The sequence below is a fragment of the Manis pentadactyla genome, chromosome 11 (assembly GCF_030020395.1).
Source record: "Manis pentadactyla isolate mManPen7 chromosome 11, mManPen7.hap1, whole genome shotgun sequence".
NCBI classification, from domain to species: domain Eukaryota; kingdom Metazoa; phylum Chordata; class Mammalia; order Pholidota; family Manidae; genus Manis; species Manis pentadactyla.
In genome coordinates this window covers 497419-560818 of record NC_080029.1, presented here as the reverse complement: position 1 = coordinate 560818, position 63400 = coordinate 497419, and the positions used below count along the sequence as shown (strand labels likewise).

Here is a 63400-nt window from a genome sequence, read left to right as displayed (position 1 = left end):
TACATAACTTTATTGACTTTCTTTAGTTCTCTGAGCATCTTTAAGACAGTTATTTCTAAGTTTTCATCTAGTAAATCTGCCGTTAGGTCTTTCTCAGGGACACTTTTTATTCACTTATCTATTGAATGGGCCATACTTACCTGTGTTTTTGTATGCCTTGTGATTTTTCTTGTTGAAAACTGGACACTTGAATCTAAGAATGTGGTAACTCTGAAAATAGGATTCCTTCCCATCCCCTAGGTTTGATATTTTTTGTCATTGTTTCTATTGTTTTAGTTTTCTTGATTGTTACAAGCTGTCTCTGTGCCAAGAGTAATGTTAAGGTCTTCTCTGAGTTTTCTGAGCCTTTCTAGTTTTCCTTATATATGCATCTGCTTTTGAATGTGCGAGTCTTTGATATCTGGTTCCCCTAAGAGGAAACAGAGGCAAATGAAGGGGGAATGGTGTTGACCTTTTAAGTTCCCTTGGAAATCCCTTCAATGAAGGGGGATGGGCTTACAACAGTGGGGGAGGTGCTACAAAGGGACCACCTTCCTCTATGTATGTACCTACCTCTATGATCAGAAGCAGGAATCAGTGGTCAGAGCACAAATTAGTATATATTTTGAGGACAATGTCCTTTTTTCCGAGTCTAGCTCCCATATGCTGTGTGCAAATTGCTCTGGGAATGTGTGCACAGTCACCTGCCATGGCGCTGGCATGGTGGCCTGCGTAGCTGCTACTGTGCTAAGAGCTGAAACTGACCCAAATTAATCACAGTTTACCATCCGGACTTTCTTTGGAAGTTGCAAGCCTTCAGTAGACTCCAGAGTTTCAAATGACTGCATCAGACAGATTCTACAGTGCAATTATTGTCTAGGTGGGGAGGCAGATTCTAGTTGCTTCCTACTCTGCCATTTTCCTAGAGTCTGCTTCTCTTCCCTGATTTTTATCCAGCTTTTCATCCCAACTTCCTGATGAACTATAGCACTTTTGGGCCTTCCAGCAGATGTAGAGGAAGAGCCTTCCATAGACCTCATCACTGAAGCCCCTTCAGAGCCTCTGGTCAGTGGCTTTTCTCTGTCTGCTAGTCAGCAGACCCCTTCAGAACTTTACTTTCCCAGCATCTCCCTCAAATGTACAAAGTCTAATCCCTAATACCCTTTATTTCATATCATTCATAGTGGTGCAGCACTCCTGGTAGAACCCCAACTGTTCCAACTGATAATGATATATGTTTTTTCTGGTGTATACATAAAAGAGATCCATCTAGGGGTGAAATTACTTGGTGATAGACAATGAATTCATGCTGCATTTGAAAGCAGTGGTAAACTGTTTCCCAAAGTGAGTTTTTCAATTTGATTTTCCAGCAGCAATGCAAGAATGATTCTGTGGACCCACAGCCGGAAACTTGGTAGGGTCATACTTCTTAATGTTGGCAATATCATTTTGCCAAATATTTTCTCATTCTGAATTTTTATTGACTGTTCATGAAGTTGACATCTTCATATATGGCTATTGGCTTTCTGTACTTTACTTCTCTGAAATGTGTATTTATGTCTTTTGGCCATTGTTTTCTATTGGGTTGTTTGTCCTTTTCCTCTTCATTTGTGGTATCATTATTGGTAACATTCTTTGGTCAGCTGTAGATGTTGCAAATATGTTTTCCCAAGTTGTAACTTGTCTTTTGTTTTCTTTAAGGTATCTTTTGATGGTCATCACCTTTTAATTTTAAAATACTCAAATTTATCAGTAATTTCTTTTACAGTTTATGTTTGGCCCCAGTCATGTTGAGATTTGGCTCAGGTGCAGGCACAGCTCTACTCCTACCTAACCTGGCCTTCTGCACTACCCCCTGTGCTTCTCTTTCAACCAGCCCCTTTGTAAACGAGCCCTTCTTGAATGATCATGAGACGTGGGTGGAAAGGGGTGCACGCTTTGCAGTATCTCTGTCTGTGAGAGACACGAGCGCAGTGGTAATTAGAAGAGCAGCGCCCACTGCGGGAAGCATACGAACAGGGGAGCAGCTTGGCTGCTGGTGAGCGGAATTGAGGCACTGAAGAAAGAAAACAGCAGACTCAGGTCAGCACCCACTCCTGTTAACTTAAGGAATGTAGTGAATATCATAAACCTCTAGATGGCATTTAGAGAGGCCCCCACCTCCTGTGGCCAGAGGGCAAACAGGACTGACCGTGGGACCCTGACTCTAAGAGGAGTAGGATTACAGAGAAGGTAACTCAAAACCCCAGGGTCTCCTCCACTCAGGGAAGGGCCTAAGAGTGAAGGTGTAGGACCCCACGGCCTGGGATGAATTCCTTTGGGTTGTTGAGGTTTGGGATCAGGCAGGAAATGGATGTTTGGGCCCCCCATGGGGAGACCAGTGACCAGCAGAATGCTGGCTGAGGTGGAGGGACACACGGAAAGGGGGTAACGGGAATCAACAAAACTAATGGCACCATCATCACACTCTTACTAAGCTGTTCTAGTCTTTGCAAATGTGCAAAATATTCCTTTATGCCCATAATATGGAAAAACGTGCGTCTGTTTCACAAGGCCAAGGATGAGTTAGCCTTCTGTTGCTGCTCTTTCCAACATCTGTGTATATCCAGGGGTTCAGGTTTATTGAGTACATTGTCCTAATTAAGTGCATCCTTACTAATGTTTGCTTGTTCTGTAAGTTACTGAGAGGTGAGTGTTCACGTCTTCAACTGTAATTTTTGAATTTATACAATTCTTCCTGTTCTGTCATTTTTGTGTTTTATATTTTTAAAGCTATATTTTAGATATATGCATGTTTAGAATGGCACCATCCTTCTCTATCTCTTGTTAATGCTTTTTGCCTTAAAGTTTATTCTTCTGAGATTAATGTTGCCATGATAGTTTCCTTCAGTTAATTGCATAGCATGGCTTTTACCATCCTTTACTTCCAACCTTCTGAAGCCTGTTTTATATTTCTCTTTTGTAAACATCACTGAGTTATCTTAGTCAGCTTAATATTTAATATTAAAGATAAACTGTAAAACATATCGTATATATATAAAGTAAAGCATTTAGGCCATTTATATTTGAGTTTATCCTATTGAAGTCACTGAGCTTCTTGGATGTGCAGATTCATGTATTTCATCAAATTTGGGGAGGTTTTGGCAATTACATAATCTATTATCTATTTGTATGTATGTCTCTGTATGTTGGAAAACATGAGTTCTAATGATGCATTCCATCCAATCCCAGTCCATAGGTGCCCTCCCAGTTTTCTCCCTTTTGGGATTTGTAACTCCATCCTCTCTGCTCTACTGCTCTCCATATATTTACTTGGTTGATCAGTTCCCTTGTATGCAACCAACCTCCCTTTTCTGCCACAATTTCCCACCCAATGGATACTTTTCTCTCTGAACCCAGTTTCTAGCCTGCACCCCTACCCATGTGGAAGCCTCCTGACCTGCTTCTACATCGGCCACCCTGCCCTGTGGGTGCTCTGAGCTCTGATCTGGCTCTGGGCCTGTGCATCTGCCCAGCCTCCACCATGTGGGTGTCCACCTTGATCTGCCCACCTAACAGCTTCAGGTCCAAAGTGCTCAGGAAGGAAAGTATTTACTGGGTTCATAGCATCACGCCAAAATTCGTGTCTACTCAGAACCTATGAATGTGACCGTATTTGCAAATAGGCTTTTTGCAGATGTAATTCAGTTACAGTGAGGCCATACTTGAGTGCATGGGCCCTAAATCCAGTGTAACCAGTGTCCCTATAAGAACAGGGAAATTCAGACACAGAGAGAGACACAGGGAGGACATCACGAGAGGACAGCAGCAGGGTCGGAGCGATGCATCTACAGGCCGAGGAAAGCCAAGGATCGCCAGCAACACCGTGTGCTGAAGGGGCAGGAGGGATCCTCCTCTGGAAGCTGTGGTGGGAGCCGGGCCCTGGGGACATCTTAATTTCAGGGTTCTGGCTTCAGGAAAGGTGAGAGAAGAGTTTTAAGCCATCCAGTTTATGGCACTTGGTTATGATAGTCCTAGGAAACTACAACTCGGGGGAGGATGAAGAGAAGAGCCAACTTCAGGTTTGAAGGGGAGTTTCTCTGGCCTGTCAATCATGCTGCGGCACCTTGGAGAGAGCTGAGAGCTGGCATTCTGTTCTTGCTGCTGCTGTTTCTGCTGTGATGTCAGCTGTGCGTGTTACTGTTTTGCTCCTTTGAGGATAATGGGAGGTTCCTCCTTCCTTCAGCTGCTTTAAAGATATTTCCTTTTCCTGTAGTATCCAGTAGTTTTATCATGCATGGATAGATGTGACTCTCTTTGTATTTTATTCTGCCTGAATCATTGGGTGGCATCTGTCCTTGATTTCTAGAATTACCTCTTTGAAAATCTCTTCACTCTCACCTGGCCTTCTGGGACTGCAGGTGCCTACAAGTCAGACTCCGTGAGTGGGTCCCCCATTCAGTAGGGCCTCATGCTGCTGTTTTCCTGTTCTTCATTCAGGATATGTTCTTCTGGTCCCGCCCTGGTTCACCTACCCACTGGCTGTGTTAATTCTGCTCCTAAACCTGTCTATTGAGGTCCTAATGTATGTAATTGCACACTTCAGTCCTGGATTTCCTAATCAAATGTCTGATATGTTGCACTTTATGTTTTTGAACTTCTGATGAAATTTTCAGACTGTCTTTTAACTTCGGCCTCCCGGCAGCACAGTTATTGGTAACGTCTGTACCTGGTAATTCCACAGCTGGAACCCAGGGCCACTCTCCATCTTCTGTTTCTCTTGGTCCTTCCTCATGTGGTTTTGTCTCCTTCCATGTCTTGTTCCTTGTGATTTTTGTGTCAGATAATTGTATTCAAAAGTACACAGTTGAGCCCTTGAGCCTAATGTGATGTGATGACTTCCCAGAGATGACTTCCCTCTGCCTGTGGCAGGTTCCTGGTGGCACTCATCACATGGTGCCGGCCCGACCCCGTGGCTGGAGCTGCCCTCTTCAGGGGCCAGGCATCTCCTGTCTGGGCCCTGGTGCCTGGGGAGCATGGTTCGCTCCATCGTTATTCCTGCAGTGGAGTCTGTGGGTTTCTGGCCCAAAGTAGTGCGGGTGCTTTTACAGCTATGTATCTATCTTTCTACTTTCTATCATCTATCTATCTATCTATCTATCTATCTATCTATCTATCTATCTATCTACCTATCTATCTATCTATCTATCATCTATCTATATCTATCTATCTATCATCTATCTTATCTATCAATCTATCTATCTATATCTATCTCTATCTGTCTCTATTGATCTTTCTATCTATCTATGTATCTATGTATCTATGTATCTATCTATCATCTATCTACCTATTTATTATCTATCTATCATATGTATCTATATGTATGTATGTATGTATGTATGTATCTATCATCTATCATCATCTACCTATCTACCTATCTACATCTATCTATGCCTATCTATCTTATCTATCAATCTATCTATCCATCTATGTGTCTATCTATCTATATCCATATCTATCTGTATCTATATCTATCTATCTATCATCTATCTATTATCTATCTATCTATCTAATCAATTGATCTATCTCTATCTATCTCTATCTGTCTCTATCTTTCTATCTATCTATCTATCTATCTATCATCTATCTACCTATTATCTATCTATCTATCTTATCTATCTATATGTATGTATGTATGTATCTATCTATCATCTATCATCATCTACCTATCTACCTATCTACATCTATCTCTATCTATCAATCTATCTATCCATCTATGTGTCTATCTATCTATATCTATATCTATCTGTATCTATATCTATCTATCTATTATCTATCTATCTATCTATTTATCTATCATCTTCTCTCTCTCTCTCTCTCTCTCTCTCTGCCATCTATCATCACCTGTCATATGTCTAGCATATCAGTCTCTCTGTCATCTCATGCATCCTCCATTCTCTGAAGAACCCTGACTAACACAGACCCTCGCTGATGTTAGATGCTTTAGTCACTCTCTCCTGGCTTTTTACTTTGAGACTTTATTCTCACAAATGTTACATTTTTTTTCTGTAACCAAACCTGTCAATCTCATTTTTAAAAGTTCCCAGCCTGGTGTGATTTTGAGAAGCAGACCGTGACTGTTTTCTCATGAAGACGGTGACTGGTGTGGGTCACCCCGTGGTGTGGCCTGCCTGCCCCTGTACGGCAGTGAGGGCCGATGCCGCCTTGCTCTTTCCGTGACCAGAGCTCTTTGAGAACTTGTCCCAGCCATGTGTCCTTCTAGAACAAACCCGGCATGAATGGACATCAGGGCCCCGACTGGAGAACACAGCCTGGTTCTGCCCAGGTCCTGGGAGGCCTCAGTCCCAAGCCTTCGGGGATGGGACTAGCCCAGACCCTTTGCCCCACCAAAAACCAAGATGGGGCATCAGTTGGGCCCCATGCAGGTGGCTGGGTGGTGAATCCCCACCCTGTGGGACCAGGCCTGTCAGCCTTGATTTACGTATGGGAGGGCATGTGTGTCCTGTTTAGCACCACAGGGGGAAACAGATGCTCCTGCCCTGAGAGGGGGGCGTCTCAGTGGGTGAGGCTGCTGCCACAGGGGAAACGGCCCCCAGCCCGCATGGCAGAGGGCTGAGCTAAAGCCTGGGGTGCCATGGGGGCAGGTCACACACAGCTCACGGAGGGACGTGGGGCCTGTCAGGGGCCCACCGGGCTGTCAGTGCCTCCAGCAGAGAGCTCTGTACACAGGCAGAGGTCAGCCGATGTTTCCTTAAGGCAGCAGGAGAGCCGTGTGAGAAGGCGGCCCAAGAGGTTCCGTAGAGGAGGCAGGACACCGCGGAGGGCTGGTGCAGGCGTGGCAGGGGCCCTCCTGCCCTGGTGCAGCAGCTGGGGCCCTAGGAGGGTGGCCATGAATGTTCCTCATGGCACACGTTTTAGGCCATTTTATAAATCTGCTTCCAGAAAGAAGCTCAATGTAGACCCTTGGACTCATGCAGGCAGCCACCATGCTTGGGGGAACCTCGGACCATGGGCTATGGTGCAGCAGCCCTGCCCACCCTGCCTGGGGCCCATGGATGGGCTCCACGGCCCAAATCCCAGGGCAGAGGGAAAAGCCGGGAGGCACTTCACTGGGAAGCTGGGAGCAGCCGTGATCCCAGCGGGCTCTTCTGGGCGAGGCCGGGCTGGGGGCTGTGGCGTAGGTCAAGTCGGGAGTGTCCTTCAAGGCTCTGCAACCTGGTGTCACCAGCCAGGCCCTCCCTCCATCTCTTTAGCTGTGGTGGGTGCTGGACACCCAGAGTCCAGACTGGGAGGCAGGCAGATGCCAGGGGACAGGCAGGGACAGTTTGTCGTGGTGACAAGTGAGAGGAGCAGGGGTGGGCAGCCTCAAGGAGGGTGGTGTGGGCCCTGTCTGGGCCCCCGGCCCACGCCCGCTGGTCATGTGTGAGAGTTTTGGCCTCATCCTTGGTGTGATGGGAACCTCTCAGGGGGTCTGAGCTGGGCTGCTGGGACACCATCAGGGTTTCGAAGGCCATGGCTGGAGGCTGGCGGGGAGGCAGGGGCAGCACATGGGGAGGACACACTGGCCCCTCATGACATTGAGGTGTCGTCTCCTGGGGTGCATGGCAGGTGGCTGCTCACTGAGGTGCAGAGTGGGGTGGGGTGCATTAGGAAGGGGCAGGGCTTTGGGAACCTGAGGGGTGGCACATCTGGGACCCAGAGTCCCATGTGGAGGCACCCGGCTCCCATTCACGGGGAATGGTTCCCGAGCACCTACTGTGTGCAGGGCTCTGCCCTGTGTGGGGGGCTGTGGGGACAATAGCAAACCCTGTTCTCCTGGGGGCAGCTTTGTCAGGGAGAGGGTAGAAACCACTCTCCCCAAGTAAGGGATCCATAGAATGTGCTGGAAGTCGCAGAGGAGGCTGGGGTTGGGCAGAGGGCCAGGGAGCTGGGGACAGCTGGGGTTGGCCTCACGAGGAGCAGGGTGTGGCGAGGGAGACAGCCTCGAGGGGGCCTGGGGGTGGAGGGAAGGAGGCCAGGGCACAGCTACACTCCACGAGGGCCTGAGTGTGTGCAGCCCATGGCACGTGGGGCCCTTTGGGACTGCGGGGGGAGCCGAGGCCTCATCTCTGACCTCACGCAGGGGCATGGTGCCCTGGGCATGCTGACTGGCATGGGGCTGGCTGGAGGGCTGGCCTGAGTGGGCACAGTTGCAAGGCCGTGGAAGGTGAGGGCAGTGTGACCCCTGCTGGAGGCCGGAGTGGGGGGCCACCCTGGGAGGGGGTCTGCACGTCCAGGCGAAGGTGAACACGCTTCTGTGGAAAGCACGCAGCGATCCACGGTGGGAAGGCCCTCGGGCGGGTGGGAGGTACCAGTGGGGACCGTCAGGGGACACGGCTCCTGAGCAGCCCACCCAGCCAACACTCGGTGCGGCCATCCTGTGTGTGGGGGGTGCTGGCGTGGGGACCGTGGGCTGTGGGCGCAGGAGGCCAGGGTGGCAGCCATGGGCACTGGAAGCTCTTTATAGCAGTCTGCTGAATGTAATAATAAAAAGCTGGCACATTTTTGATATCATTCATTTCATTTTTCCACCATAATTCCTGTTGCATTCTACAGAGGTGTTTGTCTATGATGAACTGGAAATATTTAAAAAGGCGACGGTCCTTTGACACAGATAACTTGAGAAAGCCTGTTGCCAACACACTGGAGGCGGTGGTAAGTGGTCTGGGGGCAGCCCGGGGCCAGAAACACGATGGTGGCTGCACATAGACAAGGCTCCAACCAGGTAAACCCCAGGTGGCCTGATCCCCCAGGAGGGCGTCTGGCCCAGGCCTGGGCTCAGGGAAGTCTTCTCAGACAGCAGGAGAGTGTGGGCATGTGAGTGATCCGAGAAGCTGGATGAGGAGGTGGGGAGCTCCCTGGGAAGGGGGGCAGCACCCACCGGGCAGGTAAGAGAAACCACACCTCTCCATGCTCGTCACTCAAGGGGGCAGACAGGGTGCTGCACACAGCCTGGAAACCCCGTGGCAGGACCTGGGCTTTTTCCTTAGGGCAAACGGAAGCCAAGAAGAGAATTTAAGGCGGGGAGGCATGCTCACAGTCGCTTTCAGCTCCAGCTTCCGGGTCACCTGCGGGTCCCACTCTATTTGCTGCTTTTATCTTGATCATGGAAGAAGGTTCTCTGCTTCTTAATGCCTTGTAAGCTTTGACTGCATGCTGGGCACTGTGCACAGACAGCGGAGCCTGAAGTAGAGAGTGCCAGGGCCTTTCCTTGGGGTGGGCACGCCCTCTCCCCTGCCAGGCAGGGACAGCGAGGGGCCGAGCTTGTCTATTCAGGACTGAGCAGGGCTGGGGGAGGAGAGTCGGCCTCACCTACAGATGTCTGGGGTGGGCTCAGGCCCCTCCCTCCGGGGGCTTTGAGGTGTAGGCCTCGTGTGGGGCTGGGGGCCTCTCAAGGCTTCCGTGCAGCGCCCCCAGGTGTTGCTCACCCAGCCCAGCTCCTGTGTGGGAGGGGCAGTGGGTAGAGAGGGTTTGTTCGGGGCTCACCTGTGTTCCTGCCCCTTATGCCAGCTTGTGCAGACAGCATCTGGCTGATCCGATGCGCCCTCCATTTCACATAGATGCCCAGGCCTTTGTGCCCCTGTGCCCGGGATGGGGGATCAAGTCGCCAGCAATCTCTTCTCTCCTACGAACTTAGGTAGGTGGGCCTGTCCGAGTCCTCAGTGGAATCTAATACACAAGCTTTGTAGAGTTCATCTAGCGCTGTACCTTGGTCACAGTGTGCGTGGCTGTCTTTCATTGCCTTCTACATCCTGCCAGGAAGTTGGGCCTGATGAGTATTTCCTCACCTTGGCTGCTGAGGGGACAGAGCTGGCAGTGATGGACAGTGGGGAGGCCACTGTGGTCATCCAGGGAGGCACTGGGGTGGGGCAGGAAGGTCTGGGATGCTCAGGGAGTGAAGGTCACCTGTCTGTGATGGTGTCCAGAAAGGGCAGCGTCCTGTGGGTTTGTCTGTGGGCCCTGACAGGTGTGGCCTTCCCATGAGAAGGGGAGCACGGGGTGAGGAACAGAGGGGAGGGTGGAGCTGGGGCCCAGGGGCAGGACCAGGCCACAGGGAAGGACGTCGTGGTGGGCTGACTCTAGAATGGACAGGGAGGGGAAGGCCAGCAGACACAGGATGGGACAACCTGGGGTTCCCTGGAGGAGAGCAGCCGGGGTTCCCACAGGAAGCAGAGCCGGGGCCGCAGGGGCAGCACACCTGGTGGGGAGAGCCTCTGGGGGACAGGCGCATGCCAAGGGGAGCAGGGCCCATGTGATGGGTCAGGGCTGTCCCTCTGGGTGGCTAGGCCAGGTGTCCAGCAGCCTCTGTCCCCAGACTGTGCTGCCCACGCAGGGAGGCACAGCAGGTTGGGGCAAGACCCTGGAGTCCCAGAATCTACGCGCGGGACGGGACTCACCTCCCGAGTCTGTGGGCAGCGCACAGCAGCCGATACAGGGTGTGGGGGGCACTGGGTGCTGGGGTGTGCCCACCCCACCATGTGCACCATGCGCATGATCATCCGCAGAGCCTAGCTGAGCACAAGCCCCGCCAGCTGGGCTCTCCTGGCCTCGCTACACCTGGGTGCACACGGCACGTGAGCATTCCAGGTGTGTGTGTGCGCACACACCTGCAGCCCGGACCCGGGAGCTCCTTGCATGATGGCAGACCAGCATCCAGCCTCAGCTGTGGTCAGCCCAGCACGGGGTCTGGTCTGTGCCAGAGTGTGGGGGAGGGAAGCCCTGGAGAAAGAGCAGCGAGGACCTGCACTCCAGGAGCCCCAGGGATGTGGGGGTCCTACCCCTCCTGCCCAGGCCAGGGTGAGGAGGCCCCTGCAAGACCAGGGGGTGACATGCCCTGGGGGTGGGTCTGTGAGCCAGCAGCCTCCAGCCCCGTCCTGCTGACTTGGGCCTCCATGGGGTGCTTTCCTCTGCCTGGATCATGCAGGGTGTCCAAGGCTTGGACCACAGGGGGCAGCTCCCTCTGGGCTGCATCCCTGCTGCCTCCCCACACTAAGCAGTGGAAGACGGTGCCCTGCTGACCCCCTGGCCTGGTGTGCCCACTGCTGTCTCACTAGCAAGGTGGGGGCACTGGTCTGGGTGCTATGGGGCAGCCACAGGGCCTAGAATGAGGCCTCAGAGGGTGGAGGAGCCCATCCCTGACCGTGAGCCTGACCCGTGGCAGATGTGTGCCCCCTCTGCCTGCTAGGCAGGGTGCAGCTGGGCCCACCACGGACATGGGCTGCTCTGACTTCTCTGGGCACCCAAGCCCCACCTCACGTCAGGTGAAGCTGGCTCCTGAGGTGCTGGCTGTGCTCTGGGACTCGTGGAGGTCTTGGGGCCTGGGGGCCTTGGATACCCCTGGGAGGGCAGCTCTGGAGGCCCACCTCGTGTCCCACAGGAGGCCTCTGTCTGTGCAGCAGCAGGGCACATCTTGGTGGGAAGCTCCTGCCCCTTGGTGCCAGGCAGCAGTGACACCACTGTCCACACACCCTGGGCCAGCGCCCAACACGTGGAAAGCACATGCTAGCCCCACACCCTGTGTAGGCTCGGGGCTGTCGGGCCAGGTGGCTCAGCCCCTTGGCCCCCAACCTGTGCCTGTGTGTGACTCACTGCCAGCCTCCAGGCTCCAGCTGGTGCTGAGCAGATTCCGGGGTGCCTCGTGCCCAACCACACCCGTGTAGGTGGCTGGCTGTGGGCCTGGGTAGCCAGGATGTGCAGGACTCTCCAGGTCTGGAACGTGGTGCTCCCAGGCTGGGCCGTGGGGTGCCCAGTGGCAAACCAAGAATGGTCCACCCCGTGCTGACCCTCCAGCCAGGCGATGACAATGTCTGGGGGTGAGAAGGCGGACACCTCGCACAGGAGCCCAGAGGCTGCCCCTCGTGTGGTCAGGATGCAGACAGTGAGGCTGCTGGGTGCCGTGGCAGCTGCAGGGAGAAGCAGGTCATGCGTGGGCTATCAGAGGCATCGGGAGAAGCCAGGTGGCCCTAGGCATTGGGGGCCTCCAGCCCCTTGGAGAGCATTGGCCAGAAGAACTGCCGGGCCGGGCGTTGGGTGTGCAGGGCCCGGGCCACCCATTCCCTGGGCCCTGGAGCCGGCCTCTCCGAGCTCTCTCAGCGCCACTGCCTCCACATGGGACGGCAGGTCAGGGTGGCTCAGCCTGCAGGTGAGGGGGCCTCCTGTGGCCCACAAGGCCCGGGGCAGGGCCAGCTGGCTGCTCAGGCTCTGGGAGCCATTGTGGAATGGCTGCAGCTGTCCTTCCACCACAGCCCTGTGGGGTGCTGCCTTGGCCACCAGCCAGGACAAGTGGGCCTCTTGCAGCTCATCCCCCAGCACCAGGCCAGTGACGGTGGCCTCAGGCTGTAGCCACAGGCCATGCCGGAGAGGGGGTAGCAAGTAGATGCCAGGACGGTGGGTGTGGTTCGGACACTCTACCAGAGGAGAGCCAGCAGTTAGCGGGGTGTGCAGACCATCCCGGCCCGAGGGTGGGCTGGAGGTGGGGGTCCCGGGGCTGGTGAGCAATGCCTTGGCACCCTGGCTCCTGCAGGGTCCCTAGAGCAGACCATGCCTTTACTCCCTGCCACAGCTCCAGGGCATCCGGTGGTTCTGTGAGGGTCCCCATGTGGGGCTCCGTGCCCAGCTCATGTCTCAGCCCTCCATAGGTTCAGCCAAGCCTCAGTGTTGGCCAAGGGCCCCCCTTGTCCGCTGTGCTCCTCTGTGGGTGCCTGGGGTTCCCTGCTCACAGGATCTGGCACGTCATAACAGGTGCTCAGCGGTGCCAGTCCAGGGCCCGCTCCTGACCCAGGTGTGCTGTGGACGCCCAGGATGTGTCACAGAGCGGCTGGAAGGAGGCAGCCCCAGGGGCAGGAGGGCGGGGTGGGGTGTGCTGGTGTGGGGGCTCTTTACCTTGGGCCTGGGGCAGTGGTGAGGGTTTGGTGGTGCCCGCCTAACCCTGCCTCACCCTGACCTTGGAGCCCTAGCCTCCAGACCTGAGACCAGGCAAGGCGTGCGGGGCGGTTATGGTCACCATGGAAACAGACACAGATTCCAGTACTGGGTGGGTGCCCCGCAGGGAGCCCCAGCGGCCTTAGAGCTGGTGAAGGGCAGGGCTTGGCAGGGCGTCGGGGTGCCAGAACGGTAGATGCAGATGACGCTGGCGGTTCTGGTGGGGGCCCCAGGTGGGCTGCGGAGGCAGAGACCAAACAGCAGTGGTCCCTGTGGTAAGGAGGCTGTGGGCTCAGCTGGATCACGTCCCACCATTTTGTGTGAAGTCGGATTTGCCAGCAGCAAACTGAGCTAGTGTCCTGGGCGCCCCCATCGCTGCCCGTCCTGTGACCTTCCTGAAGACAATTCCTCCCGGGGCCTGGCTCACAGGGCCGGCACTCTCCTGCTCTCTCTCCGGCACCCCTCCGTCCAGATGCCCGCTGCCACAGCTGTCCAGACTGCTCCGCAGCCCCGGGGCTGCTCCTGGCTGCACCGCGGTGCCCCTCAGCACGGCCCCGCCTTCCCCTCTCAGGTCAGCCTCACCGCCATTGCCCTGGGCCCGGCCATGGCCACTCCTTCCATGTGACGCGGCTGCACGAGCTCTCCCTGTACGTCTGCCTCTCCGCATCGCGTGTCCTCCTAACTGGCTCATAACAAACTACTGTCCCCACGGCCACACTCCACTCCCCGCCTGGCTGGCCTGCAGCTCCCAAGCGCCAACAGGGTGCCCTCAGGGTGGGCACGTGCCGTTCTGGGCTCCCCTGGAGTCCTATGGGCACAGACACCACAGGACTGGGCCAAGCCCTCAGGTGACGGGGCTCACTAGGAATAGAGACAGAGTGACACTTGGGGGCTGAGACCCCTGCTGATCATACCCGAGGACAAGCCTGCTTCCCAGCCCAAGCTGTGTTTGCAACGCCAGGCCTGGAACCCTCTCGGCTCGGCCCTCTTCCCTCATCAGGGGGACCTGCCCTGAGACCCTGGTCAGCAGGTGGGGCCTGGGCCTGCATAGACCCAGATCTCCCTTTCCCACAGGCCCCCTGAAATAGGGTACGCCCCTGAGATTCAAAACACACAGGGCATGTTCTTTGGGAAAGAAACCTTCGTGAAGGAGCAGGTTCGCAAGATAAATGTACACATTTATTTCAAGGGGACACGTGAGTACGTTGCAAAGTGTGTGCATCTGCGGGAGCAGAGCCCGGGGCTGCAGGGTCCCCACCACCCACAGCATCGGGCCTTGGAAAGAAGCTGTTTCTTAGAGTGCCCCATGAAGGGTGACGTGGGGAAAGTTTACGTACAAGCCGACCGGCCACAGGGGCTGGGGATCCCAGGCCCACAGGCGCCCTGCGTGGTTCCGCCTCTCTGGCCTCCGGGATTCTTCCATGGTGGGTCATTTCACCTGCAGGCAGCAGACAGTGTGAGTTGCTTTCCTGCCCCTGGGAATGAAGCCGGGGCGGGGCCGGCCCCCCCCCCCCCCCCGCCCACTGGCCCTCTGCAGTCCGGGGCTCTGTGCCCGTGACTGGGCGCCTCAGCCTCTGCCCGGCGGCCCCACCTTGAACAGGGTGACGGTGGTGCTATAGAACAGGCTGAGGAGGAACAGGACGATGAAGGTGGACGCCATGGTGCTCAGGTTCTCGAAGCCCTCCTCCTCGGCGCTCACCTCGCCCTCTGCAGGGACACGGCACGGGGCTCAGGCTCCACTCAGCACCACGGGGACCCCTCCTCAGGACCCCCGGCCTCTGGCCTGCCCGGCTCTGTGGCTGTGCTGCCCCCCAGAGGGGGCCGGGTGGGGTGGGGACAGAGGGGCAGGAGGTCAGGAAGGTGTAAGCGTGCTGCATGCCTCCTCCAGCCCCTCCCCTGCCCTGTGGGGATGGGGGCTCCCAGGCTCAGCCAGGAAGGGTCTCAGGCCAGGCATGAGTGGGGGCTGGGCAGGGGCAGGTCATGGCCAAGGCTGAGCACCTTGTCCTTGGAGTCCTGCTGTGGCAGAGAGGGTGACAGGGCAGCACAGCCAAGGGGCAGGGGGGGCCCCCTATGAGGGGCTCCTGGGGTCCTGCAGGAGGCACCGTTGGAGACTGAAGGGCAGGGGACCTCCTGTCACCTGGTCTTTGGGGTGGGCAGGCCCCCAGCCAATGTGGCCAGTGAGGGCGGACAGGGGGTGCAGGTGCATGTCTAGGCCCTGGGCTCCCCTCTCCGCATGTCAGCTGACCTCACTCTCAGTCTCTCTCTCCTCAGAGTGGGCAGCACATGCGAGGCATGGGTGGGGCCCTGGCTGTCATTGGTGCCCATCAGGCTCATGGCTCTGGGACTGAGGGGTCAGATAGCCCTCTAAGGCCCCAGGGAGGGTGACATCGAGGACATTTAGTGGGGCCTGCAGGCCCTGCAGAGAAGGGCCCTTGGGGGCACGGGAAGGGCAGGAGGTGGCCTGTTGGGAGAGGCGCCCCTGTCCCCCTCCCTGCCCACTGGGCTCTGGGCCCCCTCTCTCCCTGTGGGGGTGTCTCATGTCCCGCACCTCCAGTGCTGGGGTTCTGGGGCAGACCCTGCTCAGGTCAGGCTGCCTGCAGCTCCCCCTGCACAGCAGGGCATCCTGGACTGACATGCAGGCAGGACAGGCCCTCACTCTGCCTGACCGCAGGCGGGCTGCTGGGGGGCCTGCCAGCCTCAGGGGTCTGCATGGAGGCCTGGGCCTCTCTGAGATGCTGCAGCCGGCCGGGCTCGGTGTGGCCTCTGAACCATGTGCCCAGGCCTGGGGAGGTTGCCCATGGTCAGAGTCTGAGCAGGGCCAGCCCATGGATATTCCTCCAAGCCAAGGCGAAAGGACAAGCGGCGCTGAGGCACGGAGCCCTGTGGAGAGTGCGGTGCAGGGAGCTGCAGGGCTGAGCTGGGTGTGGTGCCAGGAGGGCAGAAGTACCAACCACAGGGTACTGTGTGGCTTTGGGTGCCCATGGCTGGCATCCACGTGTGTGTCTTCCCATGTGTACATGCGCCTGTATGTTCATGGGTCAGTGTCTTTCCATGTGTGTGTGTGCCCATGTGTGCATGTGCCTGTATGTTCATGTGTCAGTATCTTGTCCATGTGTGTACGAGTGTGTGCTTGTATGTCTCCATTTAAGCATGTGTGTCCATGTCTTTGCACAAGTGTGCATGTATGTCTCTACCCGTGCCCATTGTATGTGTCTGTGACCATGCACATTGTGCCTATATCCACATTTGTCTATATCTGTGCATGTGCATGTGTGCACATGTGTTTGTATGCATGAGCATTTGTGTCCATGTGTGTTCACGTGGGCCTGTGCATGTGCATGTGTACGTCTGTGTGCCTGTGTGTGTGCATGTATGTCTCTGTATGCCCATGTGTATGTCTGTGTGTGCATGTGGATCTCTGTGTGCCCACATCTATGTGCACACATGTCTGAGTCTCTGTATGCATGTGTGTGCGTGTGTGTGTGTGTGTGTGTGTGTGTGTGTGTGTGTGTGTGTGTGTCACACACCCGACTGGCTGCGGGGCAGCTGGGGGAGCAGTGAGGGGGAGCTGGGTGTGCTGTGAGCATCAGGTAGGGGCACCGGGCATGCGGAGGTGGGGGTGGGTGGCAGGGGGTGCAGGGTGGTGTGGGGGCAGCATGGCCATGGCCCCGGCGGGCGAGAGCATCGCTCACTCAGGACCAGCGTCTGTGAATGGATCTTTTTATTTCCGTTTTGAGAGCATGCAGCGTGGCACCCTTTGACATACTCAGTTTGCACACAGGCATGCACGCAGCGCCGGGTCACCCAGAGGCCCCAGTGCCAGCCCGTCGGGGCAGCCCAGGGGTCAGTAGCAGGTGCTGGCCGTGTCAGACAGGACCAGGGAGACGTTGTACAGGGTGGGTTTACCGGTGGTCTTGTCCACGGTCCTCTCGGTCACCGTGTGGGGCAGCGCCTCGTGGCCCACGACGCAGGTGTAGGTCTCCCCGGCACTCCAGTCCTCCTCACTCACTGTCAGGATGCTGTGCGCGAAGTAGAGGCCCGGGGCCTGGGGCTCGGGTGTTGGGGCGCTGGTCACATACTTGTGGGAGGGGACGGGCTGCCCTTTCTGCAGCCACTGCACAAACACGTCTGGTGGGGAGAAGCCTGTCACCAGGCAGGTGACGGAGGCCGACTCCCGCAGTTTCAGCTGCTCCTGGGTGGGCGGGAGCACGTAGACGGAGGGCGTGTGCTTGGCGACCTCTGTGGGGCAGAGAGAGCTGTGAGCTCAGGCTGCCCCACCGGCCCGCCTCCAGGAGCCTGGGGGCCGCGGGGGAGTCTGGGGCAGAGGGAAGGGGCAGGCAGGGCCTACCCTTGGGCCTGGAGATGGTCTGCTTCCTCGGCGAGGGCAGGTCCGTGTGCGTCACTGTGCACGTGAATTCGTCGCCCGACTCCCAGTCCTCCACGCAGACGGTGGCCTCGCCCGTGGCGCTAAAGGTGGTGTTGGGGTGGCTCTCGGAAATGTTGGTGTGGGTTTTCAGGGGCTTGCCGTCCTGGCCGGTCCAGGAGATGGCCAGACTGTCATAGGTGGCCAGGTTTGTGACCAGGCAGGACAGCTTGGCCGACTTGGTGAGGAAGATGCTGGCGAAGGAAGGGGGAATGGCGAAGACCTGGATGCCAGTGTTTGTACCTGGAGTCGGGGCAGAGCAGGTTTGAGGGCTGGGCGGGAAATGATGTGAAGGTGGGGGTTTCCCCAGATAGCGAGGCCCCCTTCGCTGAGCCGTCCTAGCCCCAAGGCCCCCTCGGGGGGGATGCTGGCCCCTCATCTGACAGGTGGCCCCAAGCTGCCCTGTCCCGCCCTTGCCCGCTGTGCAAAGGCAAGGCTGGGGCACAGCTGGCCGTGTCTGGGCAGTGCCTGCAAACCCGAGCAGACCCCCAGGTGTGTGAGGGGCCCCGCATGGGGGGCCATACCAGGGGCCACTCACCGCTGCCACACAAGGAGGACACGTTCTTCTGGAAGGTGAGCCCACTGTGCTCCACGTGGCAGGTGAATGTGCTCTGACTGAGCCAGGCAGTCTCGGTGATGGTCAGTGTGCTGGTGACCTTGAAGGTCACGGGCCCCGACCCCTTAGTCTCGGCTTCCACGTTGTCTGTGGTGAAGCCAGACTCTAGCCGCTTCCCGTCTTGCAGCCAGGACACGGAGATGTGCCTGGGGCTGAAGCCTGTGGCCTGGCAGATGAGCCTGGACGTGCGCTGGCTGTTGCTGGAGAAGGCGTCCCGGGGCGGGATGAAGACGTCCACACTGGGGGTCAGCTCTGCAGGCGCTACAGCGAGGGCACAGGGGGTCAGCCCGGCCCAGCCCACCCTTACCCGGCGCACAGTGGGGCAGCGCTCACCTGACAGGGGCACTTTCACGACCTTGTTGCCGTTGGCGTGCTGGACTCGGCACGTGAGGAAGTCATCGGAGCCCTGGAGCACGTCCACGGAGGCCAGGAGCACCTGGGAGGTGGCCATGTACTTGCCGCCCCGCAGGACCGAGGGGAAGGTCTTGATGTCTCGGGTGCTCACGTCACTGCTGTTCTTGTAGTTCCAGGAGAAGGTGATGGTGCTGGGCAGGAAGTCCTGGGCCAGGCAGCCCATGGCCACCAGGCTCTCATCGGACAGGGGGCTCTCACAGGACACCAGGGGGAAGAGATTTGGAGGGGACAAGCTCTCTGAGGACCCAAGAGGGGACAGACAGAACAGTGGGTGGTGAGGAGGAGTGCCCTAGCTGGGGTCAGGCCCCCGCTGTCCGCCCCTGGTGCTCTGTGGCTGCCCCTTGGGGCTGAGCCCACCGCCGGCTGCCTGGATGTGACTGACAGCAGGAAGGGTGGTGCAGTGAGGCCTGGGGTCCTGGTACAGGGGTGTTGGGGTGTGTGGGGGCCCAGCTCTGCTGTATGGGAAGACAAGGGGTTCTTGCTTCCCGTTAGGAGGGTAGAGCTGGCCTCTCACCCTGGCACTGTCCCTGCATGCAGAGGCCTTCAGGGCGGCCCAGCCCAGGCCCACTCTGCCTTCCTGCGGACGCCCTGGAGTCATCCTGACACGCAGCCCTGAGCACAGCGAGCCCCTTGAGTGGCAGGTGGCCCTGCAGGGAGCCCTGCCAGCTGGCCACACTGGCGCTCAGCCTGCATGTCTGGGGTCTGGGGAGGGTGTATATGTGATAAGTGAGCCGGCGCACACTCGGTTTGGCCAGTCCCGAGCCCACCCAGGTTAGGCCTACTTAGCCCACCCAGTCCAGCCCATTTCAGTAGCTCAGCCTCGCTCTGCCTGGCTCAGCGCAGGTCAGCCCACTGTTCGCAAGCTCACCGAGCTCAACTCAGCCTTGGTCAGCCCAGTTTAGCTCAGCTCACCCAGCCCAGCTCGGCCCGGCTCCGCCCGGCTCAGCTTAGCCCAATTCAGCCTCCTCAACCTGGCTCTGCCCAGCTCACCCAGCCTAGCTCAGCCTGCCTAAGCCCTGCTCAGCTCCGTCCTGCCCAGCTCAGCTCAGCCCAGCTCAGCTCAGTGGAACCCAGCTCAGCCCGGTTCAGCTTAGCCCAGCTCACCCAACCCAGTTCATCCAGGTCTGCCCAGCTCAGCTCAGCCTAGCCCAGTTCAAGCCCAGCTCAGCCCAGGTTAACTCAGCCCAGCTCAGCCCAGCTCACCCAGCCTAGCTCAGCCCTGCTCACCTCAGTCCTGCTCAGTTCAGCCCAGCCCAGCCCAGCCCAGCTTAGCTAAGCTCAGCCCAGTTCAGCTGAGCTCCTCCTGGCCTGCCCATCTCAGGTCAGCCCAGCTCAGCATAGCCCAGCTCACCCAGCTCAGTTCAGCTCAGATCACCCAGCCTAGCTCAGCGTAGCTCAGCCCAGTGTAGCCCAGCCCAGCTCAGCTCATCTCAGCCCAGCTCAGCTCAGCCCAACTCAGCGCAGCTCAGCTCAGCCCAGCGCAGCTCAGCTCAGCGCAGCTCAGCGCAGCTCAGCTCAGCTCAGCCCAGTTCAGCTCAGCCCAGCTCACCTAGCCCAGCTCAGCCTGGCTCAGCCCAGCAGACCCCAGCTCTGACCAGCCCAGCCCAGCCCAGCCCAGTGCAGCTCAGCTCAGCTCAGCACAGCCCAGCTCAGCCCAGTGCAGCTCAGCTCAGCTCAGCACAGCTCAGTTCAGGCCAGTTCAGCCCAGCCCAGCCCAGTTCAAGCCCAGCTCAGCCCAGGTTAGCTCAGCCCAGCTCAGCCCAGCTCACCCAGCCCAGCCCAGTTCAGCTCAGCCCAGCTCACCTAGCCCAGCTCAGCCTGGCTCAGCCCAGCAGACCCCAGCTCTGTCCAACACAGCCCAGCTCAGCCCAGCTCACCTAGCCCAGCTCTGTCCAGCTCAGCCCAGCAGAGCCCAGCTCTGACCAGCCCAGCCCAGCCCAGCCCAGTGCAGCTCAGCTCAGCTCAGCACAGCCCAGCCCAGCTCAGCCCAGTGCAGCTCAGCTCAGCCCAGCACAGCTCAGTTCAGGCCAGTTCAGCCCAGCTCAGCCCAGCTCAGCTCAGCACAGCCCAGCTCATCCCAGCCCAGCCCAGTTCAAGCCCAGCTCAGCCCAGGTTAGCTCAGCCCAGCTCAGCACAGCTCACCCAGCCCAGCCCAGCCCAGCTCAGCCCAGCGCAGCTCAGCTCAGCCCAGCTCAGCTCAGCTCAGCCCAGTTCAGCTCAGCCCAGCTCACCTAGCCCAGCTCAGCCTGGCTCAGCCCAGCAGACCCCAGCTCTGTCCAACACAGCCCAGCTCAGCCCAGCTCACCTAGCCCAGCTCTGTCCAGCTCAGCCCAGCAGAGCCCAGCTCTGACCAGCCCAGCCCAGCCCAGCCCAGCTTTAGCTCAGTTTAGCCCAGCTCAGCTCAGCCCAGCTCAGCTCAGTTCTGCCTGGCCCGGCTCAGCCTGGCTCAGCTCAGAAAACTCAGTCTCATGTGATTTAGTCCAGCGCAGTGCAGTTCTGTACTGTCCTGAAGGCCCAGTGGTACTGGCCAGAAAGGTGCCAGGGCACCAGACCCACCTGCCTCATTAGTCCTCTCACCCAGGGATCCTTAAAGCAGGGCTGGGCTCAGGCTGGGGGATCCCTGCCGTCTCCACTCTCCCACGCCCCTTGGACTTTCTCCAGTGGAAGCTCGGATCCCCAGTCCCTGACCAGTCCACTGGCCTCTGGCTCCCAGGAAGTATCGATCACAGACATCCTTCAGCTTCTTGGGTAAAATACTTCCTGGCAACTTAAATTCATTAAGACATCTGCAAGGACTGTGGGGGGGTTTGCTGTCTGTCATCAGAGAAAAAGCCTGTCTCTGCTTTGCAACTGGCAGCTCTCTCCACAGAGCCCTTACCTTCCTGGCATATACCCTCAGCCACAACGGTCCCTTCTGAGCCCAACGTAAGCCCCTGACTTTAACTGAATTCCCTCTAGATAAAAGTCATCATTAAAATGACCAGGAAATGGGTTTCATCTGAATTTGCCATGCACAGTCCTGGTGTCATGAATCTCTTTACAAGGGGAGCCTACTTGGAGGTGCGCAACAATGATCTAAAATCGGAAGCTGTGTTCAGCGCCCACGTGAAGACAAGGGTGCTTTGCTCTAAAGCATCAGGAGAATCACTAGCTAAAGAACCAGAGAGCCAACCACCACCTTCCTTGGAATGACCTTCAGGGGAAGTCACACGTGAGGGACCCAGACCAAAGCTGCTCAAGGGCTTCGCACAAATGCGTCCCAGCCTCCACTGAGCGGTCCTCAGAGACCGACTCCCCTTCAAGCAGAAACAAAGCAACCGATCGACCTTTCCGGAGCAGCGGATCCGGCCGTTTCTCTCTTACCATTTGGGGTGCCCGGTCACTGGAAAGTCCCGTGGGGGTTTTGGCGTGGAAGAATTCCTCCAAATCCATTAAAAATGGCAGATTGAAGCACAGCTGGTTGGCCTGGTGGCAGAGGCCACGGCTACACACGCCCAGCTGCAGGGAGGCCCGGGGGGCCCCCAGCCACGGCGGGCCTGGTGGGACCGGCTCCCAGGCCCTCCTCTGCAGAAGCCGGGTTAATGGTTCGCAGCAGAAACCATCCTCCCAGGTGCTCCGAGTCCCTCTCCGATTTGACTTCTGACTGGGTTTCCCCTCAATCCACCAACTAACATGTTTAACTGAAGTAATTCAGGAAAATTACACACATTTCACCTAAAAATTGTCCTAAGATGAATACTTAAAAAGCGGTCTTGAAAAATGCTGAAACGGAGGCCCTTTATTGCAATATCAACATGTCTCTTAGTAGCGAAGGGAAAATCGGCTAGCTTAAAAACTGGGAGCATGGTCACTATGAAAACAAGGCTTCAGGGCCAGGGAAAATGGTGTGAGATCAATCACAATTTGAAGGAATAACTAACTAACAAAAGTTATATGAAGACATCGATAAACTGTTTAATTTCTGAAACATCTTATTTTGAAAATGAATATAAAGGGGAAGTCGATAAGCTAACACTGAAAAAATTAAATTCAAGTGTTTCAAAAAGGAAGCTTTCCGTTTCTGGCAGCATTTTGGGCTTCTTTAGAAATGCAAATTACCCAGGTGTTGTTTTGCTCAGTGGGAGCTTTCAGACATGTCGCTGGGCAAAACCGCCCCAAAACCCCTCTTCATAACCATAAGCTATATCTGTCAGTGGCGTTTCCTGCCCCCTAAAATAGACGCTCGCGGTGGCCTGCGCCTGCCGCCCGCTGCAGGTGTCTGCCCTGCCCTCCGCCACCTTGCCTGGCTCACAGCATCCACGCTGAACATCTCAACCCATCAGAAAACAAGCCTGATTCACCCTCGTCACACCGGAGCCCCGAGAGGGGGACGGCGGCACCACGGCACCGTTTCTTGGCTGAAATGGCGCAATACCAACTCCAGGAAGGCAGGATTCGTGGATGTTCATTGAATGATAAGATTAGAATCTATAATACAGTTGACAATATACTGAAAAATGTAACCTTTGAAATTACAGTTTTCTTGACCATTTTCCTCAGGAGCCGCTCCGATGGCATCCTGTCTTTTAACACTCAGGGAGCACGTCTCTCAGGAGGAGCGAGTCATCCTCTCTGGGGGCCACGCCGTCCCGGGGAGCTGAGCTCCCATAGACTGCCCAGGTGCACCCACCCAGGGGCCGGAGCACCCCGCTCTTATCAGGCCCGGGGGGAGACCTGCTTATCTTCCGAACCAATAAATAATTTAAAATACAACCTGACAGAAAATGATTCAAAACCCTGAAGAAAACTCTTCTCTGTGAGCTCCAGGGTGGCACAACCACCCAGCACACCCCACAGGCCAGCACTGTGACTCTGACATCGAGTGTCTCCCACAGCCCTAACGTTCTGTGGCCCCTCGTCCCCCCATGGCTCTTCCTGCCTCCCGTCCTTTCAGGGGATGGGTGACTCTGTGCGGCCTGCTGGCATTGTTCCAATTTTCAAAAAGCACCATAAAGTCAAGAGGCCTTGGAGTCCCTAAGGCACCCAGTCGCATCCCCGCCTGACCAGCCTGTGCAGGACCCTGAGGGACACGTCCCCAGGACCAGCTTGGAAAGTCCTACAGACAGGAGAGAAAATACAGGCCCTGGAGGGGCTTTTCTTACCTGAGCTGATGGTGACCTGGGTTCCAGGTCCCCACACGTCCATACCATAGTAATCACAGTGGCACAATCTCCTTCCTCACCCCTCCAAAACTCGGGGCCCAGCCAGGCACTGTGCAGAGGCCACGGGGACCTGCACTGTCCCCAGGAGCCCCATGGAGCCGCCCTCAGAAACCAGGCAGCAAACTGACCACCCCTAACTGGGACCCAGAAGTCCCATCTGCCCTGACGACCACTGCCCCAGAGATTCAGAGGCAGCGAAGCCTGCAAAGCAGCAGCCAGGGGAGGTCCTGACGAGGCTGGAGGGCATGGCCAGCCGCCGAAGGAGCCCCTCGTCCCCACACTGCAGCCGTCCCTGGGACGGGGCATGTCCGTTTCAGCCTCATTCAGGGGGACCTTCTCCATGGCTCAGATTCCCAACCTTCAAAATGCCTTAGCGTCTTGACAGGGAGGCCCTAACACCCCAGACCTCCCCAAGTGCAGTTGGGGTGAGGGGGAGGCGAGCACCCACCTGAGGTGATGGTGACCTGGAGTCCCCGGCCGCAACAATTAAAGTAGTCACATTGCCATGGGCCCAGTTAGGGGGTGTACAAAAACCCGGAACCCCGCCCAGTGCAGCATACAGCCCCAAACCCTCAGGCCCCCTGCCCCCTGACTCAGAACCCACTCTGCCCAGCCTGCTATCCACAGGCACGAGCGCTCTCCCCAGAAAGGCCGTCAGCAGAACGCAGGCTGAAGGGCCTCAGCAGGAGCCCCACCCCATACAGACCCAGCAACCTCTGGGCATTTGCTTTCCAGCCCTGGGACAGAGGGGCAGAGAGGAAGCCTCTTACCTTGGGTGACAATGACTGGCACTCCCCGGCCCCAGATATCAAAAGCATCACATAGGGACACAGTCTCTGCTCCCCACCATGCAAATACCCAGTGCCCGAGTGCACAGCAGACACAGCTGCCCCCCGACCCCACAGGGTGCGGCAGACACAGCTGACATCCCTGCCCATGGCCACACAGACCCCTATGTCCTGAGGGCAGGCGGGGCCACAGGCTTCTGAGAAGACACTAACCAGGATGCCCTGGCCCTAGTGCTTGAAGAAAGCTTGGGCATGCTGAGCTGGCCCCTGCTGCTGCCACAGAAACCCCGCAGCCAGGGCCCCCAGGGAGTCTCGGGGCCGGGAAGTCAGCTGTCTGCTCCCTCCTGCTGTCAGCTCTGGGTCTGGGAACCTGAGTCCTTCCTGGTCCCACAGGTTCACCTTCTAATGTCCTGGTTACTCCATGGCTCAGCGTCACTCCCCGACCCACACTGGACTGACCCCAGCTCCCAGGCCTGGGCACACCACCCTGGCCCAGGGCCTCAGCGATGGGCCTAAACCTGAGTGCTGCCCCTCCTCGGTGTGCCTGAATGCCCCCCTTCCAGCGTCACCCCCTCCCCCTGGTCTGCATGGGGAGTGGGGCAGGTGCCCAGCTGCCCAGGGAGCACTGGGTGTTTTTGTAGAGCTGTCAATCACTGTGCTCCCAGGTAGCACTGTGGTTCCTGGCTCAGCCAAAACCCTGAGACTCGCAGGTGGTGGGGTGGCCACAGAGTCCAGGAGACCCACTCCTGCAGCTGTTTCTGGGTCTGGGCCAAGTTTGTGCTGCCGGGTCTCCTGTTTTAAGGATGCCCTTGTGGTTTCCTTCTCCTTTTAGAAATAAGGGCAGGGTCAGGGATGTGCCATTTGGGAGAGGCCTGCCTCAGTGGTGGGGTCAGTGCAGTGGCCCCCCTGAGGTGCCCCAAGGCAGACAGCTCCTGCCAGTGCTGGGGAAAGATGGGGGCATCCCAGGAATGAGTCCCGGCAAGCGCCAGGCATGGCATCTGGATTGGTGGGATGGGCTGGCCAGAGCTGGGCCCACTGGCCGTGTTTAGCCCACAGCCCCAGTCTTGTGGTGGGGCCCCACCCACTCCAGGACAGGCACCTGGGAAGGCTTCTCCTGGCTGGGCTGCCGTGAGCAACACTTGGAGTTGAGCGGAGGGCTGAACCGCTGAAGGCAGGTGGAGAGAGTTCCCTGGTCCCTTGTTAATCTGGGTTACTTCTGAAAATAGCCTGTGAGCTAGACGTAGCTCTCTAGCTGGCACAGGGGCCCTGATGTCCAAAGGGAAAGGCCGTCGGGTCAGCGATGATGTAAGGTAGGAGGGAACGACCCGTGGTCTGCTCACTGAGCCGCTGGAGAAGTCGGAGATGACGCCTGACCTCTGCTTGGGTGGCCGACGCAGTGATGGGCAGGCCTTGCTGGGGCGCAGGGAGGTGCTGGAGGGCTCAGCGGTCTCCACGGCCTCCAGACCCTGGTGCTCCGGCCTCAGTGAGCTGATCCCACCTGGGCTGCTTCCCTAGGACCTGGCACCTTGGCGCAGAACAGTGTCCTTAGCAGGTAATGAGCGTGTTCCTTGTGTTCTGAGGAGAGGGTATCTCTGCAGTCACTCCTGCTGGCCTCTGCCATCGGGGCCCCGACCATTGGCTATTCCACTCCAGAAGGAAGGTCCTTACGGGCACGAACACCAGGGGAAAGTCTTGTGGTTTTATTTCTCAGGCCAGAAGCAACACGAGGGCAAATGTGGCTGTCATTATGAGCCGTCACCCGAGGAGACAGAGAGGCCATGGACAGAAGCAGGACTTCCCTCCTGTAGCATCTGGGGACACACGCAAACCGAGGAAACACCAGAGAAAAAGGGGAGGCAGAGAAGAGAAACATGGGTGGTGGGTGGGGGGCATGATGGTCAAAGAAAACATGGGGCTCCAGTGCCTCCTGCCATGTCCCCACCCCACCCTGTGGCCAGAAGAGGGGTGGGGAGGCAACCAGGTCCTGAGAAACTCCCTGAGTCCCCCAGGTTCCCGAGGGAAGGGACTGACTGGGCAGACCCTCATCCCGGCCACAGAGGCCTGCCAACAGCGGGCAACTGGGCTGATGTCTGTCTTCTCACGGAACCCAGAGCCTGAAAGGGAGCCTGTTCAGCCGCTGAGCATGAGGTGCTGTGCTGTTGACTCTGTGTGCATCTCCGCCGTTCCTCCGTGACTGGGCCTTGGCTGCCGTGGTCCGCGCATCAAAGGCTGAAGCAGGAAGGAAGGGCAGCGGGGACTGCACCCTCCTGCACATCTTCGTATCCAGAGCAAGGCCTCCCCGGGACCTGGGGCACCTCCTTTTGCTTGGAACCTGTCCTCTCCACCTGGCACAGACTGGCTGCTCCTGGTAGCAGCGGGAGGGGGGACTCAGTGATGGGAGCACGGGCTCCTGGGTTCGCATCCCGAGGGCAGTGTCCACACAAGGGGGGGCATCCGTGTCCCTCACTGCAGGGACACGGACACTCAGCCAAGTCTCAGAGAACACGCCCCCCCCATCACCCCTTTACGCTGACAAGCTGTCTGGAACGTGAAAGGGCGGTACTGTGCACGGGAGTCACATGAGGGGGATCTGGGAGGAAGCAGAGGTGAGGGGCGACTGCGGCCGTCCTGCTCAGGTCTCCCCAGGGTCAGAGGAAACGGGCCAAGCTCGATGCCCAGCCAGTGGTTGGGGTTGGTGCTGGGGCGGCTGTCGTCCTCGGTGGGGGTGGGAGGGGAGTCCAGCCCCAGTGGGTCCGGGAGTCCCTGAAGGAGGGACGGCGTCGGCGACTGGCTGAGGGAGTGAGGGCACAGACACTGGCAGAGGCTGAGCCTGGCCTGTTCACTGACAGAGCCCCCAGGCGGGACATGGGAGACTGGTCACATGACATCGTCATAGCACCGTCATCAGGCATGCGTCACTCGGGGGCTTATGGCATAACCTGCTTCTCGGAATGTCCCCCTGCTTTCCCAACCAGGGAAGGTCGTCATGTTTTCTTCTTCAAGATATTTCTGTGGCTCTCATGCCTTTGGATTCTAATCTCAGGTTAAATTTCTCCAAGGCGCCACACTGTTTTCTGAATGGGTCTCAGAACTCGCTGACCTGCACTCCCCCTCCGGCTCGCTGTGGGGCGTGCTGTCCCCACAGTCCCCTGAATCCACTCCCAGTGGGAAGGGCAGCACTCGCTCTGCGGACGGTGACAATGCTTCCCATGACCTCTGCAGTAATGGTCCTAAGGGAGCTCCACCAACACTCTCCCACCTGCTCTCCTGACCCACACCCCATGGCGGTCACCTCTTGTTCCTCCTGGGGGCCAAGCTGGGCCAGGCTGGCCAGGGAGCTGTGCCCTGAAGTCCCCTGAACCTTCTTCTGTTTCCCAGCCCAGGGACAATAGCCCACCGGCCTGGGGGAATGTGCAGGGGCACAGGCTGAGTTTTATGATTGCTTTACTGCTGCGGACAGTCTTTTCTCTGGGGCTTTCTCTGATCCATGGGGGCTGTGTGAATCTAGGGGGATAGTCAGATTAAGCAACAGAAGAGATATCAGTAGCCCTCCCCTTGGAGGCCCGTGTGCGGCACCCATCCATCCATCGGCCTCCTGGGCTGTGCCGTCAGGGAGGCAGAGTAGGTCGGCTCCTGGCATGGAGGGAGTGGGACAGTCGCCCTCACCATGTCAGGGCAGGAAGAGCGGCCAAACAAACGGCCCTTTGTCATCGTCTGCATGCACTTGTGTGCATTTATTTGCATCGCAAGCTTTATGCACTTTGAGGCAGTTTCCTGGCTCTGCTCCCCAAGGCCGTCTTGCCCAGAGTTCACGGCCCTCACTCCCTCCTCATCCTCCCAGCGGCTCCTGCCCCGCAGGTTCCCAGAACGGGTGAAGGGGAGAGGAGAAGGGGGGTCGAGCCTGGAGCTCATGGAGGTGACCACGGTCAGGGCTGTGTGTCCAATCTGTGTGAGAGAAAGTGGGTGCCCTCTGGTGAAGTCCCAGGATGCACAGAAGTTGGGGAATGTGACTCCATCTGCGTGTGGATGGGAGGAACTCAGTGCTGCAGATGTGAGGTGCTGGCCTCCACGTGCCAATGCATGGTCAGTGGCTCTCCCACCGGTGGTGCTGCGTGGGCTTCGAGCCATGCGGATCCACGTGGCCCCTGCCCTCACAGCCCCTGCAGCAGGGAGGAGCAGAAGCCACAACACGGGTCTGGCTTGGCCATGCCACTTGATTGCTCTGAGCCTCAGAACCCTCCTCTGTAGTAATAGGGATAATGGCACCTTGCTTTCTCGAGTCTCGCTGAATAAAAGAGAGTGAGGTGAAGAGCCTGGTGCAGAAGGCACTCGGCAAATGGTGGCAGCCACTGCCATCTGCCCCACTCCCTCCCAAGGTGACAGAGCCTGGAGAGAAGGACCCAGGCAGAGCCATCTCCTGGTGACACAGAGCTTGGCATTTCATCCCAGAGTAATGGATTTGCTCAAGCTGTCCGACTTCCTGCATTTTACCGTGCAGGTCCTGTGCTGCACAGCGGGCATCGTTCTGGGGTCTGGGTGGGAAGTCTGTCCCTCTAACGGGCACGCTAAGCCCACGCAGTACTCTGAGGACAGACATGCTTGGTCTCAGTCCTGTCTCACCATCTTGTATAAGGGCGTCTGAAGGAAGCTTTGCACAGGTTGCCTCTCTTGGCTGTTTTATGGGTGTTGGGCTAACTGCGTTCCTCACAACGACGTCCGTTCTCGCTGTGTGCGGGTGGGAAGCTCGCGGTCTCCCTGCCTCTGCTTCCTCCCAGGCCTCCCATCCTCCACTGCCGCCCGAGCCATCTGCTCTGCTTGGGCCTCTGTTGCTGGGCTTGGCCACTGATGCCAGCTGTCAGGAGTGAGGCAGCCTCCCGGCTTCTCTGGGCCCTGCCAGGGCTTGAGGGTTAGTCAGGGCAGACGCCCTCTCCCTCTGCTCCGTCTCCACGGTGGTCTGGCCCAGCTGTACAGGGAGCTACATGGGATGTGCGCCCTTGTCCTTGGGTGCCTGCTTCTGCGATGTCATTTGGTGGCTGACATCTTTTCACCATGTGGGAGTCATGGAAACCTGTTCTTGGATTCTTGACTGTTCAAAGTGTTTCCGGTTGCCTTTATTTATGTACTTATTTTAAAAACAAAGCACTCTATTTTTAAAATCGAGATATAAGTGGCATGTAACAGCGTAGGTTTAAGGTGTACGGGCATGCGTGTGCTGCATCTGTCTGGTGTGGTAAGATTGCCTTCACAGCATTCACTGGCACCTCTATCCAGTCTCGTAGTCACTGTTTCTTTTTTGTTTTGGGAAGAGTTAAGATCTGGTGTCAGCTCATTGGAAGTTCATGATACAGCGCTGCTGGATGATTGCTCCTCAGGGTGTTACACCTACAGGGTGTATATTACCCACTGGTTCAAGGTTATACCTTAAGAGGACATCTCCCTATTTCTACCACCCCTGGAAATGACCATTCTATTTTTAACAAGTTTGGCTTTTGCAGATCGCACACATAAGGGAGACCGTGTGGGGTTTGTCTTCTCTAACTTGTCTTGCTTAGCCTCACGCCCTCTAGGTTCATCTGTATTCTCTCCAATGGCACAAAGCCCCTCTCCCTCATGGCCGAGTCTACCCACTGCACACACACACACACACACGCACACACACACACACAGGTTCTTTATCTATTCACGTGAGATGGCACACGGGCTGCCTCCAGGTTTCAGCAGCTTTTAGTGAAGGACAGGCTGGTGGGGCAAAGACTGCCAGGTGCCCACAACTGCTCCCAGCCTGAGTCGAGGTGCTGTTCCTTATCCACTGGTGCTGAATGTGGCCGGTTAGAGATCTAAGACCACCTGTTGTCCCCCTTATCCATGATTTGGTATTTTTGAATGCTGCTCAAATCAATTCTTTCCAGAAGGGTCTACCAGAAGTAAGAGCATAGAAAAAAAAAATTGAAATGGAATCAAAACACTCCATCCTGAAATAAGATATGCTAGACACACCGTGATAGGGACCACTGCGAGCCTGAGAAAATCCACCTGCTGTGGGGACTCCTGGACACGTGCCGTAAGCAGGCTGGACTCCCCCCTCTTCCACGGATGCCACGGCTGTGTGTTCCCTCTCCTTTGCCTGTCTCCTTTGTCTATCTCTTCTCCTTAACTCCGTACAGTTTTACTCTGCTCTACATTCATCTCACTCTGTCCCCATGTCCCTATCTTTTCTCTGTGGGGTCTTTCAACTTGTCTTCGTGAAGGTTTTAATAAAAGTCCTTCTGTCACTGTGGCTGTACTTTGTCTCCTCTGGCTGACTTTCGATCTCTGTGAGCACTTGTGTTTGGTGTTATGATTTTCGTTCATAAACCCAATTGCATCTTTTCTTATTTGTGAAGAATGTTTATGGCTGAGATTTTCATCTTTGGCAATATTTTTCTGGTGAGCTTTCTTCACCTATTGGTACATTGTGTGGCTGCTGTTTAAAACCATCAGTACTGTCCCAGTTCAGAGCTGTCACTCGTGGCTTCATGAATTAAACTCTGGACCTGCCATCTGTAGGCATTTCCTTGGGATGGGCTCGGAAGCCTCGTGGTCTCCGGCTCCCTGGCAGAGACTGTGCGCACCAGCGGCGGCACTTCAGGCCCTGTGCACCCTCTGCGAACCACACTGACCGCAGGTGGCTTCCCTGGGCGGCATCTGCGTCCCAGCCCCCATGCTGGTTGGTGCAAACCAGGGGTGAAGCTGTAGGACTCTACGGAGAGGTTGTCACTCTCAGAAAGTCTACCTGTGCCGGCACCCCTGCCGCGGGGCTTGTCCCCACTGTTCCTACACAATCTGACACTACCTCCCGGGTGGTCTCTGCCAGATGTCAGTTCATCCTTTATGTATATGCTGGATTCTGTGGGTGATACCAGATTCCCTCGGCTTGCTGAAAGAGGAAGTCCCGAGTTACAAAAAAATTCTATGTTTTGCTTTTGCACAGATCCTGGAAGGTGAGGGCAGTGCTGTGTGGAGGTGTGTCTGGAAGGCAGAAGCCTCAGATGTGGGCGAGAGCTGGAATTCTGCACCACATCCCGCTGTCCCCGGGACCCCGCCGGTGCTCTCTCCTTCCTGGGCCCTGCTCTGCACCCCGGGGTGGCCTATGCAGCTGCTCATCACTGGGGCGCTTTGCATCCAGGGGCTGCAGGTGTGAGAACCCCGTCTGGGCCAGCCCCCACACCCTGTCAGCTGCTGCTGCTGAGAGTCTGGAGCCCTGAGCCTCTGCTGCACATCTTCCTCTTGGTTTCCAAGGAACGCAGCCCAGATGGTCTCAGATGGAATGGCCCTGGGGACAGCAGCGGCCTCTGTGGGTCCTCTGAGCTGTGTACCACGGTACCACTGTCCATAGTCCTGCCCAACATTCTCTCCCATCTGCGTCTTTTCCTGCAGCTTTGGGGTCAACTAAACACTTTTTTGGTGTGTCGTCCGCGCTCCTCTTTGGCATTGCAGCTCTGCTGCGCTCACACTGCTGCCTGCATTTGCTCTGGACACTATGAGATGCCTCCTCACCCCAATGCTGCCCACGTGGGTGAAGAGCACGCTCCTTGTGCGCACCAGGGGACCCATGCTGGCCCACACGCCGCATGCGCCCCACGGTGCAGGCTCTAAGGCTTACTTTAAATGGTTATGTATTTTTCCAATTTTGCCTTGGTTGTATAAAGTTCATCCTCATTCAGACAAATAATTTTATCTTCAATAGTGTGTGGTATATGTATTGGACAAATGTGTGTATATATGTACATATTCATATCTACATACATTTAATATGTGTAATATAGAATATTGAAAATGAAAGTATATTTTCCAACAGCTAAACAGCAGTATGTTTCCTCTCCCTCTATATACATTTCCTCAACGAGGACGGGCTCAAGGGGCCGTCCCCCAAGTTCACGCATGTGGAAGATATGTTTATTGGGCATAAAATTTTTGGACGGTATTTTCTCTCCAATGGATTTTATTGGCATTGATAAGTTTTTTTTGAGAAATCTGGGCAGATGGTCCCCCTCTTGTAAGTGACCTGCTCTCCTCGGTCACCCAGAGTATTCTGCGGTCCAGTAACTGCGACCATAAGGGCCTGACTGCTCCCGGGCGTTCTATTGCCTCAGAACGTTGGGAAATGTCTGCAGTGTTGTTCTGAGCCACGTGTGTGAAGCCTGGAGCTGGACCAGAGGGGTGGGGCCGTGCAGGAGGGGAGGCAGGAAGGGCTCGGAGACCCTGAGGTGGCCTGGAGCTTCTCTGCTTCCCGCGTGTGGGCAGTGGTGTGGAGGAGTCCCCACACAGCGCCAGGCACACCACGGGAGAGCAGGGTGCCTGGGGGGTTCGGCTGTCCTTCAGGCCCGCTGCTCCCCCTGTTACCAGCACTGGCCCTCTGGGACCCAGGTTGGCGGCACCTTTGCCCAGGAGAGGAGCCCCGTGAGTGCCACCTTGAGCCCTCCCCCCATATGGGCACCAGGCCCTCTGGAGACAGGCCCGGGCTAATGGGTGGGTCGGTGGGTGGGAGCCAGTTGGTATGTGCCCGTCGTGTAGAGCTCCATGGTGGGCTGGGCCTTCTGAGGTACTGATGTGGCTGCCTGGTGTGGCCGAACCCCCAGAGCTGAGACAGGGGCCCTTGGGGGCCTGGGAAGGGCTGTGTGATGGGGGCTCCAGGGAGGAGGCTGCCTGGGTGGCCATGTCTGCGGGGCGTGCAGTGAGCACAGCTGCAGGTGAGGGCAGGGGCGCCACTCGCTCACAGCCAGGGCTCAGCCCCAGGCAGCCCATCCCTGCCTGTCCCCTTGTGTGCTGGCTGCCCGCCCAGGCTTTCTGAAAGGGGCCTGAGGCCTGGCTGAGCTCTGGTCCATGTGCTCTCCAAGCCTGTCCCCTGTGAGCTCGCACCCCAGCTGGCCCTGGGCTAGGGGCAGAGGACAGGGGGCCTGTGGTTCTGGTGGATGTGTGGGGCCAGTGGTGCTTAGGGGCCTTTGGATGCTAGTCTCCGGGCTCCGGGGCCGTGGGGCGGGTGTCTGCACCCCTGGCATTGGCTCTGGATGATGTATGGAGGTCATACTCGCTGGCCCTGGCCCCAGCACAGGAGTGGCGGGCATGGGGTGCTCCTGACTTTCTGAGGGGCCCTGGTCTTCAGGGTCAGCTCTAGCCAAGGACCCTGGAGCTGAGCAGGAGTGCGAGGTCAGGGCCTAGACCACTGACAGCCCAGCCATCTGTCCTCATCACTGAATGGGACTCTGGGAAGCAACTGGGCTGCTGGGGTCCCCAGGGAGTCAGTGAACAGTGCCTGGCTGGGAGCTGGGCTCCCCTCTTTGACCTTGGGCAGGGGCTGGGCCCCCAGAGCCCACAGGGACGGTTTTAGCCACAACCTTTCCTGCTGTGGTAGCTCCCAGCACACCCACAGTGACTCAGGGTGGCTCAGAATCCACCAGCTGCATCCGTGACCTGGAGGCCTCCGGGGGTGGGCTGCTGGGCCAGGGTCCTGCTGGGTGGAGCTGGACCAGAAGGTGTGGGCTTCTGTGTCTCAGCCTGCCTGCGCCTGGATGGCCGTGGGCAGGTTTTACACCGGGCCTGAGTCACTGTGATCCCCACCAGTAGTTATACCCACGGTGCCTCAGGCTTGTACGAATTCCGTCAAGGTCCCTGGGCAGGGAGGCTGCTGGGCGTCCTGCCTGGCTGTGTTTCCGGAAGGCCGTCTCCTGGCTCAGAGCCCCTCGTCAGGCATCACTGTCTCCCCGAGGATGCAGGCGAGGTTGTGGGGGCGTGTGCTGGTTGGGCAGGTTTGCATGGTGGCTCAGGTCCAGGGTCCCCTCTAGGGGTCCCACTTGCGCGTGGGGCTTTCTGGCCTGAAGAGTGTCACTGTGGGACCAGCTGCCATATACCACCGTGGTTCAGGCAGGACCAGAAACCTCCTGGTCTGCTGAGGGCTCAGCACCCCTGTCCGATGGAAGGGTGGGGGTCCCCTGTACTGGACGCCTCTCCTGAGCACCCAGTGCCTGTGGGTTCTGTGGGTGCTTGGAGTTGGTCTGGTGCCAGGATGGGCCCCCTGGGTGGGTGGGCTCTGAGGCAGAGGCCAGCTGCCCCCAGCCCTCCCTGTGGGCAGAGAGGGTCCCTCCTCCCAGGTGCAGAGCACGGCTGTCCTAGATCTGAGATGCAGTCTGTGCCCTGCTGTCCTGCCTGGCCAGCCTCCCTGGCGTGTTGGGTCCATCCTGTCTGCAGGAGGCCACTGCAGAGGCCACAGGAGGGGATCCCCCAGGGCAGAGGCAGAGAGTTCACAGAGGGGCTTTGGGGTCCGTCCTGAGCCACTGTGTGGGTTGCTCTGCTGTGGGGGGCTCCTGTGCAGAATGTCCTCTCCGAGGGGAGGGGTGGGGATGGAGAACACCCTAGAACTCCACGGACACCCGCCCCGCTGTGGAGCTGGGAGATGGGACACACCCTGCGGCCAGGGAGGGTGGGCCAGGCGGGCGGCCGAGGCCCTCATCTGTGGGGAGCTGCCAGCCTCCTGTGCGGTCGCCACCGGAAACACTGCAGCAGGTTCCCCATGATGGAGCCTCCTGCCCCTCCCCACCAGAGGGGCCTCTGACTTGTCTCAGGGTCCCAGGAGAGCATGTGGGCCCTGGGGGGGAGCTCTCAGCCTGCAGGGGCCACGCCTGAAGCGGTGGGCGGAGGCACCCTGAGGTCACCAGGATGTCTGGGAGGGTGGCGTGTGGGGATGGGCCCAGCCCTGGTGGGCCATCTGGTTTTGAGCATCAGCAGTGTCACTGTGGTCCAGCTATACCCATACCCACAGTGACAGAGGCCTGGACAATATGGCGTGTCCCCAAGAGGGAGGACACGCCTCACAGCTGGCAGCCTGTCCCAGTCAGGGCCTTGGAAGGAGAGGCTGAGGCAGGTGCTTCCCTGGGAATCACAGGGCTCAGGGCTGCCAACTGGGTGCCCAGCCCCCTCTCTGCCTGGCTGAGGGCTCTGCTCTGTGCCTCCGTTTTTTCAACGGTGGAAGGGGTGCTGACGGAGCCCCTGGGTGGGCGACTGACAGAAGGTTGAGGGCTTCACTTTCCTGAGGCCTGTGGAGCCCAGACGGGGGCTTCTGTGCTCACGGTCTCTGGGGACGTGGGGCAGCCCCACGGCCTTTGGGGCTGAGCCACACCCTGAGCATGGTCCCTGGACGCCGAATCCTGGCTCTGTGTCTTTGGGCCTGTGGTTCCTCCACCAAACCCCCAGTGCTACTCCCTTGGTGCACTGTCCCCAGATACTGACCCCTGCACTGACCCCAGCACTGACTCCCACCACTGCCTCCCACTGCCCCCCTGCGCTGCCCCCCCCACTGCCCCCCTGCACTGCCCCCGCCCCTACACTCCTGCCTGGCCACACTGGATATGGCCAGTCCCCAGCAGCCTGTGATGTCAGCCTTGTACTTTGGAACGAGTCAGCTCTGGGTCCCCGTCCAGGAGACCTCTAGCTTGGGGGGCTGCATCCAGCTTCACTGGCCACAGACTCCAGGGATGGGTGCCACTGTGGGTTCAGAGGCGGGCCCTGGGTGTGCGGGTGCTGCGAGGGCTCTGCGGAGTTCGCCCTGTTACTGCTATGGGCGGTCTCACTATGGTCATAGTCACTGTAGTCATCTACACACCGTCTGACGCCCCGTGACAGTAACCAGGCCTGGCGCCAGGAGGTGGGGCTGGTGGGAGGGGCCTCCTGGGGGCAGGGAGGGCCTGGGCGACCAGGGCCGCAGAACAGGCCAGGAGCTACCCTGGGACTCGGATGCGTGCCCTGTGGCTCAGGTGGGTGGGTGGGCTGGGCTTGTGGGCACAAGGTGGGCACCAAGTCTGTGCACTCCTCACCCGAGGACGCTGGGAGGGGCTGGGGAGGCTGGACATAGAGGTGTGCCGTCTGCTGCTCTGGTGGAGCTCAGGCCCCTGCCCCAGGGCAGGGACAGTGGTCGGGGACCCTGGCTGGCTGCTGGGAACCATCTGCCCATGAGAGCCAGGGGGCAGGCTGGCCGGGTCTCACGGCTCGTGTCTGAGGGGCATGCATGGGGTGGGCTGCCTGTGAAGGTCCCTCTGCCTGCTTCACTGGGGCTGGGCTGCCCTCAGCTGCTTGTGTGGGACATGCCTGCTGGGATTGGGATGCCTGGAAAACGATGCTATGCTGGGCAGCGGATCAGAGGAGTGGGGTGGGCAGGAGGTCTGGCAGGAGGTGCCCCCAGCCCGGGCTGATGGGGGCCTTGGGGCTGGGCTGTGGGTGATGGAGGGTCAGTTCCCAGCACATTGCCCTGTGCGGCTAACATCTGAGGGTGGCCCGCTGGGCTTTCCAGCTCTGGTGCTGTGGCCTGACCCAGGCTGCCCTTCCGGATGGCTGGGGCTGGGGCTTTGCCGCCATGCCTGTAAGTCGTGAGATGATTATGGTGACGCGCCCCCAGCCCAACTCCTTGCTGTCCAGCGGTTGCTTCCCTGGAAGGTCTGCCCAGTGGGACCCACCCGAAGCCTCAAGCTGGAAACGCGGCCCCAGGGGACCCCAGCTGTGCAGCAGGGCAGGCGGGCCGTGTGGCTCAGAGCAGGGTGGAAACCTGGGCAGTATCCTCCTCCAGGAGCCTGGCAGGTACGGAGGTCGGCCCAGCTCCAGGCATGCTGGCAGGGCCTGGACTGCATGGACACGCCTGGGCCACTGGGGTGGGGAAATCGGTGGGCTCCTCTTCCCAGGGGCTTTCTGGAGGCCGCTTACCCTGGGCAGGCGTGTGCCCCGTGGCAGAGACCTCAGTTGCACATGGTGGCCGGAGCCTGCACGCTCTGCTCCGGAGGGACGCCCCTGGGGGGCAGCAGGCAGACCTGCTCCCACTGCGCGAGCCCGGCTCATCGGCGAGTTCCTCTGCAGCCGGCCCAGGCCCAGCCCCGGCGTCTGCTCCCGTCAGCGCCCCCAAGGGCCTGGGGTCTGTCTGGTGCGGCTCGGTCCTTTCTGACTCCTCTGGTGGGTGGTGCTGAGAGCCGGGGTCCTGTCTGTCACCTGGCCAGGCTCCGGGTAAGTGACTGTGGGGTCAGGGCGGTGCCCTCAGAAGTCCCTGGCTCTGGGGCGACCTGGCCTTGGGCACCAGCCCACGGGCCGAGCTGGCTAAGGTGCCCCAGAGGCCGGGGTCCAGGCTTCACCTGGAGGCCCTTGGGTTCTGGCTGGGTTTCCGGGGCTGCACCTGTCTCTGTGGTAGTAGCTGTTAACACGGTGGCTGGTTCCTTTGCAAAAAGCCCCTGTGTGTGGTGGAGGCCCCTCCCTGCATGAGACCCCAGCCCCGACGTCCACAGGTGTCCGGGGCACAGCTGCCGTGGTGGGCAGGTGGGGTTCTGGCTGCTCCCCTGCCCCGTCTCCCCAGGAGGGACTGTGTGATGGGGTGGGCAGCCGCTGAGCCTCCCAGGGAGGGGGCACAGAGCATGGGGCTTCCCGAGTCCTTTTAGGGGTATGCATGGGGCTGGACTGTGGGGGTGCCCAGGCACCGGCCCTGGTCCCTGCGGGTGGTCTTACAGACTTGGGGTACATGCCAGGTCTGTGGAGGACTGAACTGGGGGGTCCACTTCTGGAAGGCAAACCTGTGTTGCCATGTGCAGTGAGGGTCTTGGGTGGGCCTCCCATGAGGTCATGTGGAGACCAGCCTACAAGGACCGTGGGGCACTGGGGTGGGTGGTCCAGACAGACTGTTCCAGGGAAGAAGTGCTTCCAAAAGCAGATTCAGTCAGCTGCCCCTGAAGGGGAGAGCCCCCACCCCCTGGTACCCATGTGGGGCTGCGTGTGGGGAACGGGATTGGGGTGAGGTGGGGTGGGCTGCGGGCTGCTGTGGGTACATACTGCCATAGTCAGCTAGCCCTGTGGCTGCAGGGCAGGGCAGGGCTCGCTCACCAGGCCGGCCCTGCCTCTGTGCTGGTCTTGCGTAGACGTGGGGTCTCAGCAAGGCCTGGCTGAGGTTTGGGCCGGCTTCCTGTCTAATGGAGCCCAGGCGTCCGAGTGGGGCTGTGTCTGACCTGTAGGACCCAGGGACCTCCGGGCTGGATGCGGTGGTGATAGCAGGAGGCTGATTATTCCTCAGGCCTAAATGCTGCAGCTGCTCAGTGGCATGTTCCTGCCTCAGAACCTCTGGGGAGAGCTGGCTTTGGTAGCCAGGTGCTTGGCCAACCCCGCCCTCCTGCCCTCTGGGTGATGGGGTCAGTGGAGGTCCCCTTTCCTGTGGTCAGCAGTTGGCCGCAACATGTCACCAGGACCCACTTCCCGGGTGCTGTGACCCCATACCGGCTCCACGCGGGTGCCATGAGCTTGTGTCATGTGGGCTTTTGGACAGGGACTGTATCACTGTGCTGTAACTACAGTAACCACCACTGCAGTATGTCACGGTGACACCCCCCCCCCACAAAATCCTCCCAACCCTGGAGGGGTGCCGCCCATCCTGGCTGGCTCAGGGCTGGCTCTTTGGCAGAGACCCTGCATGTCCGGTGGGTCTGGGCCCTGAGACTCAGGGTGAGGTGGGGGCACCCTGACCCAAACCTCCTGGGCCAGATGTGGTTCTGCTCTGCACCTCCTGCCTTCACCAGGGTGGGCTGTGCCAGGGCCACAGCCTCAGTGTGGGAGGGGGTTTGGCTTCCAAGAGCAGGGGCCTGGTGTCTGCATGGCTTCTACAGAGGTTGGTTTGCATGGCTTTCTCCGGGCTGCTCTCAAGGTTACCCCTGCAGCACCCACCTGTGTGGCCCTCCACACTACGAGCTACAGGTCGCCTCACCCGTGTTAAAGCCAGAGTGTGGAGCCATGTATGTGTTCAAGGTGCTGGACAAGGCCTGGGAGCAGAGTCCTCACACCCCAGGCTGGGAAGCCAGACCCCTCTCTGTCCACCTGCATGCATGTGGCTACTGAGTTGGCTGCCAGGAAGGTGAGTTGGATCTCCTGCATCTTGGGGGCTGTGGGACAGAGAACTGACCAGTAGTCTGGCCAGCAGGCTCGTCCTTCTGAAGTGACCTCCCTCTGGGTTCAGTTTGTCAGCATTTTTCTGGGGCATGGAGGTGATATTGTGACCTTGGGGTCATGCTGTGCCTGTCTCCATCTGGGGCGGTGTCCGGAGCTCTGGCGGAGCAGGCGGTGTCCACAGCAGGTGGCCCATCTGGAGCTCTGGCCCAGCCTTCCCACCTCACACTGGGGGCTTCAGACAGGCTGTCTGCACTGCAGGTGCTCGAGTGTGGAGAGGAGAGGCGGTGACACCCGGGGCATCCGGCAGATCAGAGGCTCGGTCTGGCTGGGGCTCTGCCGACGGACCTTCCCCGTCAGCGAAGTCAGGTTCACCTGTGCTCGAATGAATCGTTCCCGATTCCTGGTTAAAGTCTTTGTTCAACTAGCTGGAAGAACGGCACCCTGGGGATGCATTTACGACTTCTGGCTGTTGATTGACGTGTACATTAGCCACATTTCTCTCTTGGGGGGCTTTGGGGCACCACTCATTTATTGAGCTTTTCCACGTTCCCCTGAGCCCTGGAGCAGCTGCTGAGGCCATGACCAGCTTTGTGAAAGTCAGAGCTCACCGTAGGGGCCTCTGCGTACACAGGTGATTATGCCCACAACAATTTCTACTTCTTGGGCGGGTTTGGTAGTTTTATTGCCAGAAAGGGAAACCCCCGCTGCTGTCATCGATGTAGTCACTCCTCTCTGCTAACAGCTGCAGCTGGTATACCTGCTTGGCTCTCCCCAGGGTTCAGTGTTGGCAGGGATGAAGAGCTGCTGGGGGAGGGCCAGGTCACCACGGGCATGTGGGCAGTGGGCAGCGGGCCGCGTGGAGCCTTTGCCCGAATGCGCTGCCCCAGCCGGACAACGGGCTGTGTGCTGGTGTGGGTTCCTGGCTGGGCTTTGGCCCCACAGGGCACGGCACCTTTCCGGGGTGCACAGCTTCTGGAGCCGTGGCAGGGCCGGCCCTTCAGGTACAGCAGGTGAAGGCTGTTAGGCGGGGGGCGATCACTTAACAAGAACAGCTTGCTCAGACTGGGCGCTTGGCGTGGCAGGACACCACACCCCGATGTGGGTCGTCTCCTCTGCCCTCACCACTTGTCCACGGGGTGTGGGTAGCCAATCAGTCCAGCATGTGGGTGGCGGGGGGCTGAGGCGTGGCAGCGAGGGAAGCTGCACAAGGTCCCCTGCCAGCTGGTGGCAGGGCCGGGTCTCCAGGAAGGAAGGTAGAAAGCACAGAGGACAAGGTGGGTGGGTGGCGAGAGCTGGTTCTGGGAGGGAAGGCGTGTCGGCCTCCGGACTGTGGTGGAGCAGGCCTGTCTGGCCAACCATGTGTGTGCAGCGTGCAGAGGCTCATGGGACACACTGTGTGTTTGGGCTCAGTGTGGACATGGAGCTTCAGGTCTGCCGGGCCCACGAGTTTTGGGTCTGGGCGGGACAGAGGTACCTGACATCCTGAGGTCTGTGACCAGCCGTGTGACCGTGGAGATAGGACCTACGTCCCGCCCTCCTGGCCTGGGGCTGGTGGCCAACTGCCCATCAGGTTCCCTGCTGGGACCCCTGAGACCCCTCTGATTGCTGACATCCCTCATCTCTCTCTCTGAAGCCTGGACCCACAGCACCTGTCTGAGGACCACCGGCCCACACCCCGCCTTGTGGGAGGGGGCCCCGGCCATTCTGGCAGCACCCACAACACTTCCCACTGCCCAGTGTAGGGTGGGCTTTCCTTCTGGGGCTGTACATGCCCCTCCAAAGGCCCTAGCAGCCCCCAGCCTGCAGCCACAGAGCTGGGCCCGGACAGTGTGGCCCCATGGTGGTGACAGGGCTGGCATCCAAGATGGCGAAGGGCAGCCGAGCCCCAGAGGTGCTGAGGCCATGGCCTGGCTCGCAGCATCCCCCCACCATTCCGAGGAGGGTTTTTCAGGCATGACAGGAGGACCAAGTCGGGGAGCCCCCTGGAATCTCCCTCCTCCACACGCAGACGGGGACCCAGGCCTGGGACCAAGGTCCACCTCCCCAGCTGCTCTCGCTGGCCCTCAGGTCCTCACCTTCTGGCGCCAAGGTGGAGTTGGGTGTGTCCAGAACATCCCATCTCTGAGCTTTAAAAGCCCTTTGTGGTTTTAAGGGCTCTGACCTCCAGGAATCGTGCAGAGCGAGGAGGGAGCTGGAGTGGGCGTGCGGCAGGGCCTGTGCTGTGCTGTGCGTGGGCGGACCTCTCCTGTCGGCGAGGGGCTCAGAAAACAAGAACAGCCAGGGCCTTTTCTGGGGGTGTCTTAGACACCCAGTGCACAGACCAGACCTGCGGGTACCTGCGGGAGTGGTGCCCACCTCACCCGACCGCAGAGGCCACCGAGAATGAGGACGGGCCTGCTCCATGGCTCACTCACAGGAAGCCCACCTACTCTGGGCCTAGGAGGAACCACCTGCTCTGGCTGTGTGGATGGCGTGGCTGTGGCCGTCGGCCGGCTATCCCTCTGCAGCCCTGGGCTCCCAGGGTGATACCCAGGGCACCTCTCCCTGAGGGTGTGTGACGTGGAGCTTCAGGCTGCACCCTTGCGCCTGAGCACTGGGGGGTCCCGGGCACCCCCGCCGTGCCCCCCAGTGGGTCTCCCGCTGCATCCAGGAGCGGGGGCTGAGGCCCCAGTGGCCTTCTGGAGTGGGGTCTCCCACACAGCCAGCGGAGGCCAGGGGCCGGTCTGGACTGACAAGGGGCAAAGGTTAGGCTTGCTGTCACCTCTGCCCATAGGAGCCCCTTGGCAGACACCATAGCAAGTCTGATTCTTCACCAGTGCGGCCACCTGCCCTGGGCCCTGGGCCTCAACATCAAGAGAGTCAGCCTGTCCTGAGTGGGGTCTGCTGCTCCAGCCCCCCCTTCTCAGGGGTCCTACCCTGCTCCTTTGGGGTCCCCTGGGGCGGGAGGTCCAGGTCCCTGGTGTTCAGTCCTCTGTCCTGGCCTCTTGGGTTTCTGTTGGGGGTCTGGGCAATGTGGCCTGGCATCCTTACTGCCCACCTGTCTTCAGTCATCTCCCAAAGGACTCCTGTGCCCACACTGTGCTGCCCTTTCCCAACCCCAGCCACCCGAAGACCACTCAGACCTCACTGGGAGCCCTTTGTCTGTGGCAGGGGGCCCCCTAGCTCCAGTCAAGCCGGCGTCATAGCTGCTGTGAGCACGGCCCAAGGGCAGTGTGGGGGTCCTGGGGCCTGGTCTGTGACTGCTCACGCTGTCTCCACCAGGGCGGATGGAACACTTCTCTCTAAACCCTTGAGGCCTGCGGGTCCCTGTATGCCCCTCTGCACCAGCCTCGCGTGTGCCAGCAGCTCAGGCCCAGAGCTCTTGACCCTCCCCGCCTAGGCACAGGCCCGCGTCCTGGGAGGGGTTCAGTGTGGGTGCCGCTCCCCGTTAGGGTGTCACACGCCTGGCAATCCAGCCTCCTCCAGAGCTGCAGGCGGGGCGGCTCCCTCCCACTCCCCTGCAGCTGGCTCCTGACGCCACAGTCTGAGGACTGAGTGCCCGTCAGCCCTGGGATGTGCTGCCTCCTGGAGCCCAGCTCTGACTCCGGCCCCCTACAGCAGCCGCGGCAGGACAAGTGGCCCAGCCCTGCAAGGGACTCTGGTGGCACCGCGGGTGGGCCGGACTCAGAGATTTCTCACGGGCTTGGTTACTTCCCAGTGACATCAAAGACCCCAACTCAGCTTCTGAGGGCGCTCCAGCCCCAAAGGGACTGTGGACAGACATCAGAACCCAAGAGGGGCTATCGGGCCCCAGGAGGGGGTGTCCCGCCCCAATGGGCTTCTGACCCTGAGAGGACAGTTCTGACACCAAGACAGGGTGTCTGGCCCTGATCGGAGCGTCCTGACATTGAAAGGGAGTGTCCGGCCCCAAGAGGGGCTCTCTGAGCACTGGAGGAGGTGCCCAGCCCTGATGGGCACTTGTGACCCTGAGAGGGCGTGTCCAACCCCAGGGCCCACCTGGTGTGCCTCGGTGGAGGACAGGGAGGTGGTGGGGCCTCCGTCCTGCTCGGGTTTGCTTGGCTGGGGCATCAGGGCCCAGGGCACCCTGCTTCGAATGGCCAGCTGGCAGAAGCAGGCCGACATTGCCCCCGCGCCCAGCATCTGTGCCCTGGTGGGTCTGAGGGCCTCTCCGCCCTCCACTCAGCAGACAACTTGTCCCGGGTCCCTCCACCTCAGGGCCCTGCCAGCCGACTGCCTCTTCTAGACCCTCATCCTGGTCCCAACCCAGCCAGTCACCTGGGTGCACAGGCTGTCCTCGGGCTTTGTGCAGGCCTGCGTCCTGTGTGTCACACCTGGGGGGGACGTGGGCCCATAGCACATAGGCCACCAGCTGCCACACACCTGGGACACAGGTGTCTTCACCTGGTCCCCTTGAGTCAGACACACATCTTCCCCAGGCAGTGGTGCAAAGCCCTCGTGCCCAGGCCTGCTTGGAAAAACGCCCTGCTCAAGGCCTGGGGACCCATGAGGCACAGGCAGGGCTGAGGGGCAGGCGGGAGGCCGGGGAGCAGGTGCCCCGTGGGTCTGCTGCTGCGCACCTGCACTCCCTCCCGAAACTCCAGGAGGTGGGAGGGGAAAGGGGGCCAGGCCCACACAGCCCCCGGGAACCCAGGGCTGGGAGTTCACCGACCAGGCAGCCCCAAGTCCTCCTCCAGGGCCTGCAGGAGGCCCTTCTCCAGATCTGTCTCAGAGGGTGTCGGGGGAGGCCCCAGGGGCTTTTTAGGGGGGTGGACAAGACCTTGAGGTGCTGGGCCTAAGGCCGGCCTCCTGCATGGTCTGGGGTGGCTCTGCCTGGGGCCGAGTGTCCCAGGTATTGGGAAGGTGCTTTTTTCAGGGAGATCCGATCCAGTGAGTCCCAGCCTGCTGGCCAGACCCGGGCCTCCTCACCTCCCCAGCAAGACCGGCTCTCCCCCCACCCCTGCAGGGCCAGGGCTTCCTGGGACCCCCGAGGCCTCTGTCCTGTGATTCGTGAGCCCCTTCCTCCCTCTGGTGAGTCTGGCCAGGCACTTGGATCAGCATTGGATTCTTCTACCAGAGACCCCGCACCCTGTGCCTGTGCACCCGCCTGGGTCTTCCTGAGGCCTCTGTGGTGGGGTACATGGGCGTCAGTGATGTCAGCTCCCTCCTCCCTCCAGAAAAGGCCCCCGCTGCCTCCTCGGAGCCCACGACACCCTGCGTGTGCACGTGTGGGCGGTGTGAGTGTGAGCGATGGTGCGTGTGTGTGCACACCAGTGTGGAAGAGGGTGCCCGGGTGTGAGCTGGCGTGAGTGTCAGCTCTCGCTGGCCGGGGGCGGTATCTCCAGCGGCCCGGATGCTGCCAGCTCTGTGGTCAGCTTCTGCTCACCCCCTGTGCCGGAGGCACCCTTGCTGGGGGCTCCAGCATTCAGCAGGTTGCCACCCCAGTAGAGTGGACATCTTCAGCGTCTCTGTCCCTCCTTGGGTGACGGACAAGCCATCTGCATTTCAATGGCCCTTACGTTTCACCAGGCTGCTTATTGGAAACATCTTTTGTTTCTCAGAAGGTGGCTTCCCGTGGGCGTACTGACTGGGTCTCTCCTGAGCGATGTGAGAGAAGTGCTCCGAGCTTGGCCCCTGGAGCTCTGACCCCTGGAGCTCAGTCCCCTAGAGGTCAACCCCTGGAGCTCTGCCCCATGAAGCTCTGGCCCCTAGAGGTCAGCCCCTTGGAGCTCAGCCCCTGGAGTTCATCCCCTTGGAACTCAGGCCCCCAGAGGTCAGTCTTGGGACCTCAGCCTCTGGAGCTCAGTTCCTGGAACTCAGTCCCCTGCTGATCAATCCCTGGAGGGCAGCCCATCAGAACTCAGGGGTACAGAGCTCAGGGGGCGAGCTCAGGCACTGGGGCAATGAGGATGCTGCAAAGAGGTGGTAACTGCATCTGCCTGGGGAGGAGGCAGGGGCAGGAACTCACCACTTCTTTTTCCCCCAGCAGAGGTCGCCTCCTGAGCGTCAGTCACCCCGTTCTGTGTGTTCTTGGGACGGGTGGTGCTGGGGAGATTTCATGCCTCCTCTGCTGCCACCAAACTTCTACTTGTCTTGACTTCGAGTCCCCACTGGTGGCCGGACACCTTCTGCAAGTTCTCAGGCCTGCATGAGTCTGCCCTGATTTTTGCCCAGGAGTGGCCAGGGAGGTCCAGGCGGTGTTGCGGGCTCCCCACCAGTCCCACAGCCCATACAGAGGCTGTCTGTCTGCCTTACTGGCTGTGCTGGTGGGTGAGTCTCCTGCCAGGTCCCTCAGAGTCAAGGGCTAGGTCCCCAAACATCCACAAAGGTGCTTTGTTCACACATGCATATCTAAGATATTGCTTAAAAAGGGGTATTGAAAGAGCAGCATTTTACATCGCCATGTTGCTGGCATGACCGAATTAGACTTTTTAAAGCAAAGCACTCAGCAGTATTTAGTGCATTCAGTGTGCGAACTCCCCCTCTTTCGGTCGTGGTATACCCCCCAGAGGGCCATCCTCTGTGACAGCGCGTGCGTGCTCTGCGGTCCTCTATCAGATCGCTGAGCTGCCATTCAGTCGACTCTAGGTTCATGAGAGACACTGGCCCGTGATTTCACTTCCTGTAGTATCACTAGTGGTCTTTGTTTTAGGGTCACACTGGTCTCTTTATGAGTAGTTAGGAAGCGTCTCTGATTTCTCTATTCTCTGAAAGATTCTGTGGTATTTTCTCCTGAAATCTTTATAGGTTTGGAGACTAAATGTTGTGAGGAGATCGATTCCCACAGATCGACCTCTTCTTGTGGAGCATTTGCATCGAAGCTTCAGAGATCTTGTTGATGTCCACAACCAGATACCAGGTGTTTGTGAAGTAAAAACAGCCAAAATATAGCCAAGGCAATCTGCAGAAGTTAAACACATTTGTAGGACTTGGATTATTTACTACCTGGAGATAGTGTAGACTCGCAGTAGTTACGGCAGCTTGGAACTGGTATCCAGGCAGTCGAGCGAGCCCGTGGCCCGGGACAGACCGGCTGGGGACAGCCCCAGGACAGGCTGGGGCTGACATGGCGGCTGGAGCACGATGACAGGCTGGTGGTGCGCCGGGAAAGCCGGCCTTTCCAGGGGCCAGTTCTGGGTCAGTTGGATGTCTGAGTCAGGAAAAAATAAGTTAATCTTTCCTACTGATCAAAAGCAAAAACAAACAAACAAACAAACAAACAGAAAAACTCAATTATAGGTGGATCGAAGATATATATGTGAACACTAAAAAATTAGAGCTTTACCAAAACGATTTGATTTCCACGCAATAGGTAAAGATTTTTAAAAACAGGATCTAAAACACAGTAAAAATAAAGGACACATTGCAAATATTGAATTTTAAAACTAAAAACTTCTATTCATCAGATGAGAGCATTGTGAGAAAGAAATCAGAGAGAAAGACAGCAGAAGCACCTCACTGTATTTGTCAGTCACATGACACCCACACACTTGCCAGATCGATGGAGACACAGGCTAGAGGGAAAGACCCACAGCCGGGGCTGGGGAGCCCGCGGCACCGTTAGGTCTCTCATATACTTTTGATGTGAGACTAAATCTGATGCGAACATTGGGACAATTTGTTCGGCAACTTCCGCCAGTGCTGAGCAGAACTGCATGCCGTGTCTGCAAACCGAGGCACGACGTCTGCTAAGTGTCATACAGAAGCGTGTGTAGAAGTCTCAGTGTCCCCCCCTCCTGACCCCACTCGGCACAGAATTCATGGGGAGCTGCTGGGTTTGTGTCCCAGACATGTGGGGTTTGGGCTTCTCCTTAACCATGCCAGACAAATCTCCTCTTTTCATGAGCAGAAGGGGAGCTTGACTGCACGTCCTCTGGATACAGGGCTGCAGGTGCCACCTGGGCTGCAGGCATGACCTCATCATCCTGTACATGACCCCAGATGAAGACAGGACCTGAGAATGCTGACAGTAAGGTGGACCCGGTCCTGCCCCCCCTGCCCCCCTCCCTTCCCGAGACCCAGAGAATCTGGCCCCACCCTTTTTGACGTGGCCTTCAGGAAGGGCAGGGCCTCCGCCCACGGGCCCTGACAAGGGGGATGAGGACCCGTGGGGCTGTTCTGGGGCCCACTTCTCAGGCTTTCCTTCATCCTTGGCGGGACATATTGTTTTTTTGGGGCTTGGGAGTCAGAACTGCATGCAGATGGTATTTTTCTTTCTGAGTTGGAAAGATTCTCTTGCTTGTTTTTCCCAGTCAGATCTTACACGACTCCCGGTGGTATAGGAATGACCTTGGCTGGAGCTGGGGTGGCAGCCTGTCTTAGAGCAGCACCTTGCGAGCATGCACACTACCTTCCTAAAGCCACAAATTTCACTTAGCTTTGCCATTGTTAGTGTGCAAACGTTCTGTTCCCTAAATCCACCAAATTGTGAGAATTTCCATCATGTTTTAAAAAGGGCATGTGCTGGCTTTTGAAAGCAAAATCCCAGGGCGCATATTTGAGGCTGTGATAGATGCAGCCCACCGGGACCCTCTGCCATGACGGCGCCATGTCTTCCTCTGAGTCGGCCTGCTCTCGGGCAGGCACCTCCCTCACGGCTGCCGAGGGGCCACCTACACCAGCAGGATGCTTCTGTTGGTCACCCGGTCACTCTGCCTTCTACTTAATGCACAAAGGACTCCCCTGTCCAGTTGGATTTACTTACTAACAAAGCCTCCCCTTCTACTGCTCAGTCAGCCCAGAGAGCACAGCTGGCCTGCCCTGGTCCATGTGAGCCGCCCATCCAAGCCCAGTGATGAGTGGCGGCTCCCGAGGGAAACGGCATGATTGCAAGATGTCTATGACATGCACATCACATCCATGTCACACACAGGTTAAATGAGCTGCATCGGTGGTCGGCACTCTCCAAGGGATGGGCAACCCGCAGAGCTGTCATCTCATTCCGACATTCATGCTCTAATCCTCTAATCAGCACCTTCGAAGTGCCTATGAATTCATGGCTGTGAGGTCCCACCAGCCACTGGAACTGTCTTTTGTTTTAATACACTTTTTATGTACAGAAAAAGGACACAGTCTCAAGCATGCCTTTCAACGAGATGTCCCCATGTGCACACCTTGGTGACACGTGCTAATGACACCCCAGTGTCACCATGTGAGGACAGGGAAGCATTGTTTCCCAGTGCCCCTGGACTGCCCTCAATGTCCACCAGTCCCAACCTGCTTCTCATTTCCCTAAGAACCCGCTCTCCTTATTTCTAACTTCTTACATCAATGTTGGCTGGTTTTGAATTTAATAGAAATGGGATAATACCATACATATTCTACTGAGTCTGGTTTCCTTGTTTAACTTTGTGTTTTGAAGATCAATCCAAGTTATTATCCATGTCTGTAGCTTGATACTTTTGCACTTCTGTATTGTATTCTGTTTTCTGGTGCATCAATTTATTACTCTGTTGTAGTGTTGAAGGGCATGTAGATGTTTTGCATTTTTTGGTGTCACTGAATGGTATTTCTAAGAATGTCCCTGCACGTGGCCTTTGGTGCACATCCATGCTCAGAGCTGGGTGTTTGGAGTCAGTGTGTATACAGAGAAAGCAGAAATCAGTGGGGATGGAGAAAGTAGGACTGCCTGCCTTTGGTCAGGCTAGGCTAACAGACACAGAGAAAGCAGCTGTCACGTTCACGGGGCACAGTGGCCCTCCTGGGGCTCCAGTACCTAACCTGGCTGTCCCATGACCCTCTGCTGTGGCCCTGGCAGTCAGAAACATCACTGCTTGAATTATACCTGTAGGGATGACACATCACCCCCTTGCTAGAGGACTGGAGCCGTACTGACACAGGGGGCCTCCTGATTTCCACTGGCTGATAAGGGGCTCCAGACGCAAATTCCTTCTTTTCCGAGAGATGCATTTAAATTTGTACTTTGTTTTTCCTATTAGATTAAGATACCACTTCATATATTCATTGTCACTTTATATATCATCGTATATACATTTTTCAATTTCTCTTTTTCACAAATTTATTAAGAAATAGTTCATTACAATAAAATAACAGAGCTGTCTGTCACACTGCATGACAAGCAGAGGCCCTTTTTATCATTTTTTTATCAGCTTATTGGTTTCAGATGAACAATTTAGTGATTCATCAGTTATATACATTATTAAATGCTCACCATAAGTGCAGTTATCATCTGTCTCCTAACAAAGATATTACAATATTATGAGCTACATTCCCTGTGTTGTTCTTCCATCCCTGTGGCTAAATTATTTTATAATTTGAAGTTTGTACTTTATCCCCTGCACCTATTATCCCATTCTGCCTCCTCCCATGGTAACTGAGTCTGTTCTGTGTGTTTGAGTCTATTTCTGTTTTGTTTGTTTTGTTTTTCAGATTCTGTATATGCGAAACCATAGTATTCTCTTTTCTCTTAGTGACTTTTTTCTCTTTTTGTGTGTGTGATTTTATTTATTAATACTGAACTATACTTGATGTACAACATTATATTGGTTGTAAGTATACACCATAGTGATTCGACAGTTATCTACATTATTAGATAGTGTAGTTATTATCTGTTAACATAGAAAGATGTTACAGAATTATTTGACTATATTCTCTATGTTGTACTTTCATCCCTGCAACTAATTTATACTATAATTGAGGTTTTGGTGCTTCTTTATCCCCCTCACTTTCCACACCCACCCACCCCAACCCCTCCCCCATTGTAACCACTAGACCCGTCTCAGTGTCTGTGAGTCTGCTGCTGTTTTGTTCATTTTGTTTTGCTTTCTTTTTATACTCCACAAATAAGTGAAATTATATGGTATTTGTCCTTCTCTGCCTGGCTTATTTCACTGAACATAATATCCTCTAGGTCCATCCATGTTGTCACAAATGGCAGCATTTTTCTTTTTTATAGCTGAGTAATATTCCACTGTGTATATGTACCACCTCTTCTTTATCCATTCATCTATCGATGGGCACTTAGGTTGCTTCCCTATCTTGGCTGTTGTAAATAGTGCTGCAATAAACATGGGGGTGCAGATGTCTTCTCATCAGAGATTTTGCTTTCTTCTGGTAAGTTCCTAGAAGTAGAATTACTGGTGCCCTGCATAGAATGTGGGTGCCTGGTGGTGTCGGCCAGCTGTCTGGAGGCCTAGTGAGTGTGAGCTGGGTGTCCTGATGTCTGGGCTCTCAGGATGTGGCTGGAGGGGGGTCGCAGTTAGAGGGGCCTGATGGGAGGGGTCCCTGAGTGGATACTGATGGGGCTCACGCTAGCATGGAGGGAGCAGGCCCAGGCACGTTCTCCAGGCTTGGAGAGTAGCTGGCTCCACGCCTGGAGTGCAGTCCTGGGGAACACCCTCCCCCCTTGTCCCCTGGGTCCAAGTCTGAGTCCCTGGTGCAGGAGTGGCTCAGGCCTGCAGTGATGACCAGCTCCAGGGAAGCCCACCTCAGCTGCTACTGGGTGAGTGCCGTGGGTGCAGTGGTGGCCAAGGCACACTCTCCAGAGCACAGCGGCACCTGGTTCTGTGCCCTCAAGGCAGCTGCAGCCTAAACGGACTCTCCTGCGGACGCATCTGGGTGTGGACAGTGCCTGGGAAGTCGCCTAGACCAAACCTGAAGTTGGCAGGTCCCCAACCCCGCTCCAGATGTCACTCTCAGTGTGGGGAAGGAGCGTGAACGACGGCACCCATCAGACCTCTCATCCAGAGAGTGCTCCGTGCAGTCCTCCACCAGGTAGCGGGTGCTTTAGTTCTACATATCAGGTCTCCCTCTCATAACACCAAGGAAAACCATCAAAGAGCATGAGGAGAGCAGGAGAGAGGAATAAAGGAATAAAGGAATAGGGAGGAACTACAAAAACAACCAAAAAACAATTAATAAAATGGCAGAAAGTACATACCTATCAATAATCACCTTAAATGTAAATGGACTGAATGCACCAATCAAAAGATGCAGGGTGGCAGAATGGATAAGGAAATGAGACCCATCTACATGCTGCCTACGAGAGACTCACTTCAGACCAAAGACGTACATAGACTAAAGTGAAGGGATGGAAAAAGATATTTCATGCAAATAATAGGGAGAAAAAAGCAGGAGTAGCAGTACGTAGACGAAATGGACTTCAAGATGAAAGCAACAAGAGGAAAGGAGGACATTACATAATGATAAAGTGATCAGTCCAAAATGAGGACACAGCCATTATAAATACCTATGCAGCCAACACAGGAGCCCCCAAATATGTAAAGCAAATACTAACAGACTTAAAGGGGGAAATAACAACACAATCATTTTAGGGCACTTTTACACCCCACTTACATTGATGGGCAGATTGTGAGGACAGAAAATAAATAAGGAAACAGAGGTACTGAACAACACATTGGACCAGATGTTCTTCACAGATACATACAGAATGTTCCACCCAAGAACAGCAGCATACACATTTCTCTTAAGTGCACATGGAACATTTTCCAGAATAGATCAAATATTAGGACACAAAGGAGATTCAATCAATTAAAAAAGATTGAAATTTTAGCAAGCATATTTTCAGATCACAGTGGTATGAAACTAAAGATCAATTACATGAAGTAAACAAAAAACCCCACAAACACAGGAAGGCTAAACACCATGTTTCTTAATAATCAATGGATCAATGAGCAAATAAAGGAGGAAATCAAACAATACATGGAGAAAAATGAAAACAAAAATGCAACATTTCAAAATATGTGGGACGCTACAAAAGTGGTTCTAAGAGGAAAGTACATAGCCATACAGCCCGACCCCAAGAATGAATAAGAAGCCCAAATAAATACATAAAATAGAGAAGAATAAAACAATATGAAAAATTAGTGAAACCAAGAACTGGGTTCTTTGAGAAGATAAATGAAATAGACAAACTTCTAGCCAGACTTATCAAGGAAAAAAGAGAGAGGACATGAATAAAATCAGACACAAATAAGGAACAGTCACAACAAATACCACAGAAATACAAAAAAATTATTAGAGAATTCTATGAAAAATTATATGCCAATAAATTGGACAACCTAGAAGAAATGGACAAATTTTAGAAAAATACAAACTTCCAAGACTGACCCAGGAAGAGACAGAAAATATGAACAGACCAATTACCAGCAATGAAATTGGATTAGTAATAAAAAAAGCTCCCAACAAACAAGAGTCCAGGGTCCGATGGCTTTACAGCTGAGTTCCACTGAACATTTAAAGAACAGCTAATACCCATCATTCTTAAAGTATTAAAAAAAATAGAAGAGGAGGGAATATTTCCAAACCCATTCTTCAAGGCCAGCATCACTCTAATACCCAAAGCAAACAGAGACATTACAAAAATAAAATAAAATAAAATTACAGACCAATATCCCTGATTAACATAGATGCAGAAATACTCAACAAAATATTAGCAAATGGAATTCAGATCCAGCATCATGACCAAGTGGGATTTATTTCAGGGATATAAGGATGGTACGATATTCAGAAATCAATCAATGTGATACACCACATTAACAACAAGAAGGTTAAAACTGCATTATCATCTCAATAGATGCTGAAAAAGCATTTGACAAAATGCAATATCCATTCATGGCAGAAACTCTCAACAAAGTGGGTATAGAGGGAACATATCCAACATAATAAAGGCCATATATGACAAACCCACAGGTAACATCATACTCAATGGTAAAAGGATGGAAGCTTCTCCTGTAACATCAGGAACAAGACAGGGATGCCCACTCTCCCCACTGTTATTCAACATAGTACTGGAGGTCCTAGCCATGGCAATCAGACAACTCAAAGAAATAAAAGGCATCCAGATGGGTAAGGAAGAACTCAAACTGTCCAGGTTTGCAGATGACATGATATTGTACATAAAAAATCCTAAAGAATCCACTCCAAAACTACTAGAACTAATATCTGAATTCAGCAAAGTTGCAGGATACAAAATTAATACACATAAATCTGTGGCATTCCTATGCACTAACAATGAACTAGTAGAAAGAGAAATCAGGAAAACAATTCCATTCACAATTGCATCAAAAAGAATAAAATACCTAGGAATAAACCTAACCAAGAAAGTGAAAGACCTATACTCTGAAAACTACAAGACACTCATGAGAGAAATTAAAGAAGATACCAATAAATGGAAACACATCCCATGCTCATGGATAGGAAGAATTAATATTGTCAAAATGGCCATCCTGCCTAAAGCAATCTGTAGATTCAATACAATTCCTATCAAAATACCAACAGCATTCTTCAACTAACTAGAGAACATCATCCTAAAATTCATATGGAACCACAAAAGACCTCAAATAGCCAAAGCAATCATGAGAAGGAAGAATAAAGCAGGGGGAATTACACTCTCCAACTTCAAGCTCTACTACAAAGCCACAGTAATCAAGACAATTTGGTACTGGCACAAGAACAGAGCCACAGACCAAAAGAACAGACTAGAGAGCCCAGATATAAACCCAACCATATATGGTCAATTAATATATGACAAAGGAGCCATGGACATACAATGGGGAAATGACAGCCTCTTCAACAGCTGGTGTTGGAAAAACTGGACAGCTACATGTAAGAGTATGAAACTGGACCATTGTCTAACCCCATACACAAAAGTAAACTCAAAATGGATTAAAGACTTGAATGTAAGTCATGAAACTATAAAACTCTTAGAAGACAACATAGGCAAACATCTCCTGAATATAAGCATGAGCAACTTCTTCCTGAATCCATCTCCTCGAGAAAGGGAAACAAAAGCAAAAATGAACTCATGGGACTACATCAAACTAAAAAGTTTCTGTACGGCAAAGGACACCATCAACAAAACAAAAAGGCATCCCACAGTATGGGAGAATATATTTGTAAACGACATATCCGACAAGAGGTTAACATCCAAACTACATAAAGAACTTACACACCTCAACACCCAAAAAGCAAATAATCCAATTAACAAATGGGCAGAGGATATGAAGAGACAGTTCTCCAAAGAAGAAATTCAGATGGCCAACAGGCACATGAAAAGATGCTCCACATCACTAATCATCAGGGAAATGCAAATTAAAACCACAATAAGATATCACCTCACACCAGTAAGGATGGCCAGAATAAAAAAGACTAAGAACAACAAATGTTGGCGAGGATGCAGAGAAAGGGGAACCCTCCTACACTGCTGGTGGGAATGTAAGCTAGTTCAACCATTGTGGAAAGCAATATGGAGGTTCCTCAAAAAACTAAAAATAGAAATACCATTTGACCCTGGAGTCCCACTCCTTGGAATATACCCAAAGAATACAACTTCTCAGATTAAAAAAGACATATGCACCCCTATGTTTATTGCATCTCTTTTTACAATAGCCAAGATATGGAAGCAACGTAAGTGTCCATCTATAGATGAATGGATAAAGAAGATGTGGCACATATACACAATGGAATATTATTCAGCCATAAGGAAGAAACAAATCCTACCACTTGCAACAACATGGATGGAGCTGGAGAACATTATGCTCAGTGAAATAAGCCAGGTGGAGGAAGACAAATGCCAAATGATTTCCCTCATTTGTGGAGTATAACAATGAAGCAAAACTGAAGGAACAAAATGGCAGCAGACTCAGAGACTCCAAGAAGGGACTAGTGGTCACCAAAGGGGAGGGGTGGGGGAGGGCGGGTGGGGAGGGAAGGAGAAGGGGATTGAGGGGCATTATGTTTAGTACACATGGTGTGGGGGATCACGGGGAGAACAGTGCATCACAGAGAAGGGACATAGTGGATCTCTGGCAAGTTGCTGCACTGATGGACAGTGACTGCACTGGGGTGTGGGTGGGGACTTGATGGTGTGGGTGAATGTAGTAACCACATTGTTTTATCCTGTGAAACCTTTGTAAGAGTGTATATCAATCATACTTAATAAAAAATTAAAAAAAAATCAATGTCATTCACCATATCCCCATATAAGGAAGAAAACGTCTCAGTGGGTGCAGGAGAATTATGTGATAAAATTCTAGATGCATTTAGGATTAAAATCCACAGAAATCTGACTAGAAGCTAGCTTCCTTTACTTCGAGAAAGGATGTGTGCAAAGAAGTGACTGACTTTGTCTTTAAACCAAGACATGTTTTCCGCACAGCAAAGTCGTTCTCGGTGTGGCGGGAACAGAGCTCCGCTTGTCTCATGATGGGACAAGGCATTTCCCTCTTCGCATCGCTGCTAAACCTCACTTGGAGGTCCTAGCCAGACCACGTGGGCATTTGGGGTCTTGAAGGTGAACCAGTGGTCCCGGGTGACCGACCTCCCACGGGTGAGGGAAGGATGCATGGTGGAGTGCGTGGGAGCGGGGACTTGAACCCACCTGCAGGGTCTCGGTGGAGAGGCGGGAGGGGCTACGCTCGCTCAGACCACCGCCTTGCTGGGGCTGAGCGCCCCTGAAGCCAGCTGCCAGGGGACCGTGAGAGGAGTGAGGATAAATCCCAGTCCAGACCTGAAAGCAGAATCAGTCTCCCTAGTGCGAGAAAGAGAACAAGACTCCCTCCTTCCCTTTCCTTAGAGCGTTTCCTCTAGGAAATGTGGGATGGTGAATTCTTCCTTTGTTTCTTTGAAATGTATGTAAGACAGAAAGGAAAGCAAGCCTCTGGCCAGCATCATGGCCCAGGAACGTTTCAAGGCCTGGGGAGCCCTTCCCGACATGTGACCCTCCAGGAAGGCAGGGCCCCAACTCCAGCTTCTGTGGGCGGGTGGAGCCTGACTCCAGAGGGCTCCTGGCTCCAGGGCGGGAATCCGCTTCCTCTCGTAGATGTGGGGAATTTAATTTTCCTTTGGATAAAGGCAATGAGCAAACATAGATGGCCACCGCAATTACCAGGCGGATTCAGCATGGATTCTGGTGCCCAGGGCTGCCGTCAAGTTCTCACTTGAGGACCGTTGCAGCCCCGTCCAAAACCCTTTGGTCTTATTTGTGTGGGCCTCTCTGACGCTTTTCTGCACATGACCCAACTCCGCTCCATTATCTACTGCTGTCTCTGTTACTGTAACAGATCCTGGAATTGGGTAGCTTACCCCTGCAATTTTTTTCCCTTTTCGATATTGTTTTGGATATTTCTGTTCCTTTGTCCACATGCATTTTAAAGTCATTTTTTCTATACCTACAGGAACTCATGTGAACATTGTGATCACAGTTTGTTAAATCTGCACATGGACTTGTGAACGGCAACTTTTCCCGCCGTGTATCTTCCCGCCTATGTTTCCATTGGTTTTGCTCTTTTTTGGTTTGTGTTGTCAGCATTTTGTAGATTTCATCACACACAGGTCCATCACCGGCTTTGTTAGATCTATACTATATATCTACTCTTTCTGGGAGGCTATTGGAAATCTTTTGTTTTTACTTTAATTTTAGATTCCACTCATACGTTGCTACTGTATAGGAATAGATCCATTTCTGTGTTGACTTTTGGTCTTGCTGAAGTAATTTTTAATTGTAGGAGATTTGGAGGTATAGTCCTTGGTATTTGTTTAGAGATAAATACATCATCTGCAAATAGAGGCACCTGTGTCTTCCTTTCACATTTGTATTTGTCTATGCATTTTTCTTCCCTTCTTGCTATCATTAAACTTCAGGTACAATGTTGAATACAAGTGGTGAGAGTTTACATCCTTGACACTCTCCAGATCTCAGAGGGAATAATTCACCTTTCCACCCTCACGTATAGTTCAGCTGTAGGTCTCCCTTTATCAGACTGAGGGAGTACCCTTTTATCCCAAGTTCATTGCCCATTTTTATAATGAGTGGATGCAGTACTTTTTCACATACTTTCCTGTATCAGTGGACATGATCATGTGAGCTGTCTATACACAGTTGGTATGTTGGGATGAATCAGTTGATCTTAATATATTGAACAAGCCTTGAACTGTTGGCATGATTCCAGCTTTTTCATGGTGTGGTATTATATTTTTTGCATATTTCTGATGGGATTTGCTAATATTTTTAAGGATTTCAGTGTCTGTGTTATAAGGGATATTGGTGCACAGTTCTCTGTTGACTCCACAAAAAGTGCTGGTCTCACAAAATTAATCGGAGAGAGGCTTTTTGTCTCTTCAATGATTGTTAATATTGGTAATCTGTCTCTTTCTTTCTCTGTCTTGCTAGTATTGGTTAATTGTATTGAGCTTTGCAAAGAATTAGCTTTTGCATCATGCATTTTCTCTACACTTTTAGGTTTTCACTTTCACTGATCTCTGCATGTCCTTATTTATCCTTTCTTCTGCTTAATTTCAGTTGACTTGCACTTCCTTCCTAACTGCCCACATTGGAAGCCAGATATTGACTTAAGATGCTCTTCCTTTTTAACTATGAACGTTTAGTACTATGCATTTCCCTCTGAGCAATGCTTTGTCTGCATCCCACATAGCTTGAGATTTTGTGGTTTCATTTTCTCTCTATTTTTCCTTAAATTTTGAGATAATATGTTTTCATTTAGTTTAGAATTCTAAGCGAATGGCTTTTCTGTTTTCCTTCTGAACTTTGAAGTCACCTGCTGTCTTCGGGCTGTGGCGGTTTTCCATGTGAAGTTTTGATCCTGTAAGTAGCCTCGATCCTCTCTTCATAATGTGTTTTGTTGCTCTTGGGATTTTTCTCACTTTCATGGTTTTCAGGAATTTGATTTTGATGTGTCTTGATCAAATGTTCTTTATTTTTATTCAGCGTGGGGCACATTGGTCCTCTCAGGTGTGCTTATAGCTTGCACCAAATCCTGAATATATTTGCCTGTGATTTCTTCACACATTTATTGGTCATCTGTCCCTGCTCTTTCTGGAAGCTCAGTTCTCTACATATATTAGGCTGCTTTTACTGAGTCTTACATTACTGCCATTTGCCTCTAGTTGGAAAATTTTTTTCTGTGCTCCATTTGAATAGTTTCTGTTACTTTCCCTCAAGTTTGCTCCTGTTTTAAATGCAGTGTTCCCCTTATTGCATATCATTCCATTTCAGTTATTGTAATCAGAGACACTGCCAGTGAGAGTGAGGGTCTGTGGGGCCTCACCTGTCTTGGCCAGACTCCTCCAGCTGCACCTGGGACAGCACACCTGGGACACAGAGGCAAACAGTGAGTTGCAGCCAGGCGCTAGAGCCCATGGCCCTATTTCTGAAATCTTTGCAAGCCTCACAATGAGGACTAAACCCAGCAAGCTCACGGTTTTCTCAGTGACGGGCATGACCTTCTCAGAGGCCTGCCGTGGCCAGAGTGAGGGAATGAAGCACTCTCTCCAGCCTGGCATTGTGTTTCTCTCTGTCACTGGAGGGAAAAATGCATTTGGTCCATGCTTGTGGCTCCACGAGTCTGCTGGGCAGCCATACTGTGGCTTGCATGCAATCTTCCTGCCCTCACATCCTGGCCAACATGAAAACCAACTGGGCACTATTTGGGGGAGCAAGTGAGGATGGGTATTGAAGGCAGAGAAGCAGAACCCGCTGGACAGTCAGCATTCTCCAGCAGAGGAGATGCCTTCAGGAAACCCTGGAATTGTTTTCCCCACTTTGCAAGGAGTTTAAAGCCACAGACACCCCAACCCTGATTCAACACACAGAGAAATAATCTCACTAGCCCAGGAGGTGGCACTGCCTGGCCAGGCCCTACCCAGGACCAGCCTGAAGCTGTGGCAGGGGCCCTCCCCAGGGTCTCTGGGGAGCATCTTCCTTGTGCTTCCTGAACACATGAAGTGAAGGGAGGCCCTCTCAGTGCACATCCTGACTTGGCAATAGAAAGGCCAAGATATGTTTTTGTGACAAGACAGAGATAGTTACCTTATGGTAAACACACTGTCTGACTACATTTCACCTTCAAAAAAGTCCATTAAGAAATTTCTTAAATGGAAATCCTGCTTAATTATAAGTAAATTGGAAACATAAAAAACGGTACCCACAGTCAACTTGTATAGTTTTAAAGAAAAGAATCCTCAAAGAATTAATGATGTTATTAAAAATGGGTCGCATGAAAATCTACCCTTTGACCTGATGTCATTGAGCAGACTCGTGCTCCTGCTGGGGCCATCACTGCCTGCCCACGGCCGGGCTTTCCACAGCAGCCAGGGGCCATCTAACACAGAGGCGCTGGGCACAGCCCACAGTGGCATTTCCTCTCTGCCGCTGCCTCACCTGCCTCCTTGAGAGGGGTGTGTGGGCTTCCACACCAGCAGGAACAGAGGGGAGCTTCAGCACCGGCACAAGAGGCAAGGGATACATGAGCACAAATGTACTCATTGGCTAAGGTGACTCAGGGGAGTGGTGGGCCAGCCTTCCCCAGCCAGGGTGCCCAGCCACAGACTACAGAGTGGTGGACACAGATTCCGTGAGGGATCGCTGCTGCTCCCATGGCAGGCCCTCCACTCGGGGTCATCAGTGATGACACCACAAGATGTGAATGTAAATGCCTGAGCCCTGATGTCAATCGAAGGGATTCCCCTCCATCCATCATCCATCCATCCATCCATCCATCCATTCATCCATCCATCCATCCATCATACATCTGTCCATCCATCCATCCATCACCCATCCATCCATCTATCCATCCATCCGTCCATCTATCCATCTATCCATCTAACCATCTAACCATCATCCGTCCATTCGTCTATCCATCCACCCATCCGTTCTCCATCTATCCACCCACCCACCCTCCCACCAACTTTCCATCTGTCTATTGACCCATGGACTCATCCACCCACATGCATTGTAAACATTCAAGAATCCATACCATGTGGCCATGGGAAGTCTGTGTTGAGATCAGAAGAGAGGTCACAGATGCATAGGCTTCTTTTCTCACGACTTTAACAGAGGAGGGGAGAAGGCAGGTGGTCAAGGCACATGGTTGTCACGTTGCCTACACGAGAAAACAGGGTGTTGTGCTGGAGAGCCAGGCAGCTTCTGTGTATCAGGTGGGCATGCAGACTCCTCGGATGAGCTGGGACCTGCAGGAGGAGAAGCAAGGAGCCAGTGGCAGACAGGACTGTCAGGGGGATGCACCCTGTGTGTCGCTGGCAGGAGGCCCTTTGGGTGAGGAAAGCTCTTCTGTTCCCTGGGAGTGAGACTACTCAAGGCGGCACGAGCCTCCTGCCTGCACTTCTCATGTTCCCACGTGTACCCCAGGTCCACACGGATGGGGCAGCTCTCAGCACACCAACAGCACTGCTGCAGCCTCGATGTCAGCCTAAACGGCCAGGGAAGCAAACCTCTGCTGACCCCACACGGCGCTGCAGGCAGACCTCTGACGCATTTCCTCTCCCAGTCTCAGCCCTCTGTCTGTCCGTCTGCCTCTCCCTGTCTCGGTCTCTGTCACCTCCCCCTTCTCTGCATATCTCATCATCAGTTCTCCATTTTAAGGCATGTTCTCAGGCTCCATCAGCTGCGCCGAAACTTCCTCGCCACCTGCTCACCAATCTGTTTTAGGATGCGGTTGTCACCTTATTACAACATGTGCTGATGTGTGGGTGCAGCGCTGGTCAGTACGGGTCAGCTGCCTTAGAATGTGAGACTGTTGCCAATGGTCTTTCCCACAATGACAATGTTTCCTGGGTGGTTCAGTGGCCTTGGCATCCTGAATTACTCTGTGACGGGAGCAGGAATCCACGGGCCTGCCTCTGCTGTCCTGAGCGGGAGTGTCGCTAGGCTTGCAGTTGCCCACCTGAACCCGGCCTCTTCCTGCAGGTGTGATGACACTTCATGCCATCTGCTCCCTGACGCTCTGAATTCTAAGGTGAGAAACTCATAGTCACTTCGAGTTAAATTTCCTCAGAGTCACTGTAAATGTCGCCGAGAGGAAACGACGTGTCAGAGGAGGTCTGCCTGCAGTGCCTTGTGGAGTCGGCAGAGGTTTGCTTCCCTGGCCATTTAGGCTGACATCAGGGCTGCAGCAGTGCCAGCAGCCTGGCTCCATCCCCCGAGCATCTCCTGCAGGTGGCACGGTCCTCATCGGTGTCCCACCTTTGCTTTTAATCCTTGGCTCTTTCCCAGGGAGCTGAGCTGAGCTGAGGGAGGACTGTCCTTCCTGGACCACACGGACGGCGCTGGCTGGCAGTCATCTAATTTTGAAACGATAAGTGAGGAAGGACGAGATGGCTTTTGCCAGGGGCCAGAAACAGATTGGAGTTTGGTGAGTCCGGCGTGGCTCTGACACACACAGGATGAGAACAGCCATGCAGCTTGCGGGGATGGAATTGAAGACCTGCCATAGCTGGGCGGTTCTGATCCACTGTGGCCGTGAAGTCGGGGGATGCTCACTGCAAAGAGCAGCCCTGGACTCCGCAGAAAGCCAGATGCTGGGCCCTGCTGTTCACGAGGTGGTCCAAGTGTTGAGTCGCCACACGGAACAGCAGCACCGAGCTGGAATGGCCCTCGTGGAAGGCACGAGAGGCAGGTGGGTCCTGGGAAGGAGCCGACGCCCTCCACACAGCGTGTCCGGGCAGCTCTCATGCTGAAGTCCTGTGCTTTGGAGCCCTTCGGCACAGCAAGGAAGAGGGTGCTGTGGGCAGTCTGAGGACCCCTAAGGGGGAGGTGGCTCTAGAGAAGCAGACAGATTCCAACACCAATTTTCTAGCATTTAAAGTGCATTATGCCTGTGGCATTCAGGTTCTGTCTGAGCTTGGGGTTCCAGCCAGCTAGAGGAGGTCGGATGGGGAAAAGCAGGAGAGGGGGAGCCTCGGTGAGTGACCTCGCCTCCCATTGTCATGAACAGTGGCAGCATCTGGTCCTGGCATTACACTGAGACTGAAATGAAGGGCAACCAGGCAGGGAAGTACGGGGGTCCCCAGGAGACAGGCCCTGGCAGGAAGGCCCTCGCCCGTAGCCTCCGCTCTGCGCCTGCTTCTGGGCCGGTTTCCATGCCCCGGGATCTGCCGAGGCCCCTGGTGAGTTGCAGGCACCCCCTGGTGTCCTGAGCCCCCGCCACCCAGTCCCTCCTGCCTCCTGCACGGAGGTTTGTGTCTGGGCTCACACCGACTTCCCCTCACTGTGTTTTGCACAGTAATACGTGGCCGTGTCCTCGGAGGTCACAGATGTCAGCTGCAGGAAGAACTGGTTCTTGGATGTGTCAGCAGTGATGGAGAGGCGGCCCTGGAAAGCTGGGTTGTAGCTTGTGCTCCCTGTCCAGTACCCCATCCACTCCAACCCTTTCTCTGGGCGCTGGCGGATCCAATTCCAGTAGTTACTGCTGGTGACAGGGCTCTCAGCGACTGTGCAGGTGAGGGAGAGGGTCTGCGAGGGTGCCACCAGTCCTGGGCCTGACTCCTTCAGGGTCACATCAGACAGGACACCTGGGGACAAGGAGAGGCATGGTGAGTCTGTCCCATCCCACAAAGAAGGCCCCGACAACCCTGGATCCCCTAGGCCCTCACCTAGAGGAGCTGCCAGCAGGCAGAGGAGGAAGTGCAGCACCTGCATGGCCGTCTGCAGGATGGAGACCTACCACTGGCCTCTGTGGGCAATGGCGTTTTCTCCTAGGAGCACCGCAGGGTGATTTGCATGGGGGGCCCCAAGGGTGGTTGCAAAAGGCTGGGCCTGGGGGCCCGCAGGTCCTCGTGTCCCCATGCTGGGTGGTGTGCAGACCTGCTGAGCCTGGTCCTCGTGACCCGGGCTCCACGCCTGGCTGACATGGTGTCTGTTCTTGTCTGTGTCTGAGGGTTGGCGCCGCTGTTGGTGTGCTTTTGGAGGTTTTATGAAGTGTCTCCTACACTCCGTTTGCAGGCTGTGCAATTGTGGGCTGTAGTTTTATTCTCCAGGAGGACCTTTCACAGATGCTGGGGACACGGTGATGGTCCAGAGTCCAGAGCCTCAACCGCCTGCCTGATTTGGGTCCTGCTACCCCTCTAATTAGATGTGGGCTCCTGGAAATGGTTATAATTGTTGTGACCTCAGGTCTCCACTTACAGAAGTGGGAGCCAGGAGCTCTGGTCTAGCATTTATATTGGGAAGTTACCTCCTCCATGTCAGTCAGCCTGCTAGTGGGATCCTGGCGTGCTGTGATCATAACCGGAGAGAGGCTGTGTCCAGGCGCAGGGCAGCGGCACTGCGGAGAGCCAGGCAGAGGGCTGA

The 63400-nt window shown here is 55.6% G+C and overlaps 1 gene segment (V, D, J or C); it reads right to left on the bottom strand.

Moving 5' to 3' along the window:
• Positions 1-14121: 14121 nt before the first annotated feature.
• LOC118931934 (immunoglobulin heavy constant mu-like) lies at positions 14122-62749 on the bottom strand. The segment is given in 9 exon segments: positions 14122-14377; positions 14531-14646; positions 16846-17178; positions 17288-17605; positions 17901-18239; positions 18312-18629; positions 23534-23604; positions 62304-62622; positions 62704-62749. Coding segments are annotated over 9 exon segments (1869 nt in total).
• Between the last annotated feature and the right edge of the window lie 651 nt (positions 62750-63400).